General features: G+C 33.3%; 3 protein-coding genes across 6 annotated transcripts in view; 1 reads left to right on the forward strand and 2 right to left on the reverse strand.

Moving 5' to 3' along the window:
• Positions 1-5,075, reverse strand: part of LOC112017458 (probable sucrose-phosphate synthase 1) — an 8,211-nt gene extending 3,136 nt beyond the window's left edge. Inside the window, exons 1-8 of the mRNA XM_024049908.2 lie at positions 4,663-5,075; positions 4,418-4,507; positions 2,549-2,790; positions 2,165-2,228; positions 1,333-2,031; positions 788-904; positions 494-625; positions 158-334 (exon numbers count right to left, since the gene is read on the reverse strand). Coding sequence (XP_023905676.1) covers positions 158-334; positions 494-625; positions 788-904; positions 1,333-2,031; positions 2,165-2,228; positions 2,549-2,790; positions 4,418-4,507; positions 4,663-4,845 — 1,704 coding nt within the window. The 5' untranslated portion in view covers positions 4,846-5,075. The remainder of the gene's footprint in view (positions 1-157; positions 335-493; positions 626-787; positions 905-1,332; positions 2,032-2,164; positions 2,229-2,548; positions 2,791-4,417; positions 4,508-4,662) is intronic.
• A 28,584-nt stretch (positions 5,076-33,659) lies between these two features.
• LOC112017478 (calmodulin-binding receptor-like cytoplasmic kinase 3) lies at positions 33,660-43,029 on the forward strand. Of its 2 annotated transcripts, none has more exons than XM_065761980.1 (7): positions 33,660-34,933; positions 35,033-35,251; positions 35,522-35,790; positions 36,669-36,834; positions 36,917-37,006; positions 38,250-38,548; positions 42,531-43,029. In XM_065761980.1, exons 1-7 carry the CDS (start codon positions 34,612-34,614, stop codon positions 42,741-42,743), a joined length of 1,578 nt encoding a protein of 525 aa, XP_065618052.1. In that variant the 5' UTR covers positions 33,660-34,611; the 3' UTR covers positions 42,744-43,029. The 2 variants fall into 2 exon arrangements, with proteins under 2 accessions (XP_065618052.1, XP_023905696.2); XM_024049928.2 differs by having other exon boundaries at positions 33,661-34,897.
• Positions 43,030-49,041: 6,012 nt separating this feature from the next.
• Positions 49,042-54,512, reverse strand: LOC112017497 (putative chloride channel-like protein CLC-g). Of its 3 annotated transcripts, XR_010624377.1 has the most exons (9): positions 54,167-54,512; positions 53,869-54,069; positions 53,521-53,698; positions 52,530-52,792; positions 51,919-52,188; positions 50,683-51,814; positions 49,534-50,003; positions 49,290-49,378; positions 49,042-49,168 (listed from the first exon to the last, which is right to left on the reverse strand). XR_010624377.1 is itself a non-coding variant. In XM_065761966.1 (7 exons), exons 1-7 carry the CDS (start codon positions 54,316-54,318, stop codon positions 49,830-49,832), a joined length of 2,370 nt encoding a protein of 789 aa, XP_065618038.1. In that variant the 5' UTR covers positions 54,319-54,512; the 3' UTR covers positions 49,042-49,829. The 3 variants fall into 3 exon arrangements, 1 of the variants encoding a protein (XP_065618038.1); XR_010624376.1 differs by having other exon boundaries at positions 49,042-49,378; XM_065761966.1 differs by having other exon boundaries at positions 49,042-50,003.
• Positions 54,513-72,089: the final 17,577 nt, after the last annotated feature.

Here is a 72,089-nt window from a genome sequence, read left to right on the forward strand (position 1 = left end):
TTAAATTATTTATATTGCTAGATTCCAAAATGGTACACATTATATAGAAATACAAGCGTATGGTGCCACGCACATTAGCAGTATTGAACTATCTCCAACAACATGCCATTTTCCTAATTAAAGCTAGATTGTTATCTGATACAGAAACTAGAAGTACCTTTGTCTTTGCTGCTAGACGATATATGTCAGGAACATCGGACTGTTTGTGGTGTTTGGGATACGCAACTTGCCCATAGAGATCATATTTGTCAATAAGCTTAAGCACTGAGAGGAGAACAGAAGAATTTGTGCCTGACATTTCATCAATTCCATCTCGATTACCCATAATTAGTGTCTGCATTGTACAGAGAGAAAGTAAAAGTATGATCAAAGGCAGGTGCAGAAAATCCAATTTAGTGTCCGTTTGAGATCAACTATTTTTAATAATTTAGCAAGTCAACACAATCAAGAACACGTCTTTATTAAACAAGTGTCATGACATGCTTCAACATACAAGATTAGCAAGCTCTCTTAGTGCACGGCATTCTCCAAATGCTTTGACTAAAGTCGTGATGTTCTTTTTGGGATCTGGTCTAGCAAGAGCCAGTATCATGGGCTTACGAGGGTTGGAAAAGAAGCGCATTATCTGCAAAATACCAAGTTTAATGCGTACCAGTTCAGAAACCAAATAAAACAGGAGAACATAACATCTGGCATTAATCATACTATGTTAAGCAGAATATCCCAAGAAATTTATTGGCTTCAGTCTAGGGCACATCAAAGTAAGTGTATAGGGAATAATTTGAACCTCGGACCAGATATGCGGGTCTGGAGAAGCAGAATGTTCTTCATTTCCTTCTGTTTCACCATCCACATCACCATCTTGTGGAATAATATGATTAAACTCCATTCCAGGAGGAATTACCTGCAGAGAGCAAAAATTATAAAATATATTAATAAATAAGCAAGAAATTACCTAGAGAACCCAGCAATAACATAACAGGAACAGGAAACCATTTATTTATAGAGTTTTAAAACACAGCAAAACAAGCTAGGTTCACATGTAGTTCACAAACTAGATCTTATTTTCCAAATAAAATTATTATTAAAAAAAAATAAAATAAAATAAAAAAGAGACCTTCCAATTTGCATTTTTCTAGTTTAACTAAGAATCAATTTGCTCAGGTTTGTTTCTTTTAAGTCAATCACTCCAAAGATAGCTCAAGATCTATGATCGGAACTCGGAAGCTAGAAAACAGGTCAGGCCTCTTGCGTTTTGACATTTATGATATTGTAATCAATTAAAGAAACTACAGTTTCCACAAGGATATAAGAAAATGTCCCATTACTTACCAACATGCGAGGCATGAACCTGCCATAACAGCTCACATTACGCCTGATCCTTGCTCGTAGTTTACGCTCCAGAACTGGATCAAACCCATCATACAAACGCCATTGCTCCTCTATTTCTTGTCTGGTGCTAGTTATGACAATTTCAGAAGAATCAAGAGATAATTCCTCAGCCTCTATCCGACGCATAATTTTGTATGTCATATTTATTTCATCCCTAGTTTGGCGGCCTTGCTTTAAAAGTTGTTCTAACTTGTCTCGACCAAGTGAGTGGCCAGTAAAGAGCATTGGTACATTTAAAGCACCAGACAGAAGAGCAGCAGAGTCACCTGCATCTGCATAATGCCCATGGATGGCAACAGGCCAGATTGACTGCGCACCACCTATTTGCTCACCCAAAACTTTGGACATCTGTATTATGTGATTAAGCGCACCATCAACAAATTCAGGGATATAAGGCCACAGAAGTTCTTTGGGAACATACTTATCTTTCGGTCCAAATGGAATCCGAATAATATAGGAACCACTGCTCTCCCCCAAGTCATCCATGAAACCTTCTGAGTTTCTTGGTGTCAGCATCTCTGTGGGTTCACCATAACTCCAATCTACTTCTGGGGAAGATACTTGTCTAGTCAACAAATCAACCCGATACACCCCCGGCATTGCGCCCAAGGCCCTTGCAAGTTCCACAACATACTTAACCTACAAGAACAAAAACCTAGATCATTTGGGTATCTACATAAGCAACTATATAAGATGTAAAATTTAACAGCAAAAGAAGAACTATCATATGATTAGGATTTGATTGAACAGAATTTCTACAGCAAAATATTACCTGACCACCAGTATCAGAATCACGACCAAGCTCCATATTTTCACCCCGGATAAGACCATGAAGGCTGCACAAATAGCAGTTGTTAAAAATAATTAATACCATCACGCATACAATAGAGAAATCAAAGTTTGTATACACTATACACCAACATTGAACAACACATTCACATCAATTATCATTACAACATGTTTAATATACTTTAATTCCCATAACCAGTAACTCAACTGAGGTCTATGATAGTTACAATTCAATCATTAGGTACATAAATCAAAAGTTGGAAGCAATTTATTGCATACAATGTGGTACAGCAAGACCAACTATTCGATTCAAAATCCCATTGAAGACCAAATCTGAAAAAGTAGAGCTTTAAAGTTCAGTTCATGCCTTATTAATACGATGTATAGCTTTTTCCCCTTCTGTTGATTAGTCCATGTCTCCATTGCATCCATAGAGCTGATTCTTGGCAATCTACCTCTGTTGCTTTCACCATGAGTTGATATGTCACTGACAACATCTCCTTTCTCTCCCTCTGATAAGTCTTCAGACATATCAGCAACTGCTTCTCTGCGGCCTCGTTCGCGTTCAAGGCGACGTTTAGCCATCCTTTGGGCTTCTTCTCCCTCAAGCTAACAAAAAAAATAGATAAGACATGAACATGATCTCTTGTTATTCAGGAAACTCAGAATTTGTAACAGATAGTTGTACTTGTACAAGCAACAATAAATTGGCATTCAAATGTAGAATAAAAATTCAAGAACTTCACACTTTGCACAGTGCTCAGATCAAAGATACCCAAAGAAATAAAATGATTTCTCCTATAATTAAATAATCAACCAATTTTTTTAAAACTAGTAACAGCATTCGTATTGGGCACAAATTTGGCATTTTGAAATTCAAAATAAATAATGTAAAGTTGTTATTTCCAACTATATTGTATTAGCTTTAATTTTGTGCCAAATTTGATTATAATTTCTTCAACCATTTTCCCTGATGTGGGTTTAATTGTAAGGAATGAGTGTGAGAGATCAGTAAAGAATCAAGGTTCAAAAGTTGAACAAGTAGATTTTGCAACTAGATCGCGAATAGCTCGCGAGAAGCAACCCGCGAAAAAGCCACATGTAGAGCACATGACTGGAAGATGAAGAGTCATGTCAAGCTGTCATTTTCGCGACTGTCTCGCGGGTGCGAATGACTTGCAAAAGTCTCTGTTTGGCAAAAGTTATGTTTTGCTTTATTAAGTTTTTACCCACACTATATATACTCTCATTACCCACAAATTGTATAGAGTGCTTTTCAGAAAGAAAACCCTAGAAAATACACTTAAGAGTTAAAGATTGTTATACCCTTAATCATCTACACATTCCCTTGTGGTTTTCCTCGACTCCTACCTCTCCATATCTAGATCTTTGAGAGGTTGCTAGCTCAAACACTTACCACACTTATTCTGAGTGTAAAGTGAGATTTTGGTGCCACTGGAAAGCATTGGAAGGAGCCATTTATTGGCGGATGCAATCGGACTGAATTGTGGAATCCGAAAAGCTAGAAAAGACAAGGTTCCAAGAAATCAGTTGATAACAGGAGTTTGGAAGGCTTAAGTACATGGGGTAGATTAGGCTTGGAGGGTTTTTTGTTATTCGTGTACTCTAACTTCATTCTCTAATGGATCGATTTCGACTTAGAAGGTCGCAGAGAAGTTTTTTACCGAATTCTTCACTTTCCTCTTCGATAACAAGTCTCGGTGTTATCTTGTTTGTATCTCTCTTCCCTACTCTTTAAACTTTCATTTTATTATCGATGATGGATGAATATGGCTTATGGTTGTGTTATTGGTTCATTGCTTATTTACTCTTGTTCTGTTAAGTTAAAGTAAATGCAATCTAACCGTAATTTTTAATTGGGGATCTGAATATGCTCTTGTATTTTAGCACAAATCCGAGCTTTCAAATAACATAAAAAGATTTAAACATGAAATTCAAACCCCCTTTTGATGACAATAACCAAATGCTCAATCAGAACCAAAAACCAGTTCACAAACTTGGACCTCAAAAACTCCCGTCACTCACTAACTCTGCAAACTACTAAAAAATTACACAAACGCAAACAACCCCCATCAGGCAATTTTACTACCATTTCACAAATATCAAAAGTTTTCTTCACAACAAAACAGACCCAACACTTCAATAACTCAGCTAAACAAACAAACAAACAAAATTATTTATTATAAAAAATAAAAAAAAATAAAAAAAAAAAAACCTGCTTTTTCTGGCGAGCCAAGTTCCAAATCCTCCAACACATATTCTCCAACCTCGTATTCCTCTCCTGGGGGCTCCTCGTCGCTGAAGCCTGTCACACGCCACGTCATCATCAACAATTCTAGAACAGACACAAACAACCTTCTAGAACAAACTTATTAAAAATAAAAATTCCCACACAGACACAACCATAGATATAGTCACTGAGAAGAAAAATAAACACCATTTGAGTGAGTCTATGTGTACCTTAACCCAGGAACGGTGGAGATCGGTCTCATCGAAGCCAGTGATGACTTCCTCAACGAAATAGCGAGTGGGGCTGAAGTGGCCTCGCTCTCTGAGCAAAAGAGACGACTTTACATCGTCTAAGGCTGGACCCACGTCCAGTATAGCTTCCAAGTAGCTGTTTATCCAATCATTTCCGGCCATTCTGATTTCTCTTCAAGCTCGAGCTCTCTACAAAGCTCGCTTCAATTCCGATTTCTCCTCTGCTTTTATTTATAAACCAAGAAAAAAAAAAAAAAAAGATATTCTTTTTGGTTTTCAGACACAAAAATCTGTATGCTTTTTGGCAGTTATGATAATTGATAAGGACAAAGTAGTAAGTGTGAGGAAGAGAGACACAGAGTGTGGTGTTTAATTTTTTTTTTATGAACAGAGTGTGGAGTTTATATATGGGAGGGACTCTTCTCTGGAATTTACTGTTTTTGGCTTTGCATTACATTACGAGGAAACTTTTTTTTTTCTCAAAAAATAAATAAATAAGTTGGGATTTAAAAGGTAAATATTCGGATGATTCTCTTTTTATGTCGTATGGGAGTGATACTACTCCTGCCGTGCCGTGCAATTGACTACTACAAAATTTCCCTTCATCAATAAAACTTTAGGCATTGGATGCATTTTTGTTTTTTTGCCGAATTTACGGTACAACTCATACATGTAATGTGTATAATATATAATGCATGTACATGAAGTTTACATTTATAGGTTTTTTTTTTTTTTTTTGTAAGTAAGTTTACATTTATAGTCATTACAATAAACGAGTAAGATTCAAGCTGAGTATTAAAAGTTCAATCTTATTCATCTAATCTTAATTCAAATACAAGTTTTTTTTTTTAGAAAGAGTTTTAACTTGTGGCGTCTGTTCCTGATGATAGCTTTTTATCATCAGACCAAGACACCAATCAGTTTTTGGTATAAATGGAAATTGAACTTCAGATATCTTGTACAACCATCAGAAATTTTACCATTTAAACTAAATAGAACCCACAATTCATATACGAGTTGAGTGTGAGTTCACCTCCAAATAGAATTGTATGTTCAAACTTATTTCATTTTCTTTTTGTCAAACAAATCTAAGCTTATTCACGAGTTACTTTATTAACTTATATATATTTGAACCCATCTCTATGTATTTGATCCCATTTCTTTTTGTCATACTTGATTGCATATTCAAACTTGTTTCATTAGATTTCTTAGAAATCTACAATCTAAAAAATGTTTAACTTTTGTAGAGTTATACTAGGTGTAACTTAAACCCATTTGTGTGTGTGTAATAGACACATGACTAAAATTTTATATTTCTTCACAAATTTATGGATTTTTACTACAAATAATAATTTAATATCATATGAATCTATTACAAACTTATCCAATCAAATCTCAAGTCTATATAAATCATGGTTTTAAAAATCGATACGGTTAATGAACCGTTTTTGCTCCATGTTCCCGATTTTTGGCAATTTTAGGGTTTTTTACCGAACCAGATTGGTGTCTAATTCTCAATTGAATCAGTTTAACTGATCAGTCCGGTTTTTAAAACTCTAATATAAATACATTTCTAAACAAATGTACACATAAAAGCATAATATTATATATAGTTAAATCAAATCCCACGTTTACGAGTTGTTCACAAACATATGTTTGGGTTTGATTCATTTAATAGTCAAGTCTAACCTTGGGCTTGAGCTTGTTTGCTAAATAAACAAACATTTTCCTGAACCAAGTTTAAGTTGTTCATAAACACCTTGTTTAATTAAAAACCTTATTCACAACTAGATTAAATCATTTTTCTTTCTTGAATTAATGATAACATATGAGTTTTAAAATTATATTTAAAAATCAAAATTGCAAGCTTTAAACTTATTTTTTACTAGTAAATTCACATCTATAAGACCTATATAATATATAAAATCTGGTTAATCTCGTTATATTGTGTTATATGAGCTTGTGAGATCTCACAATTTTACATATCATTATTTTAATATATAAACTAGACACTAACACATGCAGTACACAGAAAAGTTTGAATGAAAATATTTATATATTATATATTTTTATTTTTAATTAATAAGTATCAATAAATAAAAATTCAAATAAGAGATTTTGTATTAAAAAAAAAATGATCTAATTTAATTAGAATTTGTTTATAGATCAAACTTAATTACACAAATATTAGTTTGCTTACTTTATTAAAAAAGATTGTGAATTCTAAATAATATAAAATATCATAGTTTGGCATTTTTCATAACTCTTAAAACCAAATTGAAAATTTTGATGCTCTCTTCTATTTTCTACTTTCTAAAGATGAAATTTGACAGTTATGGCATTTTTTTTTTTTGAGATAGAAATCCTACTTTGGCCTAATCTAAATGTATGTGTGTGAAGTTATCTCGTGGAGACATAACCCCGACCCTTACCTCTGATACTCTACAAGAACTTGTATTTGTAAAGTGACAATCGCACCAATGGTGCATGATAGTATAATTATGGTAGTTTTTTTTTTTTTTTTGGAAACTAATTATGGTATTTAGTAATAAGCATTTCTTATGATTGTGTTTTTATCATTTCTTATGATTGTGTTTATATATGGAAATATCTACTACAATATGGCAAGATTTTAATAGAGTGTGTATATATATATATATATAGAAAGTTTTAATAATAGAAAATTTAATCTCAATTGAAAAATATTTATTAGAAAAATGACGTGCAAAATTACAAGGTCCTCAAAGCTTATGTGGTATAATATTATGAGGTGAATAAAAAATCTAACATTTTCGGTTTTATATATATGTATATATTAATTTATTATAGTCTATATTTAAACCTCCTATTATAATTGTAAGGACAAGTTTTGGTTCCTAAGCCCAAAAAGTAAAAAGGATCTAAGTCAAAAGAGCTCAATACAATAAATTTGTAGAGAGTTGGTTCAAAAACTAAGTTCTAATGAGTTAGGTAACAATTATAATGGATCCCGATAACAATAGAGTAAAGATAGACTGATTTTATCTAAAGAAAATCGTCCTCAGCACAGTCTGAGGAGATTAGTTCTTGTATATATTAGTTCTTATTGCTACAATTATAATGGATCCCGATAACAATAGAGTAAAGATAGACTGATTTTATCTAAAGAAAATCGTCCTCAGCACAGTCTGAGGAGATTAGTTCTTGTATATATTAGTTCTTATTGCTACTATATTTTTCTCTTAATTTTTCGATCATTTTCCCTCAGAATTTTCTTTCTATTTTATACTATCCTCCTCCCTTCATCTCTACCCTCCACTTGTAGATTAGATTGCTGGTGTTGATTCTTGTCCCATTAGCATCTTCTTGAAGTCTTTTGGAGTAACTGTAAGGCTGAAAATTACTGTTTAGGTATCACTTCCTCATTAATGCGGTCAAAGAATTAGCGACAAAGTATTTAATGCAGTAATAGCAGCTTTCTCTTAAATATTTCATAGCTCACATGATTCCATGACGTGCATCCTTATCAATAGAAACTCCCAGAACGTTACTCTAGATGGCAAACCACACTTTCCAATCTCTGCTTTACTTAACCGAGGAAGCATCCCTCCTCAGACCACCATCTTGGACCATCATGGCCAGATCCCTTCCTTTATTTATTAATGCCGACCTCCATAACAATGTTTACCCGTTCTTGGATTACTAGGTGTCCTCGGACCGGGCCCCTGACCCAACATACACTACTAGGCCCATCATCCTTACAATAGTCTTAACATATCATATTTTCTCTCATCCAAAAATATATATGTAGGGACTCAATTTGGATTTGACCCTGAGTATGAATGGATTTTCAGCCCAACAAGCCCAAACAATAAATTTTTAGAGCATGGGTACAAGAACTAGTACTGTTAGACAGGAAAGGTTATACTCATCAAGTAACAAGGGATATTTTAGGTTCATTCCTTGAGAAAAACTCTCTTCGGCTCTCTTTCAGTCCGTCTCTCTTTTCTTTTCCTCTTTTCTTATCAAAAGTCCCCCCTTTATTTCATTCGTTTCTATGTTATATACTCCGTTCTCCCCTCCGTTTCCATTGTACACGTGTAGTTCTTATCGTGGGAGTTCCTTTCTGTCCCATCCAGCACCTACCGGAACTTTCTACTCAGTGGCCATAAAGCTGCTTAGTCACTGTTCAGGTATCACCTCCACATTAATGCTGCCAGAGGGTTAGCTGGAAAGCATTTAATGTGGAGGTGATGGCCTTGGAAGATATTTGCTACCTTCCCCGATTCCTCCTTAGGTTTATACCCAATTTTCAGTTCAGATACAACTTTGCGGAGTCTCCTCAATAAAATGAAAGCGTAAATGCACTTTTAGTCCCTATATTTTGACTTTTTTCCATTTTAGTCCCTACATTTTATTTTTTCCACTTTTAGTCCCTAAAACCAATTTACGCCTGTTATTTTAGTCCTTTCCGTCAGTCAACGGACGGAAATCATTGAAGTGCCTAACGGAAGGATTAAAATATTATTAAAGATTTACTGCAGCAATTAAAAAAAAAATTCAAAACAAGAACACGCTAGAACATAAAACAAGAACAAAAACCCAGATATTCAAAATCACAACTCAAACCCAGATTTTCTCATCATTCAATCAACAATGAAACCTCCAGCAAATAAAATTCATAAACCCAGAACAAGAGCAAGGATACCCAAATCTGAACAAACTCAGTCACACAAGTCTCAAACAAACCCAGATACCCAGCAACTGATTCTCCTCTTGCTGCACGCCACGGCCACCACCGGCGATGTTCACATTTTCCATATCCAAACACCATCCTCCACCGAAACCTCCAACAAATCAAACCCATAAATCCAGAAAAATCATCAAACCCACATGAAAAAAACAAACCCAGAAATTTAAAACAAACCACCACCCAAATGGAAAAACAAACCCAAGTCAGAGAGATCGTGACCAACACTAATCGATCTGTGAACTACATGCCCCAACCCAGTGACGGAGCTCCATGCGCAGTGACGCTGATCCCAGGCGATAGGATCGGACCTCTGGTGACCGGAGCGGTAAAGCGAAGAAGGATGCTGAGAGAGAGTTGGAGAAACCGATTCGGTACGATGAGGTTGAGGTTGTGAAGGTAGGTGCGAAGAAGCCTACAATGCCACAGCCAAACCCATGCCCAAACCCCAATCAAAACAACCACAGCCAAACCAATGCCCAAACCCCAATCAAAACAACCACAGCCAAACCCACGCCCAAACCCCAATCAAAACACCCATCTCCCAGAAATTTGAATCTAAAACCTCCACAAACACATAAACAAACACATAAGTAGTAATTTAAAACCCAAACCCAATCGGCTTAGGGTCATAAAAAAAATAACAGACCATCGTTGAACTCAACTGAGAGAGAGAAAAATTGATCATACCTAGGAGAGAGAGAATGGACGATCTTACCCTGGAGAGATAGAGCGTGCCGAGTAGAAAGAGAGAAATCGGTGGTGTGTGGCTGGGACTCTCTTTCTCTCAATCTATCTCTCCCTTTCCCTCTCTGACGATCAATGCTTATTTTTGAGGAAGACTGAATTTTTTTTTGTTATGTTTTTTTTGTTAATTTGGTTTATATATTCAGATTTTCTATTATAATATTCAGAACCACCCACTTGAAATCATTTTCATTTCTGAACTTGAAAATATTTTATACTTTGAAATCATTTTACGTTAAGCCAAATCTGGGTTTCTGTTCTTGTTTTATGTTCTGGTGTGTTCTTGTTTTAATTTTTTTTTTTTAATTGCTACAGTAAATCTTTAATAATATTTTAATCCTTCCGTTAGGCACTTCAGTGATTTCCATCCGTTGACTGACGGAAAGGACTAAAATAACAAGCGTAAATTGGTTTTAGGGACTAAAAGTGGAAAAAATAAAATGTAGGGACTAAAATGGAAAAAAGTCAAAATATAGGGACTAAAAGTGCATTTACGCCTAAAATGAAAGTTACATTCACCTCGGACTTTGGTGTCCTCGGACGTGCGTTATGCCGCTGTATACAATATCCACTCCTTTCTCCTATATTATCCATTTAATAATAAAAAAAAAAATTAGGCTATCCTCGAATAACTAATCGTCCTCGGATTGGGCCGTTGGGCCCCGAGCCCACTTCTGAGGATTACTATATCTTTTTAACTAACAGGCCCCACAATATATATATATATATCATATTTTCTAGTAGACTAAATAGTTCCATATACAAATGCATTCATAATAAATATTTATCCTTCCTAAAATAATAATAAATGTTTATTAATAATTATCATAAATTAACAAACTTTAAGTTAGAAAAATTTAAAAAAAAAAAAAAATCACATTTCATTAATCTTTCTGATGCGATGCATGAGATTTTGACTAGTGCATTTATAGATTTTGAACACATAGACCTACCGTTTACCATTCTACGAGTATCATTTAAATTAAAATCATTTTAGAATATTTTATCGATAAAATTATTCAATATACTTTTGGTACGCCGTACGCCGTAATAGATTATATAATGAAATACTTATTCATGTAGAATAACTATTCTGTCATTTGGTTGGATTTTTATTACATGTAATAGTCATTCATTAGGAATAAATTGATGAATATCTATTCCTCAATACATGTAATAACTTCATAAATTATTATATTTCCACAAGTGCAAACTATCTCCATGTGCATAATAATTATAATAATTATAAAATCATTATATTTCCAAAACATAAATTTGTGGTTTTATAAATTTTATTAATATTTCACAACCAAACATATTAATAGAAATAATTAACTATATTACCGTTCTTGCATAAGATATATATTATGCTGTCTTTTTTATTTATCAAATAGTTTTATATACGAGTTTAGCAAAAAAAAAAAAAAAAAAAAGTTTTATATACGAGATCATTAGGTGGAACCCATCCTAATTTATTTGAAATTAGGATGTAGTACATTAAATGATAATTACGTTAGGAATGATAATTCGTCTGATTAGGAATAAAAGATGGCATAATGGAATAATTTCTTTTTTTCTTGGGTGTTTATGTTAAAGTAATTTAATTGAAAAATATCTCTTTGTGCAATGCTGGAGCCAAAGGGGCTCAGATATATATATATAATATATTATAAATGTAGCACAATTTTTCTAGAATATAGGGGACTTCGTCTGATTGGGAATAAAAGATGGCATAATGGAATAATTTCTTTTTTTCTTGGGTGTTTATGTTAAAGTAATTTAATTGAAAAATATCTCTTCGTGCAATGCTGGAGCCAAAGGGGCTCAGATATATATATATATATATATAAATGTAGCACAATTTTTCTAGAATATAAGGGGACCATTAATAAAATATATGAATTATAAAAAATAAAAGAGAGGAGATATTTTAAAAGCTAGAAGGGTCCCTGTTCTTGTCTTTGTGTCTTTATAGTTTATACTTTATATGTTACAGAGATAAGTAGACAATATTTGGAGAGTATAATAATATGGTATTAATTCCGCTCACAAAATTGTCACTTCTACTAATTAAATTCAAGGTTGTGTAATGAGTGTTCTTATGGCAATTGTTAACAAATTATTTTAAGAAAAATTTGACACAACTTTTATAGGAAATATAAAAAAAAAATTGTCAAAACATTATATTTTTTTTCCATAAAAACTTTTCCAAAGTGGTTCATTAACAAATATCCTTAGGACATCTATTAAAATTTCCTTAAATAATGGTATTCACTATTTATGTGAAATGAAGAAGTATGATGTTATCTACTTTTGTAATCACAACTTCATGTTATCTTTCCCGTGCAATTCTTGTTGCATATGCAAATATGTGTATAAGAGTGTAAAATAGAAAAATGTGTAAATTTTAAGCAATTTTGCTTAGAAATGAATAAAATTTTACATTTGGTTTTTTATTCTATCTTTATGTATTTTGAGGATGAAGAAAGATAGTGAATAATGGTTGTTATTTGTGAAAAAAGATATATAATTAATATTTTAATAAAATATAGTATAAAATAGATAATTTGATTTGAAATATTTTAAAAAGTTAGTATGGAAAATAAATATTAAAAAAATTAAAATTTTATGTTAAAATAGAAAGAAAAAGAAAAAGTGTACAGCTAATGCGAATGCTAGTCTTAATCATTTTTCTATATTAGGCAAGGGAAAGACCTTACGCATCTTATCTCAACAGTGTCATAGAAGTGTGTGATTGGTGATCCCAGTGTCGGCCTAAGAGCATTCGCAGCAGTAAATCTTAAATTTTAGCTATTTAGCTACACAAAAAGCCACTTTATCTATTTTACCTTCACACATGCTGTAGTAGTGAATCTATTTTTAGCTTTTAACACAATAAAATAATATAAATACTACAATAAAATAACATTTTCACAACAATAAAATAATATATCACACTACAAAAAAAAACATCCATAACACCAACCACAACCATCTCTACCATTAGCCATAGCCACAATCATCACCACCACCACCACCACCACTAGTCCACAACAGAAAAAAAAAAAAAAAAAAAAAAAAAAAAAAAAAAAACACTACCAACCCAAAATAAACACAGACACATTCCAAAATCACCCAAAACCAACAAATAAACTCAAATTAGATAAACCCAAAACTAACGATTCAAACCCAGCCCACATTGATTCAACAACCCAGCCAACACCCAAACAACCCACCACCGATTCAAACCTAGCCACCACCGAAGGGACCCACATCGATTCAATATTGGAACTGAAATCTAGCCAGCACCAAACCCAGCAACCACCAAGTCTCCACGATTCACCACCAACGGCCATCCACCACACCAACCCTAGCTGCACAAACCCACTGCACAACCCTAGTCCACCACTACAAAAACCCACCACCACACCAAACCCACCACATAAACCCACTGCACAACCCGTCCACCACTACACAAACCCACTGCACAAACCTAATGCCGATCCAAAGAAAAGAGAAAAGGAAGAAGAGAGAATGAGAGAAAGAAAGAAGAGAAAAGGAAGCAGAGAGATAATCTGAAAGTGAGGAAGAGATAAGAGGTTTAGGCGTGTATGATTGAAGGCGGCATGGGTGAGCTTCGACGAGCTTTAGACAGGAGTTGAGAGACTAGAGTTGAGAGAGATGAGCTTCAGAGATGAGATGAGAGTGAATGAGAGAGAAGCACGGTGTGAAAAGAAGAATAAAAAAAGGAGCAAGGCAGAATAAAAAAAAAAAATATATATATATATATATATATATTTTTTTTTTACCTTTGAGCTACAGTGCACTGTAGGGGAGAAGCAAAATTTTTTGCTCATAGCTCCACTACTGTGCGCTTCTTTTGTGTGCAGTGGTGCTAAATAGCTATATCGCTATTTAGCACCATTACTGCGAATGCTCTAATAAGACTAAAAAAGTATGTTTGATTGCGTGCCTCTTTTAATAGCTTCTTTTTGTAAGTTTATTGTTACAAATTTTTTTACAATTTTGTCATAATTTTGTTATGTGTCAATTTGTGATTAGTGGGAATAAGATGGTCGGTCTATATGGCTCTATGATTTCATCACTTACAAGTTACCACGTGGTAAAGTTGTGACAAAGTTACAAACAAACACTGGACTTACTCATCTTTGTTAGAATCGGTTTGACCACGTGCCAAGATTGTTAAAAAAGCGATGGGTAAGCTTCTATTTTTAATATTTTTCTAAGGAGTTTGATTGACTAAATATACTGTGATGTTACGATTTTGATAGTTTTTTCATAATTTATTAAGGTGATAAGTAAAAATTATTATTATTTTTTTTTTACATAAACTTACTGTGGGGCCTGTTAGTTAAAAAGGTGTAATAATCTTCAGAAGTGGACTCGGGCCCAATAGCCCAATCCGAGGACATTAGTTATCCGAGGACAGCCTAAAAAAGTTTTATTCTTACCAAATGGGTAATATAGGAGGAACGAGTAGATATTATATACAGCGGCATAACACACGTCCGAGGACACCAAAATCCGAGGTAAGTGCAACTTTCATGTTAGTGGTGAGACTCCGCCAAGTTGTATCTGAACTGGAAATTGGATATAGCTTAGGAGGCGTCGGGGAAGGTAGCAAATATCTTTTAAGGCCATCACCTCCACATTAAATGCTTTCCAGCTAACAGTCTGGCCGCATTAATGTGGAGTTGATACCTGAACAGTAACTAAGCAGCTTTATGGCCACTAAGCTGAAGGTTCCGGTAGGTACTGGATGGGACAGAAAGGAGCTCCCAAGATAAGAACTACACGTGTACGATGGAAACGAGGGAAAAACGGAGTATAAAACATAGGAACGAAGGAAGTAAAGAGGACGGCTTCTGGCAGAAAAAAAGAAAGAACGAAGAGAGAGAGACTGACTGAAAAAGAGCCGAGGAGAGTTTCTTTTTAGGAATAAACCAAAAGTATCCCTTGTTACTGGAGGAGTAGAACATTTCCTGTCACACAGTACTAGTTCTTGAACCCATACTCTAAAAATTTATTGTTTGGGCTTGATTGGGCTGAAAACCCAGCAAAACTCAGGGTCAATCCAAACTGAGTCCCTACACTTACCATTGACACAATTTTTATTAAATAAAAATGTAAATTGTACTTTCTAAATTTAAATAAATATTGTTATTGGTGTAACAATTTTGATAATTTTTTCATAACTTCTTAATGTGATAAGTAAAAAATGATCTTTTTTTTATACGTAAACTTATCATTGAAACAATTTTTTTACTAAGCAAAAATGTAAATTGTACCTTCTAAGTCTAATCAAAATTCATTTCAGACATCTAACTTTATTTTTGTGCAATTAAATCTTCTAAGTTTGAAATTTATTCAATTAAATTTTTCTGCTAAATGTTGTTGTTAATTGTCCAATTTTTTTCTTTTTTTGAATTTTTTAAATTGAAAATTTCAGTTAATTATTAAAAAAACTCCAAATATTTTCTAATATATATATATATATTTAAAATGTTCATTTCCATTACTAATTTGGATGAAATTTGTTCTAGTTGACATTCAAAATGTAATCGATTATGATCTTGACTTTTGAGTTTTCTTGAATAAATTTACAAAGTTGATTCTAAAAAATAAAACTAATTTTTTATTTTGGGTGTTTGCCACATCGGCAACTTCCATCCAAAAGATAATGACAGAAACTAAATTTACACGACACTAAAAGGGTGGAGACAAATTGATACAATTGAAAGGTTAGAAACCAAATTGATACAATTGAAATGTTAGGAACCAAATTAAAATATGGTGTAAAGAATATGAACCAAATAAGTAATTTACTCTAAAAAAAATGAGACCCACTTAATTCTAGGAGGTAGAAAAAAATTTATAGTCGTTTGCAATTTTTTTTTTTTTTTGGTCAAAACGCTATGATAGTGGGAAAGTGAAAAATCTAGGGTAAAGGCATAATAATTAATAATGCCCACACAATAATACCTTTTTCTTTCAACAACAACAACAAAAATCCTTGTTTTCTAATCTGATTTCAAATGATGTAAACTAATTAGTGTTGGTCAGAATTTATGTGTATATAGCCAAAGATTGCTTTAAAAATCGAACGGAAGATTTTAAAAAAATGCATACAACACTAATCTCAAAAGGAATACTATGACAAAGGATACCACACTAAAACCAACATTAGGCCCAGCCCTTCCTAAGTCATATATTGATAATCCTTCTTCAATAATATTACGCCTAAAAAAATGCTGATGATTTGCCTTTTGGCTAGATGTAGCTTCATAGAGGTTTTTTTTTTTTTTGGTAAGAAACATAGAAGGTTTAAATATCCTTAATAATTTATCGTGAGAAGAAGTAAAATGTATAGAGTTCTCACATATTTTTTTAAGAAAAAGTTTTGCTATATATTTTAAAAATTTAGGGCCTGTTTGGTAATGTTGTTCTAATAACGTTGTTTGTATTTTTTGAAAATACGTGTGAGTGAAAAAAGTGTGTGAAAATACGTATAATATTGTTTAAAAATTGAAAACAAATTTTTTTTTTTTTGAGGAGGTAAAAAGTGAAAACATGTGTTTTAACACATGTACCAAATGTGCCACTAATCTTTGAATTTCATATTGTTTATATTCTTAATATCAGTGGCGGCTCCAGGATTTTCTTTTAGGGGGGTCAATAGTGTCTTGAACTAGGATTTGTTGTGGGGAGTAAAAGATAAAATGATTTTTTTTTTTTGGTATATACAATTGTCATATTACATATAATAATCTAACATAGTATTTGAAATAGTATACAATATAACTATCTTGTAAAATAGTCTAAAAACTTATTAATAGTTTAAGGATCGGTAAGAAAACAACTATAGAATGCATATAAATAAATATAAATAAATAACTAATCATAATATTTGTCAAATTAATAATAATTTATTATAATCATATGTAATATCAGTTAAATAAAAATATATTATAAAGAAGAATAGTAACACACCTAAGAGTTGGTCTGAGAGTAAATATTAAACTAAGGAAAATAAATAGTAACTTATAGAAGATTTTGCTTTTGAAGTATATGGATTTTTAATCACATGTGTGGTCATTCTCTTGAAATTGAAGCAAACACTAAAAGGCTTTTTGAACTAAAAAAATTGTAGAACACTTACCAAACTACTTGATTAGATAGAAGGAGATATAGAAGGGAGAAAGAGAGTACGAGAAAAGAATCATAGATGGAAATACATATCAGTTGGTTGTACAAGTGGTGTAATTTTTTTGTTGATGAAGAAGAAAAGTGTAGAAAAAAACAGTTTCATTCTACCATCAATAGTAAAGTAAGCTAGAGTTTAAAGAGAATGTTTATTTATTTTTTAACAAATGAGCAATTTTAATAGTAGTGTTATTGACAAAACACACAATAAAATTTAGATGACAAGTTGTTAAAGGTATGGAAAAAAGTGATGTTAGTTAAGAGTTTAGATAAAAAGTCAATTACAACTTGTCACTTAATTTTTATTGTAAAAATATTATGAAAATATTATGAAAATAGCACTAATATGATCATATTTCAAGTTTATTTCAATCGGGTTTAAACAAAATTTAGGGTTAAGGTGTTCAAAATTTTATTTTAAGGGTCAAAAAAAAAATGAAAAATAAAAAATTTATATATAATATTTTTTTTGGGGCCAAGCCAGGGGGTTCATTTGAACCCCCTGGCCTGGCTGTAGAGCCGCCCCTGCTTAATATGTATATCAAATTTTGTATTAGTAAAATATTATTCACTATTCAATTTGCGTACTTATTTTTTATACATAATTTTATAATATAAAATCTTAAAATTTAAACATGTAATTGATGACATAAGTAGTAATTTTTTATCTTTTAAAATTTTTGCAAATAGCATAAAAAATTTAAAAATAAAATGTAATCTCAAAATTCATATCTGTACAAACAAAGTTACAGTCTTAAGATGAAACAAAGTTTGTTCATTTTTTTTTTTTTTAATTACTTTTCTTTAACAAAGAAAATATCTTTGTTATCACGGTTAAAAATGAGCAGTCACAAGCTGTCAAGTTGATCCCTTCACCAGTCACTATCAACAACAGAAGGCCACAACAAGTGTTCATCATTTAAATCTAAGATGTACAGTTCTACACAACTCCACCTCCGTTCTATTCCGTGGTTAGTAGTATTAGTACGATACCAAAGCCAAACGGTTCTACTTCTATCACTATACAATGGAATGGAGATCTCAAATATCTTTGTTTACCCCAAAAAGAAAAAAAAAAAAAGAATGGATGGGGACAAGTGGTTAACAAGTATGGAGAGTATCACCTTTTGTACAATTCGAGCGTGGGATTTGTGATGGACTGATGTGCGTTTGTAGATAATAATTATTTAGCTATAATGATTTGAGAGAGTACTAAATAAAGGAACTATAACTATTGGGAATTATTCTCCTAAAATGCTTCGAATCTATGACGTTAGCCACCTACTCATGTGACAAATACGCCAGATCTGTTTGCCTTTTGGCTTTTTGAGAATTCCATTTTTTACAACCCAAATAAAATATTAAAAAACAAATAGAGAACCCTTATTTGCTCACTTGGGACAGTTTGGTCAACTTTTTAGAGGGATAAAAATATCATAGAGGAAAGCTTAAGTTATTACCTATTTTATAATATCTTTACAAATGTTTGATTACTAATATTATTATTATTAATTTATTAATAATTACTATATCGGTGGTTTGTAAAATAATTTGTAATTTTAACATTTTTCAATATAAAAAAAAAGTAATGTTACATACACAAAAATTTCACAACTTTTTTTATAATCACAACAAATCTCAATAAACACCGCAAACACAAGTATATAACTTAGATTTTTGGTTGGATTTTTGGTTCATGCTGATGGTCAATCCTCGGTCCCCATTGCAAATACAACCACAATAGTTGTAGACAAAAATTGAAAAAAAAAAAAAAGTGAGATGAAGAGGTGTTAGTTAAGGTGTAACAACTTGAAGAAAGTGATACACACGTATAGATTTATATGTCAAAAGAAATAATTAAGTTGTAATTCAGATTTTTTTTGTAATCACTTATTAGGTTCAATTAGACCTAGTAAATATTCAATCTAGAACTCAATACACGCTTGCATAACACACACTTATTTAATCCAATCTACATAATCTAGGGTATTACAATATCCATGCACTTAAATTCTTGATTTCCTCTTCAGGTCACACGTTGTAATGCAATGCCCCTGAGCCACATAGCATTACGAATTTGCTCTTATGCTCTGTAACAATCCGAGAAAAGTGTTAGCCACCTTTATGCTTGTACTCCAAAATGACTAACTAAATGATAGCTGAGGCTCTTTGCAATTATGTATAAAGCATAGTTCAACCAAGTACAGGTTTAATGTGGGATTCATCACACGTCCTCATAACAAACACTTATCCAATCCAATCCATATAATACAAGGTATCATGGAGGAATGCAAATAATGTCATATGCTAAGAGTTTTGTAACTCAGTTAACACATCTTGATGCTTCTATTAAAGATATCTAGATTTCAAATACCCTTAACTCAATACTATCAAATTATTATTATTTTTTTTTATTTTGTTATAGGGTAAAATATCATTTTCGTCCCTAAACTATCACAAAAGTTCGTTTTTCGTCCCTAAACTTTCAAAAGTTCTATTTTCGTCCCTAAACTATCACAAAAGTTCATTTTTCGTCCTTAAACTTTCAAAAGTTCTATTTTCGTCCCTAAATTTTCAAAAGTTCTGACGGAGTGCTGACGTAGCTTGACAGAGTGCTGATGTGGGAGGGACGAAAATCAATACGTTTGGAAAAGTTTAGGGACGAAAATAGAACTTTTGAAAGTTTAGGGACGAAAAACAAACTTTTGTAATAGTTTAGGGACGAAAATAGAACTTTTGAAAGTTTAGGGATGAAAAACGAACTTTTGTGATAGTGTAGGGACGAAAATGATATTTTACCCTTTGTTATATATATATATATTTGAATTTTTATTTTTGTGGGTTTGCTTGTTAATTAAGTGAAGAACATAAGAGTTAAAAGTGTTTCAAAAAGAACATAAGATTTTGAAGCCATTACCAACTAGTACTTCAATTAATCATGTGTTCCCTCAAATCAAGCAAAAGGCAGTGGGGTACGTTTTTTAATCTAGGAGAGCAATAAGATACATAATGAAATAAATTAATTCCTCTCTCTCTCTAACCCCTTCTCTTGCTTTCACCTTCTTCTCTTATGTTTTAACAAGAGATAGTAATGATATTTGTAATTGTATCTCATGAATTTTCATCTACGAAGAGAGGTAATTCTCAAAGTGTCCACTACAACAATGCTTACACAAATACATAAATAAATGTCAAAATGGGCATTGACACGCTAATTGACTAACCCAACCGACCGATACATGTCAAATGTCTAATGGGTCACGTTAGACTTAGACTCCATGGGACCAACCACTACATTATTATATTTGAGGGAGTCTTATTTAATGCGGAGTTATCTTTGTAATGATGAATGATGATATTGAGAGAGAGAGAGAGAGAGAGAGAGAGATAGAGGTTTATATAAATAAAAAATAAAAATAAAAATTATTCCCGCAAACAAATATGATATTATTATTTTTTATTGATATAAATTATATAATAGAAAAATGTGAGTTCCAAAATTTTATTATGAAGAAATGGAGAGAGGAATCAGTAACGTAACAGGACTGCGACAATGAAGTGGTTTGATGAGGATCCCACAAGGAAAAAAACAAATGACAACATAGACATAAATTGATTAATTACTCAAATTTTGAAAGACAAAACTAAGACTTAAAGCCACTTGGATTTGGCTATATTCACCTAAATGCCCAACTCCAATGCTTATAATTATTTGCTAATAGTATACTATATATATTCCCGTATTCATGCATTTTTTTTTTTTTAATTATAAAATTTCTTCTTTTGTTAAAGTTTGACGCCTTATTAGACACGCCTGACACGGACAAGGTTAAAGAAAAATTAACAAGATACAAGACTCCAAAAAATCATGTGAAAGATGAAGGAGTGCATAATGGGTGCCATAGTCATACAAAATTTATTCCTAAACTAGAATTGCCAATAGCTAACTAAGGAGATCCTACCTCTTATCTTTGGCTTCTAGAGTTAAGTCCAAAGACCAATGGCTCCAAACACATATTGTACAAAGTGCATGTTATCATATGACTTGTTAGAACCTCATTGATGCCAAGAATTAGGTCTAACCTGACTTCATTATTTAATTCTTGGTCATTCTGCCTGGATGATGATGATAATGACTTTTTTTTTTTAATCTTTTTGAATTCCATTGTGTAATTTTTTTATTCAAAATTAAATAAAAACCGTTTGAATGTAAAATGAGTTTTGAAAGTTTCAATAATTTTAATTATGAATAAAACGTAGGGTATGGAGTTATATGTATTTCAATTTTCTTTTTTCTTTTTTAAAAATACTATTTTATACTACATCTTTTAATTACATTCTATTCCAATTTGTCTTTTAACTAGTGTGTGGGATGGTGTTGATCGGTTATAATGACCTAATCGGCTAATCCACCATCACTGTATGGCATCCCAGAATAATAAGAAAGGAAGAAAGTCAGAGAGATAAAAGTTATGTATAAATGAGAAGCCATTGGTTATCATTTACGCATCCAAGATAGTGGGCCAAAGGTCAGCATGTCAAAACAGCACCACCACATGTACACAAGCATGCATGCATGCATGGGAGCACCAAATGCATTCTATCCCATTTTGTTAATACTCTATATTGTCCTTTTCAAATGGAAATGCAACACTTTACTCAATGGGAAAGTGACACATGCTTACCTACACCACTATTAAAGAATGAATGACTCAATGGAGAAAGGGGAATTAATGAGCCATCTCTCTCTTGCTACGGTGGAAGCCTCTCCCACCTTATTCTTCTCTCTTTTCCCCATTATTTCTCATCTCTTCTCTCTCTCTCTCCATTGTAAAACAATATTTCATTGTAATCATTTTTAGAAAAATAGTGGAATATTCGACTAGTTTTCTTCCTCCGAACATGGAGGCTTTCCATGTAAAAGAAAATTGTATTTCATTTTCCATTATATTTCATTTTCTGCAACTTTATTTTCTCTCAAGAACCAAGTTCATTTGATTTGTAAAATGTATATATCGTGATAGAAATATATTGCCTTACCAAATTGAAACTATCACATAGAACTAGTATTTTCTAAAATATTTTTTTGTCTTTCATTTGTGTTTATGGTAAAATCTGTAGTATAACTATAAACTTAACAATAACGGTCCTGAGGGGCATTTCAAACACCCATTTTTAATTTTTAAACAACATTACACACTTTTTCACTTATACGTATTTTAAAAAATTACAAACAACATTACTCAAATTCCTCTACCAAATGAGCTCCAATCCCATACGCACACAAAAGCAAGTGACAGAATTAAATGTGGTTATTTTCATTTTCCCAATGAAATAAAAGTGGGTATATATTTTCACGTGACAAAATGAATTAAATTCCTGACAAAATTACGTAAGTAAACTCTTTAGAATTATATTCCTCAACAAAATCAGTTGCTTCTTCAAAAGAGTGAAGAACCATTCAAAATGTGGTTTGGTGAATGGGAAATCATTTTCTGAAGGGAAAATATATATATATATATATTTATTTATTTATTTATAGAGGTTAACATCAAGTTATATCTAATATAATTATTTGTTAATATAAACCATCCAATAACTTATTATTGGCTTAATGTTTTAGAACATTCATTTTTGAATTATAAGTTCTTGTTATTATTATTTAATTTCATGTTAATTGGATATTATTTAATAGTTGATCCCTAAATAAGTCATCTTTTATGTGTAATTTTAAAATATATAAATAAAATAAAATAAATCAATTCAAATATTTTATAGTTGGATAGATATTGGTTTTTGTCTTTCTGACCATTCTGAAAATTTTCAATTCTAGAAGGTATAAGAAAATAATGTAATCCAACAATATTAAAAAAAAAAAAAAAAAAAATCTTTGATAAGAATTCTCTTAAGATTACAACTTATCTTTTGGAACATCTATCTAGGAAATATTATAATTAATGGAGATAGAGATGTATCTACTATCTACTGCCTTGAAAAATGTATATAGAGAGGGTGGGTTGGTTCACTAAATTTGATTTATTTTATTTTTTTTGTCAAACTAAAAAAAATTATTGAAAGGTTTTTTTTTTTTTTTTTTTTTTTAATATTGTTGGATTACATTATTTTCTTATACCTTCTAGAATTGAAAATTTTCAGAATGGTCAGAAAGNGCTAGAGATAGCAGCGCACTGTAGCTGGGTGTCAAAAAAATTTAGCATTTGCCTTTTTTGATGGAACATGTTTTTTGTGCTTGGAGCTATAAAAATAGCATATAAGAACATTCACATCAGTATGTGTATTTTATACATCTATTTTTACACTAAAAACCTACTTTTTTTATTTTACACATTCACTTTTACAAAACACCTACATCAATTCATCTATTTTACAAGTTATTCCAATAAAATATACATTATAATCTATTTTTTTTATTATTTCTCACCAACCAACTCTCTTAAATACGTGCCCTCTCTCTCTCTATACCCATTTTCTGATTTCTCTCTCTCTCTCTCTCTCTCTCTCTCTCTCTCCTCTCTCTCTCTCTCTCTCTCTTTCTCTCTCTCTCTCTCTCTCTCTCTCTCTCTCTCTCTCTACACCCATCTCTCTGGCCTTCCTCTTCCAAATCACAAAACGCCATATCTCCGCTCCGATCCGATCCAATCCGCTCCGGTCCATTAAACGCCATATCTCCGATCTCTGCTCCGATCCACGCTCCGCTCCGATCTCTGCTCCGATCTCCGCTCCGATCCACCAAACACCACATCTCCGATCTACGCTCCACTTCGATCTCCGCTTCGATCCACACTTCGCTCCGATCCACCAAACGCCACATCTCCGATCTCCGCTCCGATCTACGCTCCGCTCCAATCTCCGCTCCGATCTCCGCTCCGATCCACCTTACGCCACATCTCCGATCTACGCTCCGCTTCGATCCACCAAACGCCACAGCTCCCAACTGATCTACGCCACCAAACGCTGCAGCTCTGAACCACCGCTCCGATCCACCACCAAATCTCAGCCGATCTCCGATCTTCGTGTTTGTGTATCTCTGTGTTTTTTTTTTTTTTTTTTTAAGCAAGTGTATCTCTGTTAGTGCACTATAGCTGAGTGTCAAACCCAAATATTATATTTTAATCTCCACACGTGCCCTCTCTCTTTCTCACACGCAAGCTCTTATCCTTTGTTGGTTCTCCCTCAACCCAAACTCTGCTCTTCTATCAATGGCCGAACCCAAAAACCCAAGCTTGAGTCAGTGTTTAGATCAGGTTGAGTCAGCATTCTTGAGGCGTCATTCTTAGGTTAGCATGGTCGGTGTTCTTGGTTGGGGTTGAGACCGGAGAGGCTGGGCCGCTGGGGTGGTGGTCATCGGAGAGGTTAGGGTGGGTTTTGGTTGCGGTTTTGTGGTGGGTTCAGATCAAGGTGAGTTTGATTTGATTTTGGGTCTTAATTTGAATTGATTTAGTTTTGGGATTGTGTTTGTGGTGGGTTCAGATTGGGTCTTGATTTGGTGGGTTCAGCGAGAAGGGTCAACCATGATGTCTAAAGATTTGACACCTTTCAAGAGGTGGGATTTGAGCTTGCTTTGACGTCGAGGAGAGAGAGGATACGGCGATTGACAGTGTCGTCAGATCGGCGGAAAGCGTCAGTGACAGCGGAAAGGGCAGAGACGGAGATCCGGGTCTTCCATGGGCGGACCAAGGAATGAGAATCTGATGGTTTGTTTTCATGTGTGTGGGTGCGTGTTACAAAGTTGAAGAAGGGATGGGCTTGTTGGTAGTGGAGACTGTGAGTGTTGGCAATGGTAGTGGTGGTGGTGGTTGTGGTTGTGGTTGTGGTTGTGGCTGTGGGCGGTGATGGCAGTGGGTATTGGCAGTGGCAGTGAATTTGTTGGCAGTGAAAGAGATAAGAATGAGAATAAAAAATAATCATATTTTAATGAAGTAGTAAAAAATATAAAATCTTTGATGTTGGCTATTGAAAAGGGAATTGTTAAAATTAATAAAGTAAGTTTTTGAAATGTTAAATGTTAAATTTTTTGAAATCTTTGATTCTAATATTTTCTCTCGGCAAAAAAAAAAAAAGTATCCAATATTTTCCTTCTTTTATTGCCATGATTAACTTCTCAAGCTTTACTTACCTAGCCTTGCCTTGCAACATCGAAGTTTTGCCACACAACTTTTTGTATGTCGTTCGAATATATGGTCTCCACTGGTTTTCTGTACAAACAAAATTGGGCTCAAATTTGGCTACAATATTTTAAGATTTTGGCAAGATTAAGGAAAAAAAAGATTGAATAAATGGAGTTATATATATATATATATATTAAAGAATGGGATTTTCCGATTTATTTATCAGGAAAGATATATTTTTTTTATAAGAAACTTGAACTTCAAATAAAAAGAACTAAAAGAAATTACATCATTTGAAAAGAGTATGTTCTAAAAAATAAGGGCTCCCTTCAATCCAAGTAACTTAATGCTTAATACCTTGAACGTGTTTTACTAACAAATGTGTTGCATGATTTCCATTCTTATGAATATGTGATACCTCAAACTTTCGAAAACCATGTCAAAAAGAGATAAGACCATAAATCACTACAGCTATTGACAAAACAATATACATAGTCAAAACTAACAATATTAGTATTTTAACCAGGGTTTATAATACATTATATAACCAGAGTACAACTAAAAAATGGCTTAACCTTTGTAGTTGTAGACTGTAGTTATAAATAGCGGACACTAGACACACACAATCAATGTGGGATAAACATTCTTTTTTTTTTAGTAAACGGTAATATTTATTTTTAGTAAACAGTAATATTTATTAGAACACATATGAAAATAGTAATATTAGTGTTTTAAATCGGGTTTATAATACATTACATAATTAGAGTATAATTACAAAATAACCTAACATTTGTAGTTTTAGACTAGAGTTAAAAAAAAAAAAAAAAAAACTTAGTATACACAAGACGAGCCTCTTTTATTACAAACAAAATAATATACATGTGTCCCATAAAAAAAAAAAATAATAAATTTTTTTTTTTTTTTTTTGAGTTCATACTACTCTTTTTTTTTTTCTTTTTTTCTTTTTTTTTTAAGCCAGTCATACTCTTATAGTCTTATCAATTGTGAATATATATCCTGTCTCCTTAAAAATAAATAAATGGCTAAGTGTTGTTTAATGAGGTTTTAAATAAATGGAGGAAACAAAGAAGAAGTAAGCACAACAAATGAAGAATTAAGTACATAGTTCCTTTTGATTAAAAACAGTTTGCTTAAAATCTACGACTCTGTGGGAAAAGGCACTACTACAACACTTATGTACTTAGATCACCAATGAAGAGTTGCATCAAACTATATCACTATGTTACCTGGGATCCTCATCCTTTGTCTAAGTCCTTATGAACATGATTACTGATAATTTTTGGTCTCGTGTCAAAAAGTTGAACAAGTTTTAAAGAGTTCAAAAACCATTATTAAAAAGAACAAATTTAAAGGAATAAGATTGTAATTATGAGGTAATAGAACAATATATCGCTGAACTTGAAGTGTTAGTTGGCTAGGATTGGCCTTGAATGAAGAGAGATAATTCAGCATTGAACTACTTTATTGCCAAAAATGAGCAAAAAAATGAAAGCTTTCTCTATTGTATTAAGTGTCTTAAGATATTAAATTTTATGGTCTTCAATCAAGATTTCCCAAATAAGATTTTCCTAATTGCTTTACATCCCGTGGAGGTTAAGGAAACCTCACAATATGATTATCAATGGCACGGTACCACAGAATAATCAAGTCCCAGATTCCTTGCCTGTCCTCTGTACCTTCAAATTGAAACTGGAAACAAAACACAAATAATATATTTGTAAAGTCATTGGCAAAAAAAAAAGAATATATGTAAAAGGTTTTAAATAATAAATAAGAAGAGAGAAACAAAATTGCTATTAATTAAGTGAATCAGGTGTAAGTCAATTAGCATTTAATGCTATTTTTTTAACCATTAGATCAATTACAAATCTATGATCTACAAATGGTGTAACTCTTGTCAAGTTACACCAGGTGTAACTTGAACCTATCTCTTTCTTTATTATCATTATTTTTAATTCAAAGTAGCGCCTTTAACATCACTCATTTGGTAAATCCACAATGATAACAATTAAGAACTACTTTATCCATTTGGTGCAGAATATATTTGTCTTTTCATATGGTAGATCTTTAGCTTAAAAGTGCCTGTTTAATTTAAAGACTTTGAGGTTCATAAATCAGAATTCTAAATTGGCTTCTTCTATCTGCCAAAATTTAGCCACATATTAGGTCGGTCGAGGCAATTGGATTTGGATAAAGTGTTAGAATGAATAACCATGTGGTCCTTAGAATCATGTGAAGACCCATCACCACTCACACAAGTTAGCAACAAGCCAGATGAATCCAGGCCCTATCTTTTTCTAGGCAAAAAAAGAAGAAGGAGATAATAGTGGAATTGACAAAATTGATAACATTAGAATATGAAAAGTTTGAACTTTTTTAGTACATTGGTTGTACAGTGAATTTTGAGTGGCTATAATAACTTGGGAAAAGCTTAGGTCCAATGTATTCTATGCACTAAACTCAATGGGATGTTATCATATGACAAATTTTGGATAAATAGCAGCATCTTATCGGATCCAATGCACAAAGTACTGGCAATTTTTAGACAAATGACAGTATCTTATCTAGTTCAATACATGAAACACTAGACTCAAGTCGAACCCAATAATTATGTGAATAAGTGATTTTACAAATCCACAATAAACATCAAAGAAAGAGTTTAGCCCACATTTGATCCCAAAAAAATAAAAGGTTTAGCCCACATTTGTTTAGTACTTTTAAATGGAAGAAATTTCCTTTACAAAAAACAAAAAAAAGAGTTGGGGCAAAGCCAACCCAGAACAGGCCCAGCTAGTGTAAACTTTAGCCCACAATTGATCCAAATCTACCCACAAGAGCAACACTAAAATGGGCTGTGGCACATAAAAGTCTAGAATTAGACTTCAAAGAAGGGACATCAGAGTTGGACCCACCAGTGGGCCTTGTTCCTTGACCCATACATATGTATCGTGTAAATCTTGCGTGTTCCAACTTCAAACACGCTCTTAACAACTTCTAACACGTTATGCTATCCTTTAATCCACATTTCACACCATAGACCATTCTGAATTCACAAGTCTTCCCTCCATCTTTTTTTAACTTCGAATCATAAATAAAATGACAATTAGGTGTGTGAATTCATGCCTTGTTTTTTGTTTTGTTTTTTTTTTTTGTTTTTGTTTTTGTTTTGTTTTGCTACCTAATACAAGCCTTGTGGTACCACTAAGAGCAAAGAATTAATATTATTTGGTGTGAAAACTTGCCTTGTGGAATCACTACTTACTAGTTACTAGTAAAGAATTAAGATAAAAGTCAACATGTTTATCAAAAAAAAAAGATAAAAGTCAACATCAGCTTTTCCAATCAATTGGTCTTCCTTTTTATGTTGTTTCTAATCAAACCAATTGTTCTTTTTAATTCAAATGTCTTCTCACGAGAGTTGGAAATTAAGCTAATAGTTTATGGAAATAAATTGTTTTCCTTTTTCAAATATTAAAGATGATGACTTTTGTTTTGTATATCTATGATGGATCAAATCTTAGAAGATGTATGTGATAAGTAATCGTAAATTGCAAAAACAAAAAACCATTTAGTCTCATAACTTCATTTCCAAACTAAAATGTGTCACATTTTTATTACATTCCTTTGGAACAAATTATTTTATGAAAATAACACTAAATTTCAGTAATTTGATAGTTACAATAGAAACGTGGGATTTAAGTTCTGAATGCCTTTGTTTGAAATACAAAAAAATACCAATTAATTAAGTTGTAAGGCTCTTGGCACTTGAATTTCATTTTATAATATAGAATTGTAAAAGTATCTCGACTTACATTAATTCTTGTCAATAGCATGTTGTTTTGGTGGCACATTTGTTGCTCCTATGATAGGACAAAGTCCTTCACCTTATTGCAAGGAGAGGAAAAAAAAACTGAAATGTAAATTGCATCCTCGAAATTTGTGGTAATTTGATTTTGATTTTTTAAATTAAAATTATTGATTTAGTTATCTAAAGTTTGAGATCATTTGCAATATCATCATTTTGTCTATTAGTGTGCCACCAAAGTCTAAAATTATGACACATGGTCCAATTAAAATTATCAATTCATTTAGAAAATACACATAAGTAAATATAACAATTCTCTAACTCAAAAAACAAAAAATTCTCTCTCTCTCTCTCTCTCTCTCTCTCTCTCTTACCATTCTTTTCCTTCTTTCTTTTTACACTTGCTATTTATCAGATGGTAAAGACATTCATTTTCGCATAGACTCTCAATCCAAGCATTAGTTTTTCTCACTCACTATCATTGTTATGTCTCTGAGTTCTCTAACCTATCTTATATCTTCCACATATAGGATAGTTCTTTCCTTGGCTTCTCTGCCATACTAACCCAAGATCAACAAAATCCCTCCCTTCCCTCTCACTTTTTTTTTTCTCGTTGATTTGGTGTTAGTAATGTTGATTAGTTTCAAGGAATGGTGACTTGAGCTTGTGGAGATGTTATTATGACTTGGATTTAATGGGTTAGGATTATAGTGGTGGCGTCGACTTTAGGGTGGAGTGATTGGACATAATTAGCAAATTAAGAGTGGTCCTCAATTCCATTTGTGAATGACCAAGGTGGTTTGAAATTTGGGTGTAGCGATCTCAAATGGGTCTTAAGGTGGTGCTATGGTGGCATGGGGTTGCAATCTAGGCTTAGTTGAGTTTGGTACTTGGGTTTAAAGGTATGGATTGGGCTGCGAGTGATCTATGTTATTGTAGGCTATTAGTATGTCTGGGTTAGGCATGTCGTGTGATTGGCTAATCTTAGGTGCAACTCGATGAAGATCCATCCTACACATGAATTTAAGAGTATACCACTAACTAGAGGCTAAGGTAAAGAAGGGAGTCGCCACCTGGTTTAGGTCTAAGAACAAATTTTTGGACCCTTGTAAATGGTCTAATCCAAACCCACTTGGTCGAGTTGACTAGCCTCCGCTAATGCACCTATCCATATCTTTGTAATGACTCCCCTAAGAAGAACATTGTTCTAACCATGCAATACAAATTTGAAATAGATTATTCAAATTGCATAAATTGAACATATATATACATACCAAAGGATGGGAAGCTTGATTCCAAGAACATGTTACTTAAAGATACCACCAATGCCTAACACTCAGTCTTGATTCGTGCACAACAATTGGAGGGCTTGGCTCATGTCTACCACCTTTTAACATCTTTAATTAAACATGTAAGAAATAGCTATTAGTGATGATTACTTAGATATACATAATAATACACAGTTACATGTTGTTGACATCACGAACACCTAACACTCAGTCTTGGTCCATACACACCAATTGGAGGGCTTGGCAGGTGTCTACCACCTTTCAGACTTGGTTGCACATCCCCCACAACATCACCACACATATGCAGCCCAACCATTCTTTGCCAAGCAAGTCATAACCCGAACTCATTTTTTCACATAAATTAGCATGCTGCCTGCTTAAGTAGCCTAGCCTTGCCTTGCACACAAGCAACCCAACCACTGCTCATCAACATGTCCGTGGAGAAGCCCATGCAAGGTTGCCACATCACATGCACTGCACATGATATTCACAACAAACACACAGCCTACAACTTCAACCAACTCTTGCAAGCATGCACCACAAAAGAGCAACATAACCTTCTAATACCCAAAGCACCTTACTCACTCTATGACATGTTTCTGTCGTACTAATAATCATCTCATGAATTAGATATATACATTATCTTTTTCTTTTTCTTTTTTTCATAATATGTGAACTCCACATGCTGCATACACTATTATAAGAATCATATGATATAGGGGAGGGGGGGGAGGCGTGGGAATATGTGTATCTAATGCATGAAATACATTCTCCTTTCACATACCCAGTGCCGACTGAACCTGTAGGCCATTTAGGCCACCACCTAAGGCCCCCACTTGTAAGAGGGTCCCCAATAGTACTAATATATTATATAATGTTGTGAAAGAAAAAAAAAATAAGTAAGGCCCATCCAAAAGATTTAAGCCCTTAATTGAAAATTGAGAAGAAATAAGTTATTTCTAATCGTTTCTCACAAAGCAACAAGGCTAAAAGGACATGAAATCCAATCAAATCACCAAATCTTTAGCTTTCTCAGAAAAAAAAAAAAAAAAAAAAATCACCACATCCAAGTGTCTTCTGGATCAAACCTTTGCATCACATTTTATTAAGAAAACCTATGTTTATTACTTGAAATGTAGAGAGGGAGAGAAAGAGAGACACTGATTTTCTCAATATACAAGTAACAAAAGGCAGAAAAAAGAAAGAAGAAAAAAACACTCACTCTCTCCATCTTGATTCTAAAAAAAAAAACTCTTTTTAGTTGGCTTACTCATCAATTGGTGTTGGCAATACACTTGGTGTATTCATAGATTTTCATTTCAGGTTCGTTTTTTGTTTTCTCTTTAGTCTTCCTTTTGCCTCTTTAGTCTTCTTCATAGTTTGCTGCTGAGTTTTTATTATCCATTTTTGCTTAATTTTTGTTGTACTCTTTAGTCTTTACTCTTTTTATTATTCTAGCCCTACACGTTTTTTAAAACTTTCGCCTAGGGCTCCCAAATTCGTTGAGCCGCCCTGCGCATGCCTATTTGTTTGTGTGACTGGTACCACCGAATGTGGTCATTCATCTCAACTATCAATGGGCTAATGTTCATGTTGTCTTTTATGCTAAAGAAAAAAAAAAATCTAATTATATAACTTCATCCTTATTCGCATATGACAAGTGACAATCGTTAACGTTAGGCAATAGGGACAGGACCTTTTGGAATGTTGTACAAATCAATGTACCAGCCTCCTTAATTCCATTTTCATAAAGGAAGTCATTTTTCTAGCAAAAAGAAACATTGAAGGTCTTGCTTTTTTATAGTGTCATGATGCAATTATCTGTTCTCCTTTTTCTTTTTCATTCCTTTTTACCCTAAATATGTTGTCCTTTTTGTTTTGTGTGGGTTCAATAGTCTTTTTTTTGTATTTTTTTTTTTTTTGGTAATCAGGATAATGCCATTAACTAAAAAACACCCCCTCTAGATGTTTCCCTTTTGCTCAGCCTAGATGCTGTGGGTTCAATAGTTTTTATCACAAAAAGCGGATGGCTGATCAACCCTATAATTGGTGAGTACTGATTATTAAATAAAATGTGAGTACTGCACTCCAACAAACGATTAGTATTTAATAAATTAATTAATATAATTAAGCCTATTTGGTTTCTTCCTTGAACATGTTCAATTATTCAACCACGCGACATCATTTTACACCGTATCAAGCCACTTCAGCGGGGCATATTATATGGTGTGTATAGCATAAAAACTCCTCATTGCACCATCCATTCTCAACTATCCATGTGTCATAAAGATGGTTATACTACCCATTTGATCTAAAAGCTAAAAAAAATAGCTACAACTAACGTAGCCAATATAATCAATAGCTACCAAAACCATCTCCAACGCTACAACTTCAGCCAACTCCACTTTACTCTCTCTCTCTCATTTTTCAATTTAAATGGGCCTAAATCTCACATTTTTGTTATTTAAATCTCTTTAAATACTTGATTATTTTTTTGAATGCGTGTAGTCTTCTTGTCCCACATATAGAAAAATTTCTTAAGAGTAACTCTAAACTACATGCTAAGAGTTTTAAACTTAAGACCTTATGGATCTCAGTAGGTCTTAAAAATCACTAAACCAATCTTGCATGAAATTTTTTGCTAAATAAAGTAAGCAGATATTTTTAAACACCTATAATAGAAACATTAAAAGATGTCAGTTGAGCTATAAACACTGTCAAGGATTATTTTGCACGAATTTTTACAAACAAGGGTACCAAGAATCCAAAGGTAAGATCATAGATAAATTATAATAATATACTGTAATGCTAATGTATATGTGTCAACGGTCAAGATCTTTACGTGAAAGAAACTTACATGCTATTTATCATCATTGCATACATATGAAATGACCATACTTTAGAAAAGCTCACATGTGAAAGGTAAAGCAAATGACCAAAACGCCTATGGTGATAGGTTCCCAACGGTCAACATTGTCCAACACTACGGTTTGCTTATTATATTTTGCGCGTATATAGAGAGAGAGAGAGAGAGAGAGAGAGAGAGAGAGAGAGAGAATAGACTATATAGATGGCCATGGTTTACGTCAGATTCCAACATCTTCCTCCTCGGCTTTGGCCGGACTTTACTTTCTATTTATGATGATTGCCTTTTGATACTGAGAGAAATCGAATCCAATATCCAAACCCCAGTTTCGTCACAGCCTAGCCTAGGCTTCCTTCTTTTCAGGTTTGATTCTCTTACATGTAGCTTAGTAGTATCGTGTGGCTTAAGTCATTGGAAGTCTTTCAAAGGTATCACCAGGTTGAACCTTGTACTTTTCAACTTAGTATTGCTATATTTAGGTGTTTTGTGATATGGGTTTGTTTCATTTCGGGTTTTGGTGAGTTGGGTTTCAGTCAATTTAGTTTGATTTTGAGAAATTTGAGTTCTTTCAGTTCTTGGGGTTGGGATTTCGTGAACTGGGTTGTGAAGGCTTTGATTGAGTGTTGAGGGGTAGTGCCAAAAATTGAGCTTACATTTATAGAGCACTTGGAAAGTAATTGAACTTGAATCCACATGGATAGAGCACTTTGAAGAGATTAACTTGTTTGTGAGTTCCTTTTATATCGGTTTCAACTATATTGCTATTTGGTTCAACTCCCTGTGAGGGGTTTTTCTCCTTTGTCAATTTGGTGCGCTGGGTATTGGAGCATTGTGCTTATTCTTGAATTAGATTATGTGGTTCTCGCTAATTTGTATGATCAACTTTCATGATGATAGTCCGAAATATTTGAGCAATTGAATTCTTCAACTCGAAAGATTAGAGTAGAGGGCCAGCTCTCTTCCTATCCGGGTCAACTACAATAAGGCTTTGGTTCATTTGATTTGAAGCATACTGGCTGAGTATTTTAAGGTTCTGTTTGTGCATCTCCTTTTCTGGCTTTGCTTGGTGGTGATTAGCAGAATATAGAGATGCTTGCATTATCATTTAGCTCTCAAACATGGAAATTAAGTTCATTATTTTGTTGAGAATGGATATCATTGTGTTAAGTCTGTTGCTGTTGGTGCAACTGCCAAGAATCTTTGCCTCTGAATTTGTCCAGTCAAAGGTTTGTGGTACTGATAACATAGCATATTCAAATTCTAATGGTCATGAACTGTTTTACATTAATGGGGATGCGGTCAACGAAGATCTGTTCTGTGAAGCCCTCCAATTTTATCATGCAAGTGGTTGCATATTCGACGGGTACCTTGGAAGTAATCACTGTGAAGTGGACCTTTCATTAGGTATGCGCCAATGTAAAGTGTTTGCTCCAGTTTCTGGTTTGTACAAATATTAGTAAAAAGTCTACCTTTATTAAGCATAGTCAGAATTTATAGTACAAGTCTTAGAATCTTTATTAAGTGTTACTGCTTTTGTAGATGGTTTGGTCTTTAAGGCAGGAAGAAAACTTTTTCAAAGAAATTTAAAAGAGCAATCGAAATTCCATGGCCGGCATCGGCATCATATGTCAACCCCAACAATAGCTGGCATGGCAACAACTGGAGCTTTTGTTTTGTGTTGTGTTTTCCTCTGTGCCTGCTTTCAGAAGAGAAAGAAACCAACTTCCCACACTGTTCTTTCTAAGGATCCACACTCAAGTGAGTACAATTTTCTATTCTGAATCTTGCCATCTATGACTTTAAAATACTATGAACTGTTATAGCTAAGCTTCCCCAATTCTATGAATTTAATAATATGATGACTAAAAGTGAGTGTTTTACATTTTCTTGATTTACAGTGTTTTGCAATTATGGCATTATTCTCCCCAATGTTAAATCTTTTCTGGCTTAATTAGATGAAATTTTCTTGATTTCATTTGTTTTCTTTCTAATGCTATACTTCACAAGTGATTAATTTTGTTCTTGCAGTAGATTCAGCTTCTTCTTTTGATGTGAATCCGGCTCCTGAAAAGATTCCAGCCAGTCCACATCGGATGCCAATACCACCTAGTCCTTCTAGATTCTCAATTTCACCTAAACTCAAAGGAATTGGATCATTACAACTCACTTTGAGCCAGCTTTCGAAAGCAACCAGCAATTTCTCACCATCACTACGAATAGGTGAAGGAGGCTTTGGAACTGTCTACAAGGCACAGCTAGAAAACGGCCACATGGTTGCGATAAAGCGAGCAAAGAAGGTAGTGCTGGTTCCTTAAATGATGCTGAATATACTACTTATGCAATATCATCTCCACCATTTAGTCAGTAGAATTTACGTTGTGGATAATGGCATTTAAGCTATTTAATGTGATAGAACATTCAGATCAAGAAACATACAGCCACCTTTTGATTAGAAATGGGTTGCTTTCTGCAAAATATGGACTTTGGAAATTAAAAAAAAATAAGGATAAGGAGTTCTCACCTAAAAGTAAATAAAGGATAAGCAAAGGAAACATCATCTAGAGGGATCATTTCTGCATTCAGCAACTCTTTTCAACTTGACAGATTAATGGCATTCAATCTTATTAGACTAAGATGCAACTTGCTCTCTCAAGCAAATTAGACTATTAAAAGCTAGTTTTTTTGTGTAGTTGATTAGTCTTTTACCTAATAAGAAACCAGCTGTGTTTCTTGTTTTATTTTCATCAAAGAAGGGGCCAGGTGCAAGTTTTTAGGTATTCTGTTGGGCGGGCTGGAATGGGCAAGTGGTTCCAACCAGAACATTGGTGCAAGCTTTATGTATAGAAGTAGTGCCTAATGGCCAACAAAAGAGAGTGATGTACTGTTCACATTGGGTCTAATAGGAACAAAACATGATAAACTTGTAGGTTTATGATGCAGTTCAAAGATTTCCAAACTAAAAGAGGCTCTGCTTAAGCGGTGGAAAAATAGGATTTTTATTTTACAATGTTTTCATAATTTATAAGTTTTCAAGTCATTTTAAGCTTAAGTTGCCTTTATAATGAAAAAATTCTTAAATGGAATTTCAGTTATCTTCTCATATCTCTCATTCCATGAAATTTTTCAATTTACAATTCTGATGCATTTTCTTTGTACACATGACATGATTGCATAGGAACTCTTTGAGAATCTGCAGACTGAATTTTCTAGTGAAGTTGAACTTCTGGCCAAAATTGATCACCGGAATCTAGTGAAATTGCTAGGTTATATTGACCAAGGAAATGAACGCCTTATCATCATAGAGTATGTGCCAAATGGTACTTTGAGAGAACATTTAGATGGTAAGCTTACTTAATCACAGGAAAAAAATCTTAATTCTGATGACAATAATGGTGTTAACTATGTTGTTGCTATTACTGGCAGGTCAACGTGGAAGAATCCTGGATTTCAATCAGCGACTTGAAATTGCCATTGATGTTGCTCATGGCCTAACTTATCTCCATCTATATGCAGGTGACAAACTTTCCATTCAGTTTGCTTGTTTCATGGATCCTTGTAATTCTGAAGACCAGTCCAAGGAACAGTCCTTGATTTATTTATTTGGCTTTGAGGAGACAGGAATCAAATTTGCAATGTTACAACTAAGTTGGGTTGGAATGTTGCAATAGCATTCTAAATCTTCCTTGCTCCTCCTTCATTTTCTGAACAAATAAGCTAAATTTTACAGAATTCCTTTGGCATAGACTTCAGATACACTTCTCAGTTTAGAGTGATTTTGATAATTAGGAAGGCTGAAACAGTCTATATCTATCAGTTTGCATAGTTAAGTACTAGACTGACAAGCCATGATTTTCACGTAGTGTTGCCCAATGGTTTCTTTTGGTAGTGAAGACAGTCATTGGTTCATGTTTGAAATTCTGACCATGGGAAACTTCATGTGACTTAAACAATGTTCCTTTCTTCCACTTGCAAACTTGGTCTTTTGTGTGTGTGTCCTGCTAACAACCTCTCCATAACACATTCTTTTTACCATGAGCCCATTTTTGTGATTTAGAGCTAGTTTTAGTGCATTGACATGAATAAGAAATAAAAACAATCATACAATACAACAATAGTTAATGTGGTTCGGCCAACTCAAAGCCTATGCCACGTGCAACACTGACCAAAATCCATTTTCAGCAATATGGATTACAACCACTCTCAACCAAACCTTATAAACCAAACTCACAATCTTACATACTTGCACAAACAACACTTACAAACTTAACAAACATAAGCAAAACCTCTCACTAACATAAACTAACTCAAAAACCTCACACACATAGGCTTACGCCATCCCAAAGCCCTAATATGCCTAATAACTCTCTCACACCTAATTGACAAACACTCAAACTACTCTTCAAAGTGACAAACTCCATGTTCTTCTAGGGTCTTCTCCTCTAGCCAAGTGGTAGGACCCTTGGGCAAATGCCACCAAACTCATTGCAACAATTCTATTCCATGATGGACAAGGAATACCCAATTTCTACTTCAATAAAGAACTTTCCTTCTTCACCAAGGAAAAACCTTTCCTTCCATGCCAAGAAAATCTAAACCAAATCAAATTAGAAATTTGAGACAATTTCTAACACCCAAAATATTTGGGATGCCATTTTCACATTTTAATGATTTCATGCCACATAAACTTCTTAGGGTGTGTGTCATTTCTTTGTTGCAAATCTAATTGATGCCTAAATTTTTGTTCATCTTGCTACAGAGAAGCAAATCATCCATCGAGATGTGAAGTCATCCAACATTCTTCTGACAGAGAGCATGAGAGCCAAGGTGGCTGATTTTGGATTTGCAAGGCTTGGTCCATTGGATACTGATCAAACACACATTTCTACCAAAGTGAAAGGGACAGTGGGTTACCTAGACCCTGAATACATGAAGACCTATCAACTCACCCCCAAGAGTGATGTTTACTCATTTGGGATTTTACTTATTGAGATTCTATCAGGCCGTCGTCCTGTGGAGTTGAAGAGACCTCCTGAACAGCGGGTGACACTTCGATGGGTAAGCTTATTTTCCATTACCTTGATTTTTTTTTTTTTTTTGGGGGGTGGGGGGGCGGGGTCAGTTGAGGCTATTTTTTTGGGGGGGTGGGAGGGCGGGGTCAGTTGAGGCTTCCTATAAAGTAGTTTAAAACTTCAGATTATTCTTAGAACATGGGGTAATATCCAAGGTACAAATGCAACAGTACACCAATTTGATGGGTTATAAGTTTACATCTATCAGAAACCTCCTTTGCTGAGGCCACAATTAGATGAAATGTTTCAAATTATTCTTGGTAGGCCTGTCGCTTGGGCTGAATTATGCTGGGTAAACATCAATCTGCGTCTGATATAGGCTAGGTGCTGATACATGACAAGTTCAAAAGGAATTTGGGAGAGGAAATAAAAGGAAAGATATACCTAAGAATCAATACCTAGTTGCTTGGAATTAGCACTAAGCAGGACATGTAGGTTGCCAGGAATGACAAATTATTTACTCCTACGGGAGGAGTCCTCCCTCCTCTCAACAAGTGTGGACCCCAATGTGGGACACATGGTGGAACCCACAGTTGTTGTGACTCCTCCCGGAGGAGTGAAAATTTTCATGCCAGGAATTAGCATCTTGCTATTGGAAAATTCCAACATCAAATTCCCTTCATCACATCATATGTGTCCCTTACATTTTACTGGAGCCCTTTATAAATAGGTTTCCAAGAAAATTAACAAGCAAAATAATCAAACCATAAACATAATCCCAAATAATGAGTGTGAAATTAGGGGAATAAAATCCTCTATCCCATTTTGGATGTTCCTTTTTATTCTCCATTAATCACAACTTGTCTCATATCATTTTTTTCTTTCCTTATAAAGTATACAAAGTTTAAAATGAATGAAAAAAAAAAAAAAAAAATTCAAGCACATGGTTTACTGCAATTGGTGGAGCAAAAAGTGGAGCACTAAATGTGGGACAAAGGATTTCTATTTAGAGTAGTGTTGATGAAGTGGGGAAACGCATTAGGAGTATTGTGTCATCATAGAATACCTATTAAGTTAAAAGAGAAAATTTTTTGGTACTAAATGTAGGGCTGTTAAGAAGCAACATGTTTATAAAATGAGGATAGCTAAAATAAGTAGAGATACAAGGAAAGATAGGATTCCATATCAGATCGAAATGAGGAAATTCTCTTAAAAATAATGGTGGCTTGTATTGATGAAAAGATGAGAGATTATCACTTGAGAGTATACCTTTAGCTAGTACCTAGAAGATTGTGTAATTGCAATAGCTCCTCTGGTGATGCAGGTCCAAGCTAACTCTGGTCTTCCCTTCCAATGAATTAAGTGGCACTAAACTCCTCCGCCCCTATTAGAAACAACATGCTCATCCAAAATGACTTTAATATGTTTTTTACATATTGGCAAAAGGTTTGGTGGTGTTGGATGAGTCATAGGGTTTGTAATGGGATCATGGGAAAGCTCTTTGAAGTATCAAATGAGATATTTTCTGAAAAAAAAAAAAAAAAAAAAATTCAAGCACATGATTTACTGCAATTGGTGGAGCAAAAAGTGGAGCACTAAATGTGGGACAAAGGATTTCTATTTAGAGTAGTGTTGATGAAGTGGGGAAACGCAGTAGGAGTATTGTGTCATCATAGAATACCTATTAAGTTAAAAGAGAGAATTTTATGGTACTAAATGTAGGGCTGTTAAGAAGCAACATGTTCATAAAATGAGGATAGCTAAAATAAGTAGAGATACAAGGAAAGATAGGATTTCATATCAGATCGAAATGAGGAAATTCTCTTAAAAATAATGGTGGCTTGTATTGATGAAAAGATGAGAGATTATCACTTGAGAGTATACCTCTAGCTAGTACCTAGAAGATTGTGTAATTGCAATAGCTCCTCTGGTGATGCAGGTCCAAGCTAACTCTGGTCTTCCCTTCCAATGAATTAAGTGGCACTAAACTCCTCCGCCCCTATTAGAAACAACATGCTCATCCAAAATGACATTAATATGTTTTTTACATATTGGCAAAAGGTTTGGTGGTGTTGGATGAGTCATAGGGTTTGTAATGGGATCATGGGAAAGCTCTTTGAAGTATCAAATGAGATATTTTCTGGACCTTTATAAGCAACTAGATCCTCAATATTAGGTGGAGCTACTTTTGTAATCAAATGAAATTCATTAGCATATGCATCCTACCCAATTCAACACTTTCAACAATACAAGTTTGCAGTTGCCTAACGAAGTTATATGGAAAATGTTCGGGCCTAATTGGAAACATGACATAATATATAATGTGAATTAGCTTGAGTTTTGTATGGATCATCACTTGCTTGAGGTTGTTTTCTAATTTCATGATGCTTATATGTTCTTTGTTATTGTTAAATTACCGATTGTTCCAAAAGCTTAAGCTGTTAGAAAATGATGAATTTAATCACTTAACTATAAATCTAACACTCCCCCTCACTTGTGGGCCTAAACTTCCCCTTAATAAGTGGGGGCTCAACAAGTGGGAATTTAATATTTTCAATGGGAGGTAGAGTAAAGCCAGGAATCGAACTCAGGATTTCCTGCTCTGATACCATGTTAAATTACCGATTCTCTCAAAAATTTAAGCTATTAGAAAATGATGAATTTAATCACTTAACCATAAGTCTAACACTCCCTCTCACTTGTAAGCCTAAACTTTCCCTTAGTAAGTGAGGGCCCAACAAGTGGGAATTTAACATTTTAAATGAGAGGTAGAGTAAAGTCAGGGATTGAACTCAAGATCGAACTGCTCTGATATCATGTTAAATTACCGATTGTCCCAAAAGCTTAAGCTGTTAGGAAATGATGAATTTAATCACTTAACCATAAATCTAACAGTTATGATCCAAGTGTCCCACGTGGCTTAAGCACAAGCTTAACCATGAGTATATAAACTCTTGGGCTCCCTTCTCTTGCAAGCCAATTTTCGAGGGTGAATTCTACCAGTTTCTATCATTCTTATTGCCCCAGATACTGTAACATCTGTTGAAAGTGGGAGAAGATCTAAAGGCTTCCTAGGCTTGACTTCAAGTGGAAATGGAATCATCACTCGTTGCCCTCTTAAACCCTTTTAGGCTTAAAATGCCTGGGCCCTTTTTCACTATCGCCTCTTTTGGTTGTACTATCATGAACTCAACCTCACTCATGTTAGATGTATCACGATTCTCAAGAAGTTTAGGGATTTCAACTTAAGGTGGTAAAGTTCGAATGCAACCTAGGTTAAGGTCTCTCCCTTGCACTCTTCATCTTTGTCCCAAATGTCATCGATGTTAGGCATGTAGACTAGTTCTTCTAGATCTTCCTTATCACTCTCTTGCCTATGTCCAACAAGAAAAATGATTAAACCCTAATCCCGATTAATCCTCGATCATAATAAAATTACATAAGTGGAAATTCAAATTTAAATTAGCATTAATTTTGGTATTCATAGCAAGTGTTTTGGAATAATTATTTAGTACTTAAGGAGTAATGCTCATTAGTCATTCCACTCACATAATAGTGAATCCTACTAACTAAATTAATAAAGTGACCCACCATTATTGTGAGAAGATGGAGCATTGCTCCTAGAGTATTGAATAATTTTTTGATGCTTTGGATGTAACTAAAAGCTGTAAATTAGGCTGTCCATGGATGTGACAAGGTTCCTGACTCCCTGAATTGAAAGTCTAAATTGTGTCAATGACGTTAATAATTTTCACCCCAAGTGGGGCAAATTCAGAGACCTCATTTGTAGACTTTATAGGCTATATCCGGTGATTATCCAGATGGTGCCACTGCTAAAGAAAGTTAAGAGGGGTGCATAATTGCAACAATTATCCAATGGGTTTGTTCATAATTGCAACTCCTAACACCTGCATGGTTGTACAATGCAGCGTATCAAAGGTTTTTTTTTTTTTGGTTTCCTTGTTGCTCATTAAACCCTTCCATCCAGTATATAAGTTCTCAGGTCAAGCAAGTTTGATATTGTGCAGGCCTTCAAGAAGTACGATGAAGGAAGTGTGGAGGAATTGATGGATCCTTTGATGGAGGAAGTCGTGGATGCAGAGGTACTTATGAAAATGTTTTCTTTGGCATTCCTGTGTGCAGCACCTGTTCGAGTTGACCGGCCAGACATGAAATCAGTGGGAGAACAGCTGTGGGCAATAAGGGCAGACTACCTCAAGAGTGCAAAGAAAGGACCTTGATTGATATCCGATAGTTTTCTTTTATAAATCAAATTGTGTTTGATAGTTGTCTTTTATAAATCAAATTGTGTTTTCTTCAGCTGCAGAAGCGAAAATTTCATTTTGACATTGCCTTTTCTTTCTCTTGTTTATTTTTCTTCATTCTTGAATGTGTTCAGTTGAGTACTATTTTTCAACTTTGTTATTGCAAATGAATGCCTTACTGTGACAAGTATCAACAGATGGTGAGTGAGACATCTTCATCTTGAACTTTGCTATCAAAAGAATCAATTATTGTTCTCCTGTATTTAAACTTTCTAGGTAAAGCAGCCGCGGCACAACACAACATTGAAATACTCATGCAGCTTTTTGTTGAGACTTTTAACCATTGTTTTGTTGCATTGTTGATGAAGAATGCTTCCTATGAAAATGCAATACCGAACTGTTTTTTAATCTCCCGTTCTTCTTTCTATTCTCTACTTGAATACGAAATACACAGTTTTACATGCTCTTTCTTTCTATTCTTCTATTGCTCTATGATTAAAGTTCTTTGGAAAAAAAAAAAAAAGCCTTTTACAAGATTTTTGTTTCATCTTAGGTTAATATTTTGTTTTAAAATGTTGTATTTATTAATTGGGTATCAAGGTTCTTCACCCCAGAATGACATTTGAAACAAAACAGCACCACATTTCTCCGACCTTTAGGTCTCAATTATTTTTGCTGTTTTTGTTTTTAATTTTTAATTTTCAACTTTTTGGAGATGAGAATGAAAAAATTTGACAAAAAATATTCCAAGAAGTTTACTTGGTAGGTTGACCTCTAGATGTAAAAAATGAGCTTTTATTAACTTTTGTTAATTTTATTGTCTTTGTCTAACGGAACAATGACTTGACATATTTTTAATGACATTGCAAATGTCACATTAGTTATTAAATACAGCAATAAAATTAAAAAGAAAAAGATTAAAACCTAAACAGCCAATTCCCAAAAATCCCCAATCTCATCGTCCATTCTAGATTTCTTTCACACCGCCAATGTTAATCTTGAATCGCGCTAAGATTCAATCTCATTGGTGCCCTTATACTTTTTCAAACTATTTAGATGATATAGGCACCTAAAGGCATAAGGATAGATGTTGATAATTATTCAAGATTATAAAGTGTACCATCCATTTTTTGCTTTCTCATTAACAAGTGCTACTCATAGGCATAATATTCGAATAAGAACCAGCATGGATGCTGCCCCGAAATTGATTTTGGTTCTAAGATAATGACTTATTGTCGTTTTGGTGAAGAAGAGAAAGCTGTTGTGCGTATCTGAAAAGAACAAAAAAATTGAACAAAGAAAGAGCAGTGAATGTGCCCAATGGTCTCACTTAAACTGATTTGACCACACAGAGTCACAGGCCCCATCAAGGCTTAAGTATTTACTGCTATTCAAACTCAAATCTCACGTAACTTGAAAACACCTTAATTGTTTTTTCAGTTTTTATGACTCTAATTCAGATTTTTGACTTTTGAATTATGGAAACTTAACTAAAAAATTTGTCCATACAAGATGAGTTTCAGTGGGTCTCACATTTTTTGAGTTTTGGATGATGAAAACTGAGTTATATATAACTCAGTTTTCATCAATCCAAACACCCTCTAATTTGTGTGCAATTCAAGATTGGTACCGCGATGAGGAGAAAATCTGGATATGAACAATGAGATTGGGAATTTTCAAAGATAGCTTTTTATTTTATTTTAATCTTTGAACTTTTTTTCTGTTTAGTTTTTAAACTAAAATGAATTAATCTCCATATATTAGAAATATATATTGTGGGGTCTGTGGGCCTGATGGCCTCGGCCCATCATATAGCAGGCCCAAGGCCCATGCCGAGGATCGCAAGCTATTCCTGAAGAGAAGGGGGGGAAGCTTATTCTCCTGGATCCACGCCGAGGATACCTTGTCCTCGGCCTGACAAAGGTGATTTTGGGGAGAGGTTAACCCCAAAGTAAGCTGTCACTATCGCATTACTCCCTTAAATCTCCCCAAACGAAACCGCTTGCTCATAAAGGCAGAAGATCATGCCGTTGAAAGTGGGAAACGTGGTGCCGCCAAAAATTTAATGTGGGCACCCATTAATTCTCGAAACGCTAAAAACGCGCATCGGGCAGTCAAGAAGCCGCCAGCATCAGTATAAACTAAAGTGAGGCCATTCGTCCAGTGGATCCGCATGTATCAAAACCCTCCTCCCCGTTCGAGAGAACGTGCAGCAGAGTTTTGAGGGGCTATTGTGGGGTCCGTGGGCCTGATGGCCTCGGCCCATCATATAGTAGGCCCAAGGCCCATGCCGAGGATCGCAAGCTATTCCTGAAGAGAAGGGGGGGAAGCTTATTCTCCTGGATCCACGCCGAGGATACCTTGTCCTCGGCCTGACAAAGGTGATTTTGGGGAGAGGTTAACCCCAAAGTAAGCTGTCACTATCGTATTGAATGCACTCAACCAACCCCCCTGACCGCATTAATGGGGAGGTAACCCCTTGGCAGGATAACGTTGGTTAGAGTGAACCACTTGAGTGCGGATAATGCCTCTGATGGGATGGACAACCAGAAGAAAAGCAAATAGACGATCAATAGATGGAAGCAGGAGATAGGAAGATGAAAACTATAAAAGAAGAACTAGTAAAACCAAGAAGAGGAGGGGGGAAAACCTGAAGGCCTCCTCGGCCTATGGCCGAGGAGCATTCCCCTATTTGTAAGGAAACACTTAGCCTTTTTTATAAGAAAAAGTTTGAGCGTGGTGATCGACGGCCAGCACCTAAGCCTGTCAACCCACTCTCTATAAATTTATTGTTTGGGCTTATTGGGCTGAAACCCAACACTCAATTCAAATTGGGTCCCTACATATATTAAAATGATTCAGAAAGTTAGTTATTGTCTTTTTTAATTTCTAAAAATACCACTAATTTAATTAACTTATCCTTATCTTAAAACATAAAAAAAGGAATTAACAAAAATTAAAAACAAAAAACATATCCCATGTTCTATAAACTTCCCACTGCCCATGTACAGAACCAAAACTACCCCATGTTCCTATATAAAATAAAATAAAAAAAAATAAAAATCTACCCCATGTTCTATATGCATAAAACTATCCCAAGTTCCTATTAAAAAAATAAAACCACTCAAAAAAAAAAAAAAAAGTCTCGTCATTCATGTGAAGGGTGTGTGATGAGGCTAATATAAATAAATTTGATTTGGCAATTTAGTTTTTTAAAAACTAATGTGCCATCTCTAGCATTTGCCACCTCATTAAAAAAATGCAACATCATTATTCTATTAAACACATAGTCAATGAAACTAACGACAGTTAATGAAGGGACCAATAGCACAAAAAATTTAAACCATAAACACCAACAGAGCTCATTTGAAATTTGAGGGATTAAAAGCGCTCAGTAGGTAAATTTCAGGGACCAACAATATAGTTTTGCCTAAATTATTTGGTCCTAGATGTAAATTACACGTAACCTAAAATTAGTTCATTGATTGGAAATATAAAAAATCACTCCAAATTATGCATTCAAATGTTAGACCAAAAGTGCAACTGTCAACAATATTTTCACGGCATTTTCACAACAAATTTTTTTTTTTTTTTTTTTTTTTTTAATGGGAAACCTGCTACTTTATTCAAAATCAAATAGGGAGAGATACATCATGGTTAAGAGCTTGCATTAAAAAGCAAGGAGTCTTTTCCATCCAGGCTAAATAGTCAATAATGCCTATAGCATGTTTTGCCAATAAATGGGCTGGTTTGTTACCTTGTCTACGAATGTGTGAGAAATCAACTTGGTCAAAAACCCCACAAAAATCTAGTATGCCCGTAATGACAGATGCCATAGAGGATGGGGGAGAAGACTAACCACTCAGAGCATTATATACCACCAAGGAATCCCCTTCCATAATGAAATTAGAGATACCTACATCCCTTGCAAAATGAAGCCCTGCCTCAACTGCCTTCACCTCCACCTCCAAGGCTCCTAAAGGGGCATCTATCTTTTGGCTTAATGCTGCCACCACTTGGCCTTGTTCATCCCGGATGAGAACCCCAAACCCTGCTGATTTTTGTGTTTTAAAAACTGCTCCATCCACGTTAATTTTATATCTTGTTGTTGGTAGGGGAGACCATCTCACAACTTGAGTCCTTGGTGGTAGTTCTAATGGCCAGTTCGCAATCCTTTACTCAGCCAAGTATTGTGAACTCCACTTTACTATAGCCTCACCAGTCTTCTTTGTACCTCCATGGCAAACTTCATTACAGCTTGTCCAGATTGACCATGCAATAGTGACCACCATCGCCACCTTATCCTCATCATATACTTTCAACATCAGCAAGTGCCATAATAGATCAAAAAAACGAAGAGATGGTGGATGAGTCAAAAGAAAACCGGAGTTTGGTGCATTGCCATATCTGTCTAGCCCGCTAGCAGCTCCAAAAAAGATGACCTGAGTTCTCCATCCCATCATTGCATTCCTCACACCAATCCACGTTTGACACTTTACGCCGCTTTAGATTCACCTTCATGGGCAGGATCTCGCGACAAGCTTTCCAAGTAAAGTGTTGTATTTTATGAGGGACTGGTATCTTCCATAATAGCCTCCAAAACCTTCGAAGCCCACTGCCATTTGAGCTGGACCCAAAATTGTCAAACCGAGAGAGCTCCATCGCTAACCTATATGCACTACGAACACTAAATAAACCATTAGTAGTCGCAGCTCATATAATCTTATCAAGGGGTAAACGTATGCTTAAGGGGATGCTCTTGATAATGTTTGCCTCGTGGGAAAGGAAGAGTGACTCTACCACCTGCATTTTCCAACCCACAGGTTCATGTGAAATCAACTCACTAACCCGTAAATCAATGTGCATAAACTACTGAGGAGACACCACCCTGGACGAAGATTATGAGGGCAACCATTTATCACCCCATACTTGTATAGATTCTCCATTCCCCACATTCCTTCGAAGACCATGCTTCACCAAATGTTGAGCTGCCATGATACTCCAAGCATAAGATGGATTATTTCCCATTGGTGCTTGGATGAAGTTTGTGTGAGGGAAGTATTTCGCCTTAAAGAGGCGATAGACTAGTGAGTCATGCATTACTTGAAGCCTCCAACCTTGTTTAGCAAGAAGAGCAAGGTTAAATTGTTTTAATTGTCGAAACCCCAAACCTTCATTTGCCTTTGGCTCACACATTCTCCCAACTAAGCCAAGACATTTTTCCCTCCTTTCCGTTTTGACCCCACCAAAAATTCCGGATCATACTAGTCAGATCGTCGCAGAGAGAATCAGGTATTTTAAAGCAGCTCATAGTGTATGTTGGTATAGCTTAAGCTACAGCCTTAATCAACACTTCCTTGCCTGCTTTTAAAAGGAGTTTTTCTTTCCACCCTGCTTGCTTCTTGCCAAGCTTTTCCTTAATATCATTAAAAGTATTCCTCTTATTCCTCCCACCAAAGATGGCAAACTCAAATACTTCTCATACTGTCTAATCACTTGAGGCCCAAATCTATTTTTTATTTCTTCTTTAACATCTTCAGGAGTGTTCTTGCTAAAAAATAAAGCAGTTTTGGCTTGGTTCAATTGTTGGCTTGAAGCATGCTCATAAACCTCCTGAATTCTTTGTAAAGAGTTACATTCTCCAATTGTGGCCTTACAGAAAATAATATTGTCATCTGCAAAAAAGAGGTGTGATAAGCGAGGACCACCCCTACATACTGTAATCCCTTCCATCTCCCCCGCATCCACTAACTTCTTTATTAAAGCTGATAATCCCTCAGCACACAATAAGAACAAATATTGGGACAAAGGGTCTCCTTGTCGTATTTTCCTAGATGGTATGATATGACCCCTTGGTTTCCCATTAATTTTTATTGAATAGGAAACGATGTAACACATGTCATGACCAACTTCCTCCATTTCTCCCCAAAACCCAACTTTGTCATTATTAAAATTATTTTTTTGCCCCTCAGTAACAACCACTTAAGATTTGTTGTGAAAATATTGTGGAAGTAGTATTTTTTAATGCTATATATAAGTTTCTTGGGAAAAAATGTTACACTGGAATAAGTTCGTTTGTGTTGGGCACAGGAAAATTCTCATTCACAGGTTTTCATATGAAAGTTTCAAGAGGCAAAATTATAATATACACACCCATCCCCATTATGGTATCCAACAAGATGGTATATTACATCAAGCTAGGATGACCATGGTACTAATTAGAGATCTTTCCAAACCTACCAATATGACTGAACTTGCTACGAAAAGAAAGCCATGAAGACGACAAGTAGTAAATTATTAGCATTGATTTATCTTTGCTTGTGATACAATTTTAAAAAAATACAGTGGCTGACAGAACTCCAAGACTCCAATAAGCTGTTACTAATAATTTAACTTCATTCCTGAAACAGTTTATGAGAAAACTATAAAAATAAATAAATAGGCTGCAATGATGTCAAAATGTTTGGGTACTACAACATATAATGCACACTATAATGATGCCCTATAATTGTAATCCCGTACCAGGTAGCAGTCTGAAGATTTCTATAGCATCCAGTACCAAAACCCTTATAATGGCCTTGAATGGAACTCCCAAACAAACTTCTGCTTCACTGCATAGAAAAATAATGATGATATGCTGAGAGTCAAAGAAGAATGACAAATCATCAAATCCTACGGTGCACTTCCCAGAAATTTTCTATAACTTATTGAATTCTTCATCTACCAGTGAATTCGATCAACAAAATTAACCTTAAATTAGATTCACCTGTATGGCAATTTGTCATCCAGATGAAAGCAAGCCACTTGAACCATACCCCCATTAACTCAACTGCCCCATGCTCAGGAAGAACAATTTTTCAAGTAAAAGGCATTCATAATTTATTCAGTGTACTGCAAAACTGGAGCAAGAATTATCACAACTAATGGTTCATGAAACATGATTCGTGCTTATCTGGCCCTCTTCAGCTCTAAATTTAGCAACAATATTGACAAAGGAAGGAAAAAGCTGGTCTTCTGATGAATTTGAAACCTTGAGCAGCTCCAATAAGACTATTTACAAACTTATTCTCGTGGGTAACTTTTGATGCTTGCTGAGATATCCTGAAAGAATTTTCTCATAGTCGGAAACCGAAATCTTAATCTTTTCCACCTGCTGTTTACCAGCAGAGGATGCAAACTCAATATGTGTTCTGGCATGAAATCGTGCCTTGTCAATATACCCACCACAGGAGATCTCTGCAATTGAGCAGCATTGCATTTAGATGAAGATAGTAAGCAAAATAGTGAAAATACTATAGTAGAAAGAATATTTAATAGGAACAATAATGAAGAAATGTAGTTCCTCAGGACAGACGACCTAGTCATTACAACAAATCAGCCAAAACCAGCTGCAGCAGGACTTGGCTTGGGTCCAGTGCACTGGACCTGTTGGGATGATGACACATGGCCAAAATGGACACGTGTCACTATGGAGACAGGTCCAGTGCAACTAGACACTGGACCCAAGCTCTACCCGCTTTAGCAAATAATAAGGCCCATTAAATGAAATGCAAAGTAATGAGACAAATGAATATTAAGCATCAGAAGTAAATGATATTTAGATAGATAAAATAGGCAAAAAAACCTGAATGTTCCTGAAATTTCATAGAAGTTCAATCAGTGGAGGAAGATGGAAACTATCCAGAATTTAGAAGGTAAGAGAAAATGATTAGCGAATTGTTGAATATATGACATAAATTAAATTCCATCGATTAATAAAAACATAGCCAATTCATCAGGACCAAGTATGCAGAAAAATCATGAAACTGTGTTACAGCTCTATGAATTTATGTATCAACTCCACTATAATTTATAACCTATGGGTGCCTTCAGATCACCTAATCTCCATAATAAAAAATTAGACAGCATTACTTACACTAGAGATCTTGGGTATCACCAGCAGGTGCCTTAAACCAACTTCTCGAAAAAGTATGCGAGCCTTTGCTAGTGACATTGTCTCCACAACAGTATAAGGTGAAGCATTAGTAAAAGGATGTAAATCTATGAGCATGTCCATCTCTTCCTCATTCAATTCTATATCTTCTATCTTGTCACCATTGCCTGAACCCCTCTTTGCAAAATCGCTTGCTGAAAACTGCTTTAAGGCATCCATTCCTGTTCGGTCAGGGGTAGGAAAGAAGAAAGCTTTCTTCTTTAACAATGTAATAAGGTGAGCTCGTAGGATTATACCAAATAATACTGGGGATTCAGAAAGCGGAGGCTCATCAAGTACAGGGAAGCCATTGTGCTTTGTAGTTCTGAGAACATGTACTATATTACTGACCTTCTCAATGCCATGAAAGAGCTGAAGTGGGCCTGTGACTACATCACTTACTGTCAGCTGCCTCATATAAGGCTCAGCATGACCTTCTAAATAAGGGAACCCCTTGGCTTTCATAATAAGGTCATAGATATTGCCATTGAAGGCATCAGCTACAGTCTTAGAAACAAAAAGCACTAGCATTATTAGTGGTAGCAATAGTAGATTATTGGTCAATTCAAGGATAATTACACATAGAGAAACCGTCATTCTCATAGACCCACCAAGCAAGGAAGCAGCACCCAGCACAGCGTAGAGGCCATGGTTAAGATTTGAGTGTGGACCGACTAACATTCCAACAAAACGTCCATAAGATGCACCGGTAACAATAACAGGTACAAAAAGACCAGCAGGAGCAACAACCCCATAGCTAAAAATGCTTAAGAAAAAGCAGGTAACAAAGAATATGAGCATTGAGGAGTGTTGGAACTCAGCATTGGTGTCTTTACTGAAAAGGTTTCTGATAGCATCATCATTTGTATTAAAAATGAGGCTGGCAAGATCATTGTAGTAACCAGGAGGACATTGGAACTTCTTGTAGTTACCAGAGCGACCTATTGTAGGACAGGCTTCAGATGCATCAGCTGGACAAGGTCGGCAAGATGCAATCCATGGTAATCCAAAAAGAAGACAGGATGTGAAAATGGAGATCAAGCAAGCAAGAAAAATTTTGTAAGCAATGCCTTTTCTGGAAAAGTCAAAACAACAAAATGATTTTAGCAAATATGACTCCACAGTATTTTCATAACTCTAACAGAGTGCAAACATCACAAAGATAAAAAGAGAGCTTACTCATTAATGAGATTGTATACTCGGAGAACCTTATCTAAAATAAAATTATAGAAACTTCCCAATATGCCCCCTATAACTCCAAGGGCAAGCACAGGAGGCAAATCCCCAACATGATACGAAATATTTGCTGAATAGACATCAAACATTATCAGCCCCCCAGTACCAAATAGGCCACATTTGCCACTTAAACAAATATCAATGAAAGCACGAAGTACAATAGCAACGATAGCTGTTGTAAAGAAAGCTCTCCATAGAAGGGCACCTCTCCACCTGTAGAAACAAATTCAATATAAATATCAAAAACGGTGCTTTAATTTTGGCTACTTCATCCATTCAGCTGCCAAATACATACAAGTCAAACAAGGATGGACATTTTGGCATCACTAAGGGCGCCTATGATGATGGCTCCAAGTTTTTAAATACTGTCAAAATTCTAACTATATAGCCTTCTTTTTATACACAGACAAATAACATACAATTAAATTTTGAGCACTCTCATATAAAATTATGGGTTATGGGCCAGAACCAACCATCACATGAAAATTTAAGATGCACTAAATTACTGTGACAGAGAACACACAAGATCAGCTACATAGGTTAACATAGCATACCAGGTTGCCATCTCTTCAAGAGCAAACAGCACGCCACCAACAGGAGCACGGAAAGCAGCAGCAATTCCAGCTGCTGCTCCACATGTTACAAGATCTCTTCGGTCTCGATCATTCTTGAAAAATCGTAGCCATTTGCATGTTAACTTATATTTCCTTGACCCACCCTGACCCAGCAATGATGCAACGCATGCTCCAGTATGGACCATGGGTCCTGCCTTTCCCACAAGAAGAGATGATGACACTGCAGAAATGCTGCCAATTATCTGTACATTAAAGAGACACAAATAAGAGATTTTTACCATTCTCCAAAACAATGGCTAAATGTGATTCTGTAAAATAAAATTTTTCATAGTATTTTAACACATATCCAAAAAAAAATCATAGTATTTTAACAAGGTTTTTTATGATTTTAGTAGCTGGTATTCCAGCAGTTCCTTTTCTATTCATGTCAGCATTGCATATAGAAGCATCTCTTCAGCTATAGTGTCTTCACCCATGATAAACTACAATTATTGTTGCCCCTGAATTTTGATATAATCAACATATTTTTTTCTTATATCTTATGAATTTTTAAATAATATGCATGACACAAATTACTATTATTATATTTTATTTATATGCTATAACTATATAGAATTAGAACTAACACAAGTAGACAATATTAGTGAACAGAATGGTTAGGGAAACCTTACACACTTAAATCTCATAGAGTAATTGATCAAGAAGGTTGGCACAACCAAGTCCACTTGCATTAATTACAAAACACAAAACATATGAGACCCAACAATAAAAGAAACAGTTCACATGGATACAACTTGAAGTGGTCGACTGTGAGTAGTGGAAAAAATGGTGAGTCCATATGAACCTAGAATTTCCTAAAAGAACTCAATTGTATGAATCTCCACACTAATCAGCAACTCCATGTATCCACTCTAATTGGAAAAGTAAAGCAAAGTAAGCCATAATACCAAAATACTTATAAATTTTCTACCTTTACAACCAAAGTCCGCAAAGAAAGTATTCCGGGCGCATCCACGCCATTCAGGTAAGCTTTCACTTCCGGAATACCCGACCCGGCTGCCGCCGGTGATATAAAAGCAGTAATTATAGCCGCAAACAGAGTGAGAACAAAATTAGACGTTGCAAATACAAAAAATGCCATCCCATACCTGCACCACATTTCAACAATCCCTTCAATTTCCACATTTCAACAATAACTCAGCTGAGCATAAAAACTCAATCAAAGTTACCAGTTTTTTCTCGGGAAAATTTGTACAGTTTCAATCAAACCAAACAGAACCGAATCAAAAAAATAAATAAATAAATAAATAAAATAGACCTGCTCTCCAACATCATGTTAGAGGTGACGACAAATTTCGTGCCGGCGAGATTTTCGACGGCGAGATTGTTGCAGAAACCGATTAGACTGACAATCAGACCGATCAAAAAGCACAACAGCCATTTCATGAATATGTACTGGAAAACCTGCACTTTGCTACACCCTCTCCAGTCTTGCTTGAACAACTCGTTCTCGAAAATCCTTTTTAACACACAAAACAAACACAAAGATTTTCACAATTTCTGCCATTGTTTTTTTTTTCTTTCTTTCAAAGAAGAAGGTAGAAGAAGAAACATACTCATAGTCTAGGCTCTCGATTGGGCAGACTTTGGAGCCGACGATGGCGACTTGAGAGGTAGAGTTTGGAGTGGTCCTTTGAACGGAGAGTAAAGGCACTATGACGGAGTCTTGGTCCCCATTGGCGTTGCTGTTGATGGTGATTGTGGCCATGGTTGGTTTTTGGTGAATTTGGAACTGCTTCTTTCTTCAATTTCTATTTAGAGCATTGTATGGTGAACAATCCAGACACAAAGAGAGAGAGAGAATTTGAGTTTGAGTTAAAGAGTTAAAGTTAGAGAGAGAGTCAAAAGAGAAAGAGTCACGGTTAAGTTCAATTTCATTGTTCTAAAAAAGGTCGTTGTGTTTGTCACGAAGTGCTATAGCTCTGTTTTCTTTCCTTCTCTTCCGTTTTCGGTTTTTCCTCTACTTTTTTTAAATTAAATATTGGTAAGGGAAATGATAGAGTGCTGTTGGCGTTGATGAACAGCTTGGTACTGTATAGCAAGTCTAACGGGTTGGATTTAAGTTAACTATTGTATAACTTTAAATAATTTTATTTACTATTCATGCCAATATTCATGACAAATGAAAGTATCCACTTCGAATTCGATTATTCTCTCCAATGTTATATGTAATCTCTTATTTCACTTGCACTAAGTTGTTATATGAAAAAATCCTATTAGATGGTACCAAAATATTGATAAAAAATTTCGGCCTCGTAAACCATTATTAAGAGCATCTCTAATAAATTCATCAAATTTTTGTACTGTTTGGATAATGAACAGTGACTTTTATCTTTATCTACTCATGTTTTCAAATACATTTTTTAACAGATTCCCTATCTCATTCTCTATCTCATTTAAATATTATTTCTTCATTCATTATTTATTCTTTTTTTAACAACTACACATCATCTAATATTTTTTTTTCAATATCTAATTATTATAATAATAAAAAAAAGCATTTGAAGAATAAATAATAGTCTATCAGACTTGATGAGCTATGTTCATAAGCTAAAAAAATTTCAAATATAGAAAATCTATTGAAGTGACTTATTTTAGTCTCATTTTTTATTATAGAAAATATTTTACTTTTACATAAACCATTAAAGATGCTCTAAGCTAACAATACGGAGTTTGATTTGATTATATGATTACTGCAGTGAACGGTTGAGGATTTTTTGTAAATCTATGACAGGACATGATTAGGCTCGTGCTTGTTGCGTAACAAAAACAATGTTGGTTTGGTTGTCCTGAAATTGAACGTCGGCAGGTTTGTTGTTTGACTGTTGGGTAGGCACGTAGATAATGTTACATATTCACGTAACACACGCCACAAAATTGCAAGATCGAGAATGATTAAGGAAATCCAGCCATGATTATGCAAAAATTGTAGAATTTGCTCTTCTTTCAAAACAATCTACCTACTAGTTTTGAGATTTGTGAAAGACAGATATGTCTCTTACTAAAACGAAAATTTCCTTCTTCTCAAAAAAAAAAAAAAAAAAAAAAAAAAAAAAAAATCCTATTACCCCCATAACCAACGTAACGAGTCTTTTTTTTTTTTTTTTTTTTTTTAAGAAATTAAAGAAACTAACGTAACGAGTCATTTAACGTTTTTAACGGTAACTTGTGCAATGTATTTGTACGGGCAAGTTTGACATAATTTAATTTTCATTTTTTTTATTAAATATAAATTTTGATTATAATGGCTGTTCTTAATATCATATATTCTTGCATTATTATTAGACATTTATTACAATTGTGATTTGTGATTGTTTAGGAAATTGTATATATTTTTATATTTAAAGAAAAAATAGTGTACAAGATTCAAATGGAGGGTTTTTTTTTTTTTTTTTTCCTGAGAAACAAAAAATGAAGGGTATAAATATTCAAAATATTATAAATTCAATCAAAATATATATTACAACTTCTCAAAAAAAATTAAAATAATAACATGTAAAAGTATGAGGTCTTAAAAACTTATCTACTATAATATTATGTGACAGATCAAAAGTCAAATTGCTTTGATTTTATTTATAACATAACCAACTTTTTTTTTTTTGAGTAAAAACATATTCAAAATTTATAATCTATAATCTAGATAAGATCAAAGAAGTTTTTTTTTTTTTTTTTTGACATTCTAATATTTTGTCACTAAGTTTTGAGGTCTCACAATTTTATACATCACAATTCTCATATATATATATATATATATTTAATTGAATTTAAATTCTATTCCATATTTAAAGTTTCCATTAAAATCTTGGCATATCATATTTTCTTAAATATGAGAATATATAGTTCCATATGTAAACACAATTATAAATTTATAATATTATAATATTTATATAGTTCCATAATAAATATTGTTGTAAAAAAATAATTATAATAAATACCTAATATTTTAATATATATTTCTATATACAAATTCAATTATAATAAATATCTTTTAATAACTATCATAATGATCAAATTCTTATTTAGATAAATTTTTGTTCACATTCTAATATTTTTCACATAATATTTAGCCATGTAAGTGTTTGAGGCCTCACAACTCTACATGTCATAATTTTCATATATAGTTTTAATTGAATTTAAATTTTATTCTATATTTAAATTTTCAACAAAAAATATTGGTATATCATATTTTCTTTAGTAATTACAGTGTGTGTATTTAGCAAATAGTTTGTTTCTCCAAATATATATATATATATATATATATAGTTCTATATACAAAAATAATCATAATAAATGTCTAATATTATAATATATATTTCTATATATAAACACAATCATAATAAATACCTATTAAGAACTATTATAATGATCAAATTCAATATTTAGATAAAGAAAGAAAAAAAGGAAAAAGAAAAATTATATAATGTTACTTTTCCATACACTCCACTAAGTTATTAACTAGTTATATATAATACACGTTAAAACATTCTTTTTGTTACGTAGTGTGTTAAAGGAAATTCCCCCAAACTAGATGGATGGAAAACATTCTTTTTGTTATTAATCAAACTCTCATGTCTCACTTTCTTGCATGTATGTATATGTAATAATAATTTTAAGAAGTGTTTAAATGAGATTGTTTTTATTAGTTTATTTTGTTTAAAAAACTGTATTGCACTTTTAAAAAAATAAAATTTAAAAAGATCTACATAATTAAATAAAAAAAATGTTAAAAACAAGGTCATTCAAATGTGGGGTACAGTTAGTTCATTTAGAAAATCAATTTTTGTTTTATTTCTAAGAAAAAAAGTTTAAAAATATGTACATAATTAAATAAACAAAAACAAGTTAAATATAAAACCTCATTTGAACAAGTTTGTAATCAAGAATGAAGAACACAAAATGAGAAAATATTTGATCTTTTTTAAAAAAAAAACATGTTTAAAAATGACAAAGTTTGGCTCCAACGCTCACTAAAAAAATTAACATAATTATATATTTTGAAAATCTAACTGCTAAATTGCATGTTTTTTATGTTCCTAACAAGTATGTCAAATTTTATTCTGATTGAATATTATTTACTATTTGATCCATAAACTTATTTTGTATGCGTAACCTTATATTTCAAAAAAATAAATAAAAAAATAAATTGAAATTTAAACTTTTGTTGATATCATAGTTATTGATTTTTTTTTCCTAAAAAATTTTGCAAGAATGAAGGATATGAGAAGAAAATGTAATATAATGATGCGATTTTCAAAATTCACATCCAATTAAAAAAAATATTGAGTGGTGTTTGAGTTATCGGCTACATCCAAACATGTTTGGAGCTAAACTCTGTTCTTTAAGGAACTACGTAAACTCCATTCTTGGGGAGGATTTTTAAGAAGTTGTATACAATTTTTCATTTCTAATATTTAAAAAATAAAAAAATGACAAAGTTTAAAAATGTTTAGAAAATAAAAAAGTATGACTTCAAACATGTTTAAAGCCTTGAGCTCCAATCATGAATAGTAAGTTGACATTAATTATTGTCATGTGCATTACACATGATTCACCTAACCCAACTAATTGAGTAGGTAATGTTTATTGCTCATATTAAAATACATGTTATATTTTTATTGATGGTTAGAGCCCAAAACTTTAAATATAATTGAAGCCAAACCTTTTTAGAAAATATAAGCTAACCTATACTTTATTAGATACTTTAGATTATAATTTAATTCTATAACAAATTCTTCTACAAATTTTTTAAAAAAAAAAATTTATTTAAATGGTTTTGAGAGGCAGTTCGATTAATGATTACGGTTTGCGTAAAAATATTCATATAATAACATGTCATATTTTAAAAAGCTTAATTTTGCCTATATAATTCATAAAAAATAAAAAATAAAAAAATCGTCTATATAATAATCACAAATAAATTGTTATGACAAACGACAACCGGAGATGAAGTACATGGGGGGAAACTAGGAACCGGAGGAGGGGGGCAAAATCCTGGGCTAGGAATGTATTGCACATCAATTTTTTCTTTCTTTATTTATTTTTATTTAGAATATTGTAGTTTTGGTTATGCTCATGATTTGATACGCCAAGTGTTAGATTTCACATGATTGATTGTACTCGCAAATTATGGTGGTTGTCCTCACACTCACACTTACACGAGGATTCCACCCTCCGAAACTTCGTATGTGGGGGGTTTTTGGCGTGTAAAGCCAAAGGTTAGCAAGTGACTTCGCGTTTCGCCACGCCCCTTCTGTCAAAATTGTGATGTTTCCTGGAGAAACAGTACAACTTAGGAAAGAGGGATTTGACACAGAGAGAGCTCAGTCAAGCAACCGTCCCCATCTCATCTGGATAGTGTCTAGTCTTATCTACCTAGGGACTGATCAAACTTTAACCTCCTCTGTAATTTATGAGTAATTCTTAAAATTTATGAGTAATTCTTAAATTTGGAGTACGGAGGTGTGTTATTTTTTCTCACATTTATGATGGAGTACTTCTTAATATTTTCAAGATATCAAAAGTTCAGATCCATAATCCCTATTGTAAACTATCAAATTATCAATTTTCTAAAAAAATAAAATAAAAATTAAAGGAAGGAGGGCTGTATAATATGTAATACATATTTAAGTTATCTGCTCTTATCTTGACCTCTCTCAATTTGAAGTCAATTTAATGCATATATTGACTTTTGATAAAAGTGAAATTTGATTTAATCATTGGTATAAAATTGTAAATAATCATTGGTATAAAATTGTAAAATTACAATACTATTGAACTACAAAACTCTTAACATTTTAAATAATCATTGGTATAAAATTGTTTTTTAGTCACCTTTCTCATGCATAAGTAGGCACACATGGTTTCTTACTTTGAAGTTTTTAACATGTTTTTGTGCATATTTAGAAAAGTGCTAAAAACTTAAAACTTGCAAACTATATGTGAGGCTGTGAGCAGAGACTTTTTTTTTTTTTTTCTTTTTTTTTAAGTATCTGAGCAGAGACATGGTTGAGACTTGAATTAACTGAGGGAGGAAGTCAAGGAAATTAAATATAGTAATAATTATAAAGTATTATAAAATTTAAGTTGACAAGTTTATTTATGCATAACAAAAAAATGGAAGAAGGGGAATCAAACCCCTATAGAGTCACAAAACTCTTAATGATTGGCAAATTATATTTGATAAATTTGATAAAAACAAGAAAGAAAAAAAAGTTTTCCTTTGGTAAATCACTTGCAATATTGCATCACTGAAAACTTGATGTGTTTTCCTAATTAGAAAATCTTAGATGTTTTTAGACTGTGAAAGAAATAGTTATTATTTATATTGTCCTAAATACTAATAATTAGGAATTACAAATTCAAATTAATTTTATTATGCATTTTAGCCTATTATAAATCTCTTCTTCAAAAATAATAATAATAATAATTGTGGGGCCCGTGGGCCTGATAGCCTCGGCCCATCGGGTAGTAGGCCCAAGGCCCATGCCGAGGAACACTGACTATTCAGGGCTAAATTGGGGAAAACCTCTTTTCCCAATCCACGCCGAAGACCTCCTCATCCTCGGCCTGACAAGGGTGACTTTCGGGAAAGACCAGGCTCAAAGTAAGCTGTCACCCTCGCATTTAATGCATTCACCTAACCCCCCTGGCCGCATTAATGGGGATATAACCCCTTGGCAGGGCAACGTTGATCAGAGTGAACCACTCGAGTACTGATAAGGCCTCTGATGGGACGAGCGGCCATTTTAAAAAAAAAAATTTATTTAAATGGTTTTGAGAGGCAGTTCGATTAATGATTACGGTTTGCGTAAAAATATTCATATAATAACATGTCATATTTTAAAAAGCTTAATTTTGCCTATATAATTCATAAAAAAAAAATAAATAAAAAATCGTCTATATAATAATCACAAATAAATTGTTATGACAAACGACTACCGGAGATGAAGTACATTGGGGAAACTAGGAACCGGAGGAGGGGGGCAAAATCCTGGGCTAGGAATGTATTGCACATCAATTTTTTCTTTCTTTATTTATTTTTATTTAGAATATTGTAGTTTTGGTTATGCTCATGATTTGATACGCCAAGTGTTAGATTTCATATGATTGATTGTACTCGCAAATTATGGTGGTTGTCCTCACACTCACACTTACACGAGGATTCCACCCTCCGAAACTTCGTATGTGGGGGTTTTTGGCGTGTAAAGCCAAAGGTTAGCAGGTGACTTCGCGTTTCGCCACGCCCCTTTTGTCAAAATTGTGATGTTTCCTGGAGAAACAGTACAACTTAGGAAATAGGGATTTGACACAGAGAGGGCTCAGTCAAGCAACCGTCCCCATCTCATCTGGATAGTGTCTAGTCTTATCTACCGAGGGACTGATCAAACTTTAACCTCCTCTGTAATTTATGAGTAATTCTTGAAATTTATGAGTAATTCTTAAATTTAGAGTACGGAGGATTGTGTTATTTTTTCTCACGTTTATGATGGAGTCTGCTTATTAGATTTATGGTAGTAGAGTCCACTGTAAATATGAGATAAAAGTTATGCTCCATGAGTAGCTCTTTCCTATGTCAAGAGCAACATAGTTCAACTAGTTAGTACTTCCTAATATTTCCAAGATATCAAAAGTTCAGATCCATAATCCCTATTGTAAACTATCAAATTATCAATTTTCTAAAAAAATAAAATAAAAATTAAAGGAAGGAGGGCTGTATAATATGTAATACATATTTAAGTTATATGCTCTTATCTTGACCTCTCTCAATTTGAAGTCAATTTAATGCATATATTGACTTTTGATAAAAGTGAAATTTGATTTAATCATTGGTATAAAATTGTAAAATTACAATACTATTGAACTACAAGGCTCTTAACATTCTAAATAATCATTGGTATAAAATTGTTTTTGTAGTCACCTTTCTCATGCATAAGTGGGCACGCATGGTTTCTTACTTTGAAGTTTTTAACATGTTTTTGTGCATATTTAGAAGAGTGCTAAAAACTTAAAACTTGCAAACTATATGTGAGGCTGTGAGCAGAGACTTTTTTTTTGGGCTGAAATCCAAATTGAGTCCCTACAATAAATATATAAATAATTATATATTTTAATAGATTCAATAAAGATAAAAAGAAAAATTATCAAGTGTAAATAATTATCTCACTAAAATAAGGAGTAAGATTTCTTCCCAAAACTAAATTAAATTGATAATTCCAAATTGAATTTTAAATTGATAATTATTTAAAAAACCGTACTAAACAATTGATAAATATAAAATTAATATAATCTTGATAATATTATAAATTAAAATTAAAGTTAAAAATTCAAGAATACATGTGTAGAACATCTTGATAATTTGATGTAACATAAAAATCAAATAAGAAAATTGTTAAAATTAATCTATTAATTCTAACCATATTTAATCATTAATTCTAAGACCCTAACCCTAAGCATATAAATTAGATCAAAGCTAAGAAATTAGTTTAAACAAAAGGAAACCAATACACAAACCTAATCATTTAATAAAAACAAAATACAAAAACAAAGAAGGAGGCTTTAGAAACTTGACAATGTTTTCAAATGTTTGAATTCATTAATTAAAATCACATGAGACAAAACCAATAAATAACACTAAAGAAAATAAAATGAAATAATAATAACAAAATAAGAAAGAATGCATACCTGCATTGTCATGAGGATTTAGACATTCACATATTGAAATAAGCTTCACTCTAAAAAGGATATAGGTTATATATTGGTAGAGTTCCATTTGAAATATAATTCGTTTAAATCTTATTGAAATTAAAGATACCTAATCAATGTGTTTGTTTTTATCCCATAAAAATTGGAATTAAAAAGGTCAAGAGTTGATTCAACAAAACTTAACTTATAAAAATTTAAAATAAAAAAATAAAAATAAAAAAGAGAGAGAGAAAGAGAACATGGTTGATAGCTATAAGGAATTTTGATATAATATATATATATATATATTAAATGTCATCAACGTAGAATTATCAAATTAATGGAGATATATTGTTTTTTGGAATAGATAGAGATTATTAAATTATTGGAAATATATACTGTTTTTTGGAATAGATAGAGATTATCAAATTATTGGAGATATATACTGTTTGTTGGGATGGATTTATATTAATCACCTCTTGAAGATTTGGATTGTGCTTATCCCTTAATAATCAAGTTTTGTAGCTTGATATTCTGATAAAATAATATTAATTTAATAATATTAAAATCTTGAAAATTTAGATGATAAATTTATCTAAATTAAATTTTTTTATGTTAAATATTATCCCCTAATTTAAGAAATATATCCTAACAAATAAAAAAATAATGTTAATTAGATGATAAATATTATCTAAATTAAATTTTTGTATGTTAAATATTATCTCTTAATTTAAGAAATATATACTAACAAATAAAAAAATAATGTTATTCTAATTTTATTCAATGATAAGAATGAATTAGAGTCCTAGTAGTATACTATTCATTTTTAGTTATTTAAAAATCTAAAATTTAATAAAATTTTTGCAATATGGTGAAGCCACGTGCACAACTACAGCGTCTAAACCCAACTTTTATTATATATATATTATAATATAATAATATTATATCTAATAATAATAATTATTATTATTATTATTATTGAAGAAGAGATTTATAATAGGCTAAAATGCATAATAAAATTAATTTGAATTTGTAATTCCTAATTATCAGTATTTAGTATAACTATTTCTTTCACAGTCTAAAAACATCTAAGATTTTCTAATTAGGAAAACACATCAAGTTTTCATTGATGCAATATTGCAAGTGATTTACCAAAGGAATTTTTTCTTTCTTTCTTGTTTTTATCAAATTTATCAATATATATTTGCCAATCATTAGGAGTTTGTGACTCTATAGGGGTTTGATTCCCTTCTTCCATTTTTTGTTTTATGCATAAATAAACTTGTCAACTTAAATTTTATAATACTTTATAATTATTACTATATTTAATTTCCTTGACTTCCTCCCTCAGTTAATTCAAGTCTCAACCATGTCTCTGCTCAGATTCTTAAAAAAAAAAAAAAAAAAAAAAAAAGTCTCTGCTCACAGCCTCNAGTACGGTTTTTTTAAATAATTATCAATTTAAAATTCAATTTGGAATTATCAATTTAATTTAGTTTTGGGAAGAAATCTTACTCCTTATTTTAGTGAGATAATTATTTACACTTGATAATTTTTTTCTTTTTATCTTTATTGAATCTATTAAAATATATAATTATTTATATATTTATTGTAGGGACTCAATTTGGATTTTCAGCCCAACAAGCCCCAGACAATAAATTTGTAGAGAATGGATTGAAGGTTTAGGTGCTGACCGTCGTTCACCAAGCATGAACTCTTTTCTTTTATAAAAAAAATACTTAGAACTATTTACAACTGGGGGGTGCTCATCGGCCCATGGCCGAGGAGCCCATTTTATTCTTTCTTTTCTTTCCTTTCTTTTTTCTCCATTCTAACTTTACTCACTCCTCTTTATATAGTCTTCATTATCGTATCTCGTTCTTCGATTTGTTGATCATCCATTTGCCTTTCTTCTGACCGTCCGTCATATCAGATGCCTTATCAACACTCAAGTGGTTCACACTGATCAACGTCGCCCTGCTAAGGGGTTGCATCCCCATTAATGCGGCCAGAGGGGTTAGGTGAATACATTAAGTGTGGAGGTGACAGCTTGCTTTGGGCTTGTCCCTTCCCAAAATTATCCTTAGTATGCCGAGGACGAAGAGGTCCTCGGCGTGGGTCCAAAAAAGAATTTCTCTCTAATTTAGCCTTGGATGGTCATCCTTCCTCGGCGCGGGCCTTGGGCCTACTACACAATGGGCTGAGACTATCAGGCCCACAGGCCCCACATTTATTTTTTAAGTTTTTTTCATAAAACTGTGCATCACACGGGCCTATAACTAGTATATATATAAAACCGAAACTTTTAACTTTTTGTTGACTTCTCCAAAACTTGTTACATCATTATCATTTTATAATTTTTTTTAGTCTTATCTTCTTCTCCTATAATTTCTATGTTGATAAAAATCTTAATTTGATATGAGAATAATAAAGTGATATGAGAATAATAAAGTGATCACACAAATTTCATAACAAGTCTTATGCAACAAGTTGTTAGCCTATTATTAGTGGGTAAAACATATCAATATTGAACCCGAATTAGAGTTAATAACAACTTACCACATAAGATTTATTGTGAAATTATTGTAAAAATGTTGTGAATGTAGCATTATTTTTATATTTATTGAATTCAAATTCTTATAATTCTCAAGTAAAGATGTTCAACATTTTTATTAGACTGATCAAAATAAGTTAATTTAGTATATAATATATTTTAAAAGTATATATATATATATATATAAATTATTTTCAAGTCAGGCTGGTCACAAAATATATTAGCTTAAAATAATTATATATATATATATATATATTTTGCATGTAGATCCGCCGGTGATTTGATTACAATCCAAATTCTACTACAATTTATTTGTTCATATCATATCAATTTCTAAATTTTTTTTTTTGGATGAATAATAAAACAAAAGCAGCCACCGTCCACCATTACGGTCTTTTTTTCTTTTTCTTTTTTTATAATTAAAAATATGCATCATACTTGGTTGATACCTATACAATACCTATGTGAAACTATTCAAATACTACTAATTTATTTGTTCATATCCTATAAATATATATTTTTTAATTATAAAATACTTTTTCTATTAAATTTTAATTAGTAGTTTTTTCATATAGGACTTTCTATTTGTTTTTTTTTTTTTTTTTACATATATGTGATTTTAAATTTAATTATCTTGTGTATCGCATGAGTTANAAAAATCAATTTCTCTTCTATTTTTTTTTTTTTTTTTTCTTGAGAATCTTATCTCTTTCTTTTTAACAAGTAATAGATTTTTGCCCAGATCTTTGATTCAACGATAAGAAACTTTACCAGTTAAACCAATTAGAACCCACACAAGTAGTAGATTAGAAGAGTATTAAACATGAAAAAAAATTTGATGTGAAAGAGTGTGATTGATGAGTGATAGACAACTACTCACAAACTACCATGTTGATTAAAAATTGTAGAATAATTTGTGGTCCTAGAAGACTAGAACCACTCCTTAAACATTAATCCTTTCATCTTCACCCATTAATTGAATAAACTCAATTTGCTTTTTCTTGACCTAGGGTTCGGTTTAATTTTAATTTAATTTATTTATAAGAGTTGTAACAATGTGGCCCACTTTTCCGCTAAAATTGGCTCTTGAAACAAATCTTGATACTGCCTTCGGTTTTTCAACCGGTAGTTAACTTGGTGGGCCTGTTGGCACCCACTTGCTGACCATTGAAGCTGTAAACACACTGTAAACGTGCTCTGTGTTATAAGCAATGTGATTAACTTTTTTTAAAAAATATATATTTTTCAATTTTTATAACATATTTTTTAAATGAATAATTAATGTATATTCCGATAAAAAATATATGAAAATATTGTGATGCGGATACATGTCCAAGACTAGATACGTGTCAGTATCTTAACAGGTTTAGTGGCCATTGGACACCGAATACAAGTTGAACCCTATTAATTATAGAAAAATGCCAGCACTAATTAATAATTTATTTAAAGAGAATTTTTATATAAAAAAAAAAGTAATGAATGCAGGACACTAGTTAGCGTGATCATAATTATATGTACGCGCCAACGGGGGGTTGGCTGAGTTGGTCAGGACTTCGCTTCCCTGCTTGTCAAGCTTGGGTTCAAGTCTTGCCAACAGCCTTCTGTTGGTAGGCATCCTTGGTGAGGGGTGTACTCAGAAATGAGGTGACTTTTACACGCGCAAAAATAAGTAAGTATCTCAAGGCGCGGCGCCCTACCCGGGGTTTAATACAATCATAAACGCCCATTTTTTCGTTTACCAAAAAAAGAAAAAAAATTATATGTACGCATGATCAGGTGAGTATTGAATAAATGTACGGCTGACATGACGTTTGGTGCATCTCTGGCGTAGCATGTGTGCATGCAACCCCCCGTTTAAAGGCTTATTTTAGCTACCAGTCTTACTCTTTAAAGTCTTTGCAACAACCAAACCATTTTTTTTTTTTTTTGTCTTTTTTGGGGTGAAATCTGGAATCCCGATCTTGATCATCATACAATATCAATATCAATGTCTAGCCAAAAAATTCCAAAAAAAGTTCTAGATGATATATCAATATCATGATATAAGATTTCCACTTGTTTACAACATGAGCACAATATTTTTTTTTTCCCTTTTTTTTTTTTTTTTTGGGTTTTTTGAACAGATATAAAGTTAGCCCAAAAAAGAATAGTTAATTAACAACATGAGCACAATATTTTTTTTTTCCCTTTTTTTTTTTTTTTTTGGGTTTTTTGAACAGATATAAAGTTAGCCCAAAAAAGAATAGTTAATTTAGCATCTAATTCAACTAATAATTGTGTGATACCAAGAGTGATTTGTAAGTCCAAGGCATATTTTCCTGCTCAAAGCTAAGAATCATGACAGTATAGTTTATGGTAGGACATATACTTTTTGAATATAAAATAAGGTCCCATGATCAAATGTTTTACTCATGAGATAGATCATTCATCCAAGTTTAATTGCCAAGACTCCGAAAGCAAATCGTGGATTTGTTGTGATTTAAAATGTGTACAAAAAGAAGTAAATCATCATTTATATATGTTACATATACTCATACCGTTCTCTAAGCAAAAGGGGCTTGTTGATCACAATAACAGTTGATCACTTCCTCAAGAAGAGAGGCTTCTGTTTAGGACTTAAAAAAAATTATTATTATTGTAAAAGCAAATCAAAAGAGAAGAAAAAGTATATGTTATTTTGAACACTGACTTCAAATCATAGAGCCAACTTTTCCTATAATGACCCTTAATCATAGAAGTAACTTGCACTTACATTCAGTAAGAAGCCAGTGACTGTGAAGGCCAACTTTGCCTAATTGCTCATTGCTGTCAAATTGATTGGAGCTGAGAATCACAGTATTCTAGGTTGAGGAACTTTGTTCGGATTTGATCATATGAAACATTTATTAAAGTTGCCAGGATAATTGCAAGTTGAGTGCAAAGACTTTTTCTTTTTCTTTTTTCCTCCTTTGCATGCATAAACCATGCCGTCCTCTTTTGATCTTCTCTTTATATTTTCATACCATACATTAGTGTTTTTCTATTTTACTTATGTTTAAATATCAAATAATATATGACCAAGACTTTTGTAATTCAATAAGATAGCCTTGTATTTTCAATAAAGATATCAAGAATTTAAACTTCAGTGGGCAGGCAGTAGACTCACTTCATTGTTACCAAAAACAAAAAGATAAAATAAAAATCAAATCATCATTAAGAAGAAAGGAATGAATTATTTTATTTTCGAGGAATGATAAATTTTGCATAATAAAAGATATTATAGAAAATAGATATACAGCCAGTTAAAAAAGAGGGGTAAAAAGGACTACAACTTTTGGAGGTTAATTAAAACAAATGCCTATGGTGATAATAATTAATAAGATCATGAGATGAGACATGAACAGTTTGAACTTCTTTGGAAGCAATATAAAAGGCATGGGACACGCATTTTCTGACGCTGGAACCGGCCAAAAGATATAGTCGGGCCCGTTTGGATACAGTTGAAAATTGAAAACTGAAAACTGAAAACTGAAAATACTGTAGCAAAATAATTTTTAAATGAATAGTACCGTAGGACCCATTTTTAATGAAAAAATTGCTGAAAAGTGAAAATTGTGAGTCCGTGAACAATAAAACTTAGGTTGAAAAGTCGCATGTTGCGGCTACTGTTCAATGAACAGTAACCGCAACAGTTATGAACAGTGAAAATTCGGCTGGGAAACTGGGAAAGGCTTGACACGCGTGTGTTTTTTTTTTTTTTTGAGCTGAAAACGTAACGGCCAGACGCAAACGCGCTGGCCAAACGGTCTCATAATAGGTCTTTTTCAGCTTTACTTTCACAAAGCCCATCTTCATCTCTGCCAAAAAGTAAACGACCAAAGCATCTTGCAGACTTGCACTATTGTCCACCTCAATTTAACGTATCCATGTTTGATGATTTAGCTAAGCAATGGCATCACACTTTGGAGTAGTTGTTTTCCTACTTTTCTCAAGTACTTCAATCATGGTTGTCCAAATCTATGTAAAGATAAAAAAGTACCGAACCTCCTCATGCCCGCTTTTCTTTAGTGGTAAGTGAAGACTTTCTTTGCTTGTTTTATCTCCTTCTCCAAAAAGGAATTTAAAAATAGGGCAACTGTTAACAAGTAATGTGAAATGTGCAGTGTCCGTTAATGTTGTACTCATATGGGTCTCATTTGATAAAAAAATTAAAAAAAAAAAATGTATATATATATATATAAAACTGACCCCACAATTTATTTTAATATATTTTCTCTATAAAGCTAGTCCCACAACCTAAAAACTGCAAAAATATGACATAAAACTACAATAAAGCTGAAAAAAGAAGAAGTACAAAGGATGCAGTTGACAGGCACCTTAGCCCGTTAATATATAAAAAGATGCCTGAAGGTCACTCAAAGATTGTGGCATAGTATAAGTGGTACAGAATCCTTTATCATATCACACTAAAAACCCAAAAAAAAAAAGATTCATTTCGAATATTTAAGATAACTCTAGAGTAATATTAGGGACATAACATTTTTCACATGGAGCAATATCTCTTTCGCGTTGTATAAACTAATTATTTATATCACTTTTATCATACATTAATCTCAATAGATCCTGTAAAAGTTGTGAGCAATTTTGCATCTCTAGACTTAGAGCGAGGATTTGTAAAATATGGGTAAGATCAAATGAGAGTTTAATAGAACACAAGGATGGAAATGTTAGGGAAACATATTGAGATACAATACAAGTGACTAAGTAATGTTGTGAAGAGCAAGTCCAAAGGAACCAACGCACTTGATTTGAGAAATCAGAAATGTCATGATTTTTGTAGGGGGTGCCTAGTGTACCATAAAAGTAATGGATCTTCTCCTTCTTTCGGCCTATTTATTTGTTTATTTATTTTTTTATTTTTTTATGGGCTTTCATTTATATTATGGGTTTCAATTGTTAGGGCCTGAGCAGTATAGTCCAGTAAAACCCAAAAGCGGACTGATTGAATATGACTCCAGGCTCGTTTTAATAATGTTCAACAGTGTCTCACTGACTGGACTGTCAGCCTGGACCTGGACCATTATCCGTCTCACTTCATTTTTCCAAAAGATAAACCAAGCCCGTGATCCCAACTGTTAGGCTTTGAGGAGCCTGGTCTTGTGGTGGATCCAGTTTGGACCCTATCCAATTTGAGAGCATTATGTTTTTAAATGAGTTTTTGTTAGAGCACTCGGCAGGCTATGTCAAATGCTATTTTACCACACTAAAACTTACTTTATTAATTTTAGCATAATATTTTGTAATACGTTATACATCACATCTTCTATTTTAACATTACACCACATTAAAATAATAATAAAAGAACTCAGTTTTATTAAAAAATTAATAAAAACAAAAACCAAACCAATCCAAGTACCACCATCCATCACCTCCACAACCCTCCACCACTACCATTGGAACCCACCACCTGAGACACCAAAACCACCACAAAACCCATCCCAAAACCAAAACAAAAACACCATGAGGCAAACAGGAATAGAAAAAAAAAAGAAGAAGAAGAGAAATAGATAAAAGAGAGAGAGGTCAGTGGCCATTGGTGGTGGCTTTGTTGGTGTGCAGGAGAGGGAAATCACCGCAAAAAGCCGTCAATCTCAGCCCCACCACCATTGGAAACGCTGATCTAAAAAAAAAAAATTTCTACAAGTGTGAGAGAAGAGAGAAGAAAAATATAAAAGGGAGAAGAGAATTCCGATCTCAACCCAGAAGAGGGAGGAGAGAAGAGAAAAAAGATGGCTTGGTGAATATGTCCATGTGAGAGAAGAGAGAGAAAAGAAAAAAAAGAAAAAAAAAAGAGGGAGCAGAGAGAAGAGAGAATAAAAAATTATTATTTGATTTTACAACATGCTACAATACTATAGCATGTTGCAAATTTTTTTATTTTATTTTGACACATCTGATGAGAAGTGTTTTTTTGGTGTTTGGTGTGTTAAATGCTAAAAATTTAGCATTTTTAACATTTGGCATACTTGATGCCAATGCTCTAAGTTGCCTTTATGTTATTCTTTTTAACATAATAAAAATCGCTGCAACTCCGTAAAAAAAGCATTAATCATATTTCTGATGGAGCAATATCTCCTTCGTATAGATTAATTACTTACATCACTTTTATTATACACTAATCATAACAAACCTCACAAGAAAAAAGTTGAGACCATTTTTTTGTGTTGTGTGATTATTCTTTGTGTGTTCTTCTCTATTTTTGCTTCTCATATACTTTGAGAATTAGGGTCAACTACCAAGTGGTTGAATCAAACTTAGATTTGTAAGTGAATTCTTTGCTTGATAGAAAGATGGAATAATAAGTTGTAACTATTAAATATGAAATCTAAACAAACTAGATGTATTCGTGGAAAAAATCATGCAATGTTAGTTGACTTACAAAACTTTGGACAAATTGCAACTTAACGACAAGGCATCGGAGAATGTTCATTCATTGATAGAAGAAAAAACACCTACAATAAGTGCATTCAATTATATGTCAATTAGATAGGGTTTGTTTTGTCAAAAAATGTAACTGAAAAATTGCTGTTAACCACATCATATACTTTCTATAAGTCTTTATTGTATTCAAAATCAATTTGAAAAATTAATTGTAATCAAAGTTTGTTGTCATCGATTTAGACTTAATTACCAAAAAATCAACCACCACCACCATGCACCTTTGATACGGTGATCACTTTACAAGTATAAATGCTTGTAGGGTATGGGTGTAAGGGTCGGAGTTCAAGTCTCCATGAGGGAGTTTCATACACATATACACTTAGATTAGGTTATAGTAAAAATTATATCTTGTATAAAAAAATAAAAAATAAAAATAAAAAACCAAAAAATCATCAATTCAACTTGATTTTCACATAATTGTTTTATTTGATTAAATAAGAAAAAAAATTAAATAGTTTACACTTGCATTTGTATCTTTCAAATTATGACTCTTATACCATCTCGAGTAAAATGTTGAAGCCGGGAATTCAAATGCAAGAATTATTTATCACCAAAATTGAAAATTGAGCTCAAGCACCAATCAATATGTAAATTTCTGTGACTCCGTTGCTCCCTAACTTCAAAACTTTCGTTTTTATCCCTGTAAGGACTCAATTTGGAAAGGCCCTCGTAAATCAAAAGGAAAATGACCCAATAAGCCTAAACAATACATTTTTAGAGAGTGAGTTCAAGAACTAGGCCCTAACAAACGGACAACGCCCAAA

This window comes from Quercus suber, unplaced genomic scaffold (genome assembly GCF_002906115.3).
Source record: "Quercus suber isolate HL8 unplaced genomic scaffold, Cork oak 2.0 scaffold_436, whole genome shotgun sequence".
Lineage (NCBI taxonomy): Eukaryota > Viridiplantae > Streptophyta > Magnoliopsida > Fagales > Fagaceae > Quercus > Quercus suber.

What these genes read in the sequence shown, in the direction of transcription:
- LOC112017478 (XM_065761980.1), top strand. Translation starts at nt 34,612, where the DNA reads ATGGAAATTAAGTTCATTATTTTGTTGAGAATGGATATCATTGTGTTA. An exon ending in CGATAAAGCGAGCAAAGAAG is followed by an intron (nt 35,791 to 36,668) that starts GTAGTGCTGGTT and finishes ATGATTGCATAG; the next exon opens with GAACTCTTTGAGAATCTGCA. An exon ending in TTTGAGAGAACATTTAGATG is followed by an intron (nt 36,835 to 36,916) that starts GTAAGCTTACTT and finishes TATTACTGGCAG; the next exon opens with GTCAACGTGGAAGAATCCTG.
- LOC112017497 (XM_065761966.1), bottom strand. Translation starts at nt 54,318, where the DNA reads ATGGCCACAATCACCATCAACAGCAACGCCAATGGGGACCAAGACTCC. An exon ending in ATCGAGAGCCTAGACTATGA is followed by an intron (nt 54,070 to 54,166) that starts GTATGTTTCTTC and finishes TGTGTTAAAAAG; the next exon opens with GATTTTCGAGAACGAGTTGT. An exon ending in AACATGATGTTGGAGAGCAG is followed by an intron (nt 53,699 to 53,868) that starts GTCTATTTTATT and finishes AATGTGGTGCAG; the next exon opens with GTATGGGATGGCATTTTTTG.